Source organism: Vicia villosa, linkage group LG6 (assembly GCF_029867415.1).
Source record: "Vicia villosa cultivar HV-30 ecotype Madison, WI linkage group LG6, Vvil1.0, whole genome shotgun sequence".
NCBI lineage: Eukaryota > Viridiplantae > Streptophyta > Magnoliopsida > Fabales > Fabaceae > Vicia > Vicia villosa.
In genome coordinates, this window is record NC_081185.1 from 8,617,390 (window position 1) to 8,689,478 (window position 72,089).

Consider the following 72,089-nt stretch of genomic DNA (forward strand, 5'->3'; position numbering starts at 1 on the left):
TCAATCGGAATTTAGGGTTTCGTCTTTTCTTCTGATGGCGCGCTCTTCGAGTAAGGGCATGACCGAGGGGTTTTCGTCCCCGGATCAGTTCCACGCCCTTTCACTTGAGCAGTGGTGGAACGGTGGATTTGATTTTATTGTTGAATTCACTTGTATGCTCTTCTTTTCAGGTGGTAATGGTCTAGCCAATATATGATCGGACGCTTTCCTCCACTTTGGCATCGTCTTCGGCCACTCCTCCACCCGAGCGTGAAGTCACCGTTGTTGATGCTCTCTGTTTGTTCTGTATTGTTGTATAATGTTTGGCTAAAACATATAATAGCAGCAAAAGGTTTAATTGTGAATTTTGCAAATATAAAAAGAACAAAACAGGTACAAGCAAGATGTTATATGGAATGTCATGACATCAACTCATGACATTTCGCATGCAGAACTGGAAGGAAGATTCAGTTTGTACTCAACAGATACAGGATATTTGAAGAATATTTTGTAATCCTATATGGCGCAAATTTAAAGGTCAAAAGAATATTTGAAGAATCAGATCAAAAGATTGAAGATTCGGGAAGAATCAGATCAGAAGATTGAAGATTCAGACGTTTCTAATTTAGGAGATAAATTAAGAAACTCGTGATTAAAAGACCTTATTTGTAGCAAAATATTTATGCATATTTGTAACAGCAAGGAGTGCTGCAATTTGTAAGTCCAAGTCCAATTGGGATCAGGTTATAAAAAGGAATCTTTGTAATCAAGTTTGATATAGAAAACCTTTTATAGAAACAATGTAGTCATTAGGGTTTCTATAGGTAGACCACCCAGGTTGTGGGATGACTGCCATGTCCTTCTCGAAAACCTGTAGGTAAGAGAAGTGATTGTCCTCACTCGAAACCTGTAGGTAAGAGTTGAGTATTGTATTCTTGATCGAAGCTGTGAAGCAAGATCAAGTTATTGTGCATTGTTAATTGTGTAAATAGTTGTTGCAGGGTTGTAACAGTTAGGTATCACTAGGGAGTGAGCAGAGGTTCTCTTGTCATGGATGGAGTTCTGAGATAAAGATTGCATTGGGTAGTAACTAGGTAAACCAGAGGTTGTTTATCTGTAAACCAGAGGTCGTTTACATAAAATAGTACTATTGATAGTGAAATCTTCTCCTTGGCTTTGTAGCCCCCATAGTAGGTAGTTAGACCAAACTGGGTTAACAATTAACTGTGTTATTTATCTTCTGCATTATTTGTTCAGTTATGAATTTTATGACATCGTTTATAACATCAGGTTCAAAAGTGTTAGTTGTTCCTGAATAGAACCATATAAATGTTTCAATATAGTTATGTTTACTGAACATGTGTGATCCCAGGTCTCATTGACTCCGGTTTAGGAGTAATTAATAAATGGGGGATCTATCTATTCTACCTCTGCTACATTAATAAAAGATCAGATGTCTTGACATCGTGAATGACATCCGAGTCTGTCGTACCAGAATTTCAACTGTAGGTGCTCGATTTAGAATGTCACTATGCTACGGACAGTTCGGACGTCCATACTGATGTAGGTGGACATGTAGGTGAGAATGGAAATTTGACAGAAAAATGACTGGGTCATCTCTGTGCCCGATATAGACGAATGGGTGTAAGGTACCTATCCCCCGGACCTAATCCCAATGTATGAGATTGTTTTTAGGGAAATGGGGTTTCGAGTGTCGTTCACGGGTTTTCAGATTTCCGTCTTTAACCAATTGGAGCTCGCGCCCAGCCAACTTCATTCGAACTCCATCGCCTTTCTCCGGGAATTTGAGTTGACGTGTCAGTATCTGGGGATTGGGCCATAGTTTCGCTGCTCTTCTATTGTTTCCACGTGAAGCGCAAGATGGATCACGGGCGGTATAGCTGGGTTTCTTTGAAACAGGCAAAGAAACTCTTCAAACCTTTCTCTGTCTCCCTCAATCGACGACAGCTCATGACTCGGTTATCTGGCGTGCTGATGAAGGACGCTCATGCTCGTCCGGTCTTGAATGATATCGGTGACCCGTGGATGATGAGGAAGCGTAAGTTCCGGTTTCAGTGGTCACCGGATCATTTTAAATATACTATTGACCAGTTCATTACTAGGCTTGGGGAGCTGGACGAAGATGATCGGGCCGCTTTTAAGGAGGTGTCCGGCTTTGTGCAGAGCTTTTCCCCGGTCCAAAAGGTGGGTCGTGCTGGGAGACCGGTGTTTGATGCTGAAGGGGAGCCAGAACTGGAGCCTCGTTATATTAATGTTAAGGAGTTGGTCGAGTATGACTCAGTTGAGGGGGCCATGGCTCTCCTGGGTACCCATTTTGTTTTTGCAACTTTTGTGTTAAGTGTTTGTCTGTTCTAGTTTTTGACTAACTAATTTCTTGTTTGTCTGTTTTGTAGGAACAATGGGGACCAGGCAAGACCGAGTTCAGTTGCATGTCTAGAACAAGGCCAAAGCGGCTAAGAAGGGCGCCACCATTCGTTTGGCCAACACGTAACCTGCTTCGGGCACTGGCTCAGAGACCTCGTCATATTCTCCGGCTTATGTTGGGTCGCCTCTTCTGGCCGTAGACCAGCAACCTCCCCTTATGCCTGTTGTTGTTCATCCTTCTCCTCCTTGCCAGCAATCTGATTTGGATGCCCTGGTCCAGATGAAGCATGCTCGGGTTGAGTTTGTGGATGGTGTAGTTCTGACCCAGGATGATTCTTCATACCAGTATTGGCTGCCTTCCTGTTTTCTTAAGCGCGATTTCTCCGAAGGCTGGCCTTCCCTCACCATTCACCGGGACGAGTCTCTCCATATTGAGGGGCTGAAGACAGCGGTCAGACGAAGGATTCTGGCTCAGGACGCTGCTGCGGTGATGCGAGTTCTTGAGCTGGCGGTCCAGTATTTCGGTGCTTCCCCCATTCCATGGAGACCCTATAGAAGATTGTGGATGACTACAAGGGCAAGGTGACCGATCTGAAAGAGGGCCACAAAGGGGCGTTGTCCGCTAGGAATGAAGAGCTAGCTAAGGTAAAAGATGAATTGGGAACCAAAGCTCAGGTTCTGGCCGTGAAGGAAGCTGCTCTAAGGGACCTGAGTTTGCAGCATGCCCTGCTCATCTGGACCCTATACGGCGTGATGAAGTCCTCAGTGGTCAAGGAAGCTGCTCTCTGGTAATCTCTTGCTCATGTCGAGGTTGAGACTTGATCGCGACTTTACGTGTCTATAAATCTGATGACTGCAAGTGCACATTCGTGTCGTGTAGTTTTAAAAGATATCGAATCCACAGGGACTATGAATCGATCTACCGTTATCTAAGGTTACTATGTAAAGCTAGGGCTACTGAAATTTTGATTGTTCCTAAGGGAGAGTGATTGTGAGAAATAAAGAATATAATAAAAGACAGGTATCAGTATGTATTTCGTTTAACTTAAGGTAATCCGAAGGTCCATTGGCTTTTGCATAATTTAATTAAAAATCTTTACTAATTCAATTGATTAAAAATCCTCGTCTCAAACTTTCGCTCTGTTGATTCAGATTACTATCCTAATCCTAATGTACGCTTTCGCCATCCCATTAGATTTTAGAAGAGCTTTTTGGAAACAACGTAATTAATAAAATGCCTATTTTATGAAGTTGTTATCTATTTAAATCTCCTAATCTCAAACTTTCGCTCTGTTGACTCGGAGCATGCTAATATCCCTAACGTACGCTTTCGCCATACCGCTCGGGTGTAAAAACAATTTTTGAAAATAAATAAGTCCCAATTAGTTTTAATACGCTTTCGCCATCCTTAAAACTAATGTCCTATGTCTACTATCTGGTTAAAGATCTCAAACTTTCGCTCTGTTGATTTTAACCTTTGACCGTCTTAACCCCTCAAACTTTCGCTCTATTGGTTTTAAGACATACTAATTAAATTAGACATATAAACCAAAAATAAGTGATATTTAATAAAACAATATTAAGCCAATTTATTTCGGATCCCACGGTTAACTTACTCTACATACCGACACCTTAGTAATTTAGCCAGACATATTAATACGGTTAAACATGCATAAATAGATTCGGTTTATAATAATAGGCATGTTAATAGGCATACAATATATCATGCAAATAAACATATAAATAAAGCGGTAAATATTAAACCTGAATTAAATAAATGGCAAGTAAATCTTCAAGTATCGAACCTCCACCACAGGTTGGCTGGATCGTTCTTCGGAATTTAAACGGACGGAAAATAAAACAAGGAAATAAAAGCGATAAATCTAACGTAAGGCTAGATTTATAAAAAGTTCACAACAATTTCCGGTGTAGAAATCGTTGTGAGAAAATAAGTGTTTGAATGAAAGCAGAATGAAAATATGGTTCGCGGTACAATTTCGGCAGCACTTCGTTAGCAGGAAATCGGACCCTTTGGACTGAAGTGACTGCTTCTATTTATAGGGGATGCTTTGCAGTGACGTTGCGTGAAAAGAGGAAGTTCTTCAGACTGGGTTGGAGACGTGCGTCTCTGATTCTTCAGGAAGACTGGGCGCATGACTTGAGACGTGCGTCTCAAGTGGAGAAACTTTAGGGAAATGGAGACGTGCGTCTCCCTTTTGCTGATGTGGCATAGAGACGTTGGAGACGTGCGTCTCCGCTTACTTGTGTGGTTTGGGCTGCTTTTCTTCGTGGGCTGGATTGCTTCATTGGGTCTTTGGGTCTCTTTCAGCACACTTGGGCCTTATTTGCACCCTTCTTTCACTTCAGCACTCCTTTTTCATCTTTTAGGCATAGATAGGGGTCGTTTTAGCTCCATTTCTTCTCTTTTTCACAATTAGTCATAATAAGAGTGTAAAACCTGAAACAAAGCAAAAACTCGCGTAATATCATAATAAATCAATATAATAAACGGAAAATGCTATAAATATCCATGGATTTCAAGCTAAATATACGATATAAAATCGTGTTATCAAGACAGAGGAGGAGAAGTCTCTTCAAACCCGAGCGGACCTGATAAACTATATCCGAGTCCTTGGGGATGACTGTCTTGCCACCGGTCAGGAAAGGATACTTATGATTCGACCATAACTTAGCTGAAGATAAAAAAATCTGGGGGTGAAGTTGCTGACCGAAGGTACTGGGCCTCTCCATAGGATCGAAGATGGTCGGATTGTGTCCCCGGGCTTTGGAGATGGGAGCGTGGCGGAGGAGTCCACTGGCCAGGAGAACTCGAGGTTTGTTTAAGAGTTTGGCCTGCGTGCCATGTTGATTTGGATTCTTGTTTTTGGATGGGGGGGTATGCCCTCCTTTTGGTCATGTAAATACTTTTACCGGCCCCGCCATAATGGCTTAGTGTCGAGCACATTCATGGGGTATTTGCCCCTTTTTAATTTCAGTCGTTTTGCAAATTATTTTACAATTAACACTTTATCCGGGAAGATAGCTTTATGTTGGCCCGATAATGGATTTAAGTGTGCACTGTTCCCCAAAATTATTTTAGTCATTTGATGCCTGGGTTTATGTGCGCGTTGTTTCCTATCATTCTTTGGGCATTTAATGCATTTCGATATTACCTATGTTGAACCTGTTTCCTATTCTACTATAAAAGGGGTGGTTTAAGGTCCTATTGCTTCTCAAATCTCTTTTCTCTTTTAGCAATGGACAACTCTAAAGACAAGAAACCCTCTGAAGCGTCAAAGCCCCGCGCTATGAAGAAGAAAGGATCTTCCGAAGCCGTTTCTTGTTTTGAGAGGAATCACGCTATGAAGACCAGGTCACAATCTTTGAAGGAGAAAGGCGCTGCTAAGGAGCATGATTCTGACTCTGAGTGGGATGAAGACTACCTTCACTACATTAACTCGGAAGAATTTAAGTGCCACAACCAAGAAGCCTGATGTGTGATCACATTGTTTCCTTAAATTCGGGATTTGTATCTTATCCAATTTATGAATAGAGCGTTTAAAGTTTTTCCCTTTATTGCTTGTATGCCATTTGTTTATGTTTTTGCTCGTGGTTGACTAGGACGAGGATTTTTCTCGGTTATTTGCGTGATCGTCAAGTGTGGGGAACTTGGTTGATTGTCGGGGTCACGTGCCTGGCCGGGGTGAGTCTCAGGCTCCGTTGTTTTGGGGCCCGAATCTCACGGTGTGAACGATCCCTTTGCGAGCAGGGTGTTCTACCATCGGGGTACTGTTATGACGGGGGATTCTTGGTATACGTGACCCCCCCCCCCCACCAAAGGATTAAGTTTCTGCTCGATTAAAGGAGCAGACTCTTGTCATTTCGTTTTAATAAGAGGTTTTAGGCTTGTATCCAGGCCGCACCTGTGACTTTGAGCGCTCCCCGTGGGGGTGTGTTCGGCTCTTAGCATTAATACTGTTTGAGCTTTTCAGCGTTCCATGGTCGAGCAAGTTCTTCTCCCTGTAAGTTTTCTAAGTAGTATGCCTCATTTCCTGTCTTTTCTCGGAGGCGATAGGGGCCTTTCCAGTTCGCAGCTAGCTTGCCCTCCCGAGAATCTTTGTGATTACTCTTAAGTACCAAACTGCCTACCTCAAACTCTCGTTTGATGACTTTCATGTCATATCTTAAAGCTATCTTGTGTTTGAGTGATGCTTCGCGGAGAGCAGTGCCTGATCGAACTTCTTCGGCTAGGTCGAGCTTCTTTCTGACGGCTCCGTTGTTCATCTCCTCATCCAGGGGTTCTTCAGTCCTTCTGGTTAGCTCGTACATCTCAATGGATATTACGGCCTCGGTTCCGTATGATAATCGCAATGGAGTTTCCCTGGTGGTTGAGTGGGGCGTAGTTCCGTAGGCCCGGAGGACGCTGTGTAGTTCCTCGACCCATCTCTTTTTGATTTCGTCGAGTCTTCTTTTAAGGCCCCTCAAGATTACTCTGTTTGCGGCTTCTGCTTGGCCATTAGTTTGGGGATGTTCGATAGAAGCAAAATGTTATATTGTCCCCAGCTTCGTGACGAAGTCTTGGAAGTATTAATCGATAAACTGGGTTCTGTTATCAGTGACGATAGAAGAGGTACCCCAAACAGGGCAAGTATGTTTCTTTTGTAGAAACAAAGCACGTTTTGTACGGTTATTTTGGCTAGTGGTTTTGGCTCGATCTATTTGGTGAAGTAGTCGACGGCCACTATCAGGTATTTGTTTTGATTAGAGCCGATGACGAAGGGGCCGAAGAGGTCCATGCCCCACCAAGAAAACGTCCAAGGTGATGACAAGGTGCATGTCCCCGAAACATTGGATTTGTCACACTTTTCACGTGTTTTTTGGCGTCTTGTTGCATGATGGACTAGTAGTACCCCGCTCACAAGGCTTTCTGGGCGAGCAATCTCCCTCCTAGGTGCTAGGCGTTTATTCCCACATGTATCTCTCGCAAGACGTGGGGGATTTTGCTTTCGTCAATACATTTGAGGAGAGGGGTGAAGAATCCCCTACGATACAGTTGGCCTTCGACCAAGACGTAAGAGCAAGCTCTTCTCTTTACGATGGAGGCCTTCTTCAGATCGTTTGGCAGGAGTTCGCTTGCTAAGTAGTTGTATATTGGTGTCATCCAACAAGCGGTGTCCCCGATCGCGTTTATGTTTGCGACCCCGGTTGGTACCTCAATACTGGGTTTGGGCAGGACCTCTTGGATTACAGATTTGTTTCTGCCCTTCTTTCTGGTGCTGGCTAGTTTCGACAGAATGTCTGCCCGGGTGTTCTTCTATTAGGGGATGTGTCTCATTTTTGCCAACTTGAACCGGATTATCCTTTTGCGAACCAGGCTCAGGTATGCTGCGAGGTGGTCGTTTTTGACCTGGTATTCCCCAGTAACTTGCGATGCGACCAGTTGGGAGTCTGTAAATATTTCAATTCCTCGATGCTGATATCCTCGGCCAGTCGTAAGCCTGCGAGGAGAGCCTCGTATTGTGCTTGGTTGTTACAAGTAGGAAAGGATAGGGAGAGTGATGCCTCTATTAATGCCCCCTCTCTGTTTTCCAGAATTATGCCCGCGCCACTGCCGGTTGAACTGGATGCTATGTCCATGTAGATGACCCACTTTCGTAGATACCCCAGGGTACAGGGTTCGATTCCCTCGAAAGGCAAAAACTTTACTAGAGAGGGGGTTAAAGAAGATCGTAAGGTAATAGTGTCGGGAGCGCCTTGCGAGGGGCCCGAGCTGTTACACTAGCCGTTGTCGGGGACGGAGTCTCAGCGTTCACGACTAATCCTTAGTCGTGCCCTGTCGAAGGGGATAACGTTTTCCTACTGGCTCTATGGATAGGGCCGATGCTTATTTGGCTGGTTTGCATTGATGAGTGGATTGGGCCAATGGGAACAATTGGGATAGTCCAGAATAGTAAGAAAATGTATTTCCTTGAAATATTTATTTACATTTCTCTCTGACTAGTCATGTTTGACTCTAGCAAAGTGCTTAATCTTGTTTTTAATTTTCATTTATTCTACCCATTTTATTTTATTTATATATCATATCATTCATTGAAAGGTTGAGCCTCCTTTAAATTCTTCATACATATTCATATCATTATGAAGGTCGATGTTGACTTTTTAGAGGTCCAGAGCAGATAACAAAAATGATCTTAATAAAAATAAGCAACTAATCAAAATATTTAATTTTAAATAATGCTAACATTGTTAATTTTTTAATTTATTACTATAAAATTAATTTAATAATTTATTTTTTTATAAAAAAATCATCAATAATTTGAATTAAGTTTGTCTACAACTTTCTTCTTTTCTCGATATTAGGAGAGCGGAAATTGTTAGTAGTAATTACATAGATAATTTCTGTTTTATTTTGTGACACTTTGATAAACAGTCAATTTTTTTTCTTACAATCGATATAATAGTATGAAAAAAAGTTAAATTAATTAAAAGTTTATAAAACCTTATAAATAACATTAATATCTAATTTAGATTACACTAACTTAAATTAAGTTGTTTTAAAATTATTAATTTAATTTATTATTCATATATTCATAAAAATTAATTAAAAATAACATTAATATCTAACTTTTTAAATTTTTATAAAATAAATTTTAACAATATATTATTTTATAAAACAAGAGTAAACCACTAATAATTATATATTAATTATATAATTATATGATAGTAAAATTTATATTAAAGAAACAAAATCAGAAAGATTAATAAATTTAAGGGTTAAATATGTTGTTGGTCCCTATAAATATAGAGACTAAAATTACGTGCAAAAGTAATTTTATAGGGATTAAAAGTCAATATTTTTTATAAGAACTTGTAGTGCCTATGTTGAATCCTAGTACCAAGTAATTTTGACATTTAATCAAAATAACTAATCTCCTTGCAAGCCTCGAACCCAGGATGCCAACTTAGAGACCAGCTCTCCTTACCGCTGCAACGTAAAGACCACGCATTGAAGTATTTCAAAATATATATATATATATAAATTCATTACAATTTAAAAGGCCCTATCTAAATATTTGAGGCCCCTCTTTTTTTTAGGCTCTGGGCTGTAGGCCTGCTTTCCTAGGCCCAGGGCCAACCCTGGTCATTATCATGTTCATATACTACATGTACTGCTTCCATCTCCCAACTGACATTCATATCATTATCAAGTCCAAATACTACAAGTACTGCTTCCATTTATTCTCAAATTAGAAAAATTCATGAACAAAATAAATACTTTAATCATATCCTTCATACTATTGCTCAGCAAGTTAACTATCTATCAATAAAATTTGATTCCAAAACCTCCACTCCTCAATTTCCTACGAGTACTTCTGGTCCTCATTTCAACCATAAAAGTATCTCTAGAAGTATAGAGGAAAAGCTATAATAGACCGTATTTTGAGGCTAGTACCTCTAACACAAACCAAGAATTAAATCGTATACGATTTAAGTTGAGGGTAAAATGCTATAATAGGCATCTCCTCCTAATATGCGATTTGAGGAGAGATCCCAATTCGAATTTTCCAAATTTGACGGACTTGTTGTCCATGAATGGAACATAGATGGCAAAGCCGAATATTAAATACTCAATACTCTCCAATATATGGTTATGGCTCTTTATGCCTATCAAATTCAAAACATTAATAAACCAACTGCAGCGGTATTAATTGTTGGGGACAACTTCTCTACCCATCTCAAAAAGTTGGGTAGTGTACCTTCAACCAATTAGAAGATCTCATTTAATTTTAACATATTTAATTAATTATAAAATAATACAATTATTTGATGTTTCCAAGACATTTTACATTGAAGGTAACTTTACCCAACTTTTTGAGTTGGGTAGATAAAAATTCACCTTAATTGTTACTGGATTTACTGGTTAATTAAAGAATTGGTGGGACCATTCCATATCGATAAGCAAAACATTCTTCAACATACTTACACTCATGAAAATGAATATAGAAGTCTTCTTGAAATATCCAATGCTAGAAATGTCCTTATCATCAATGTATTTCATAGGAAATCCCCAAGAAGAAATAACTTCCACTCAAATGGTCCTATAAAATTTAAGATGTCCAACACTATCTGATTTTAGATGGTACAATGATTTCTTCCTTACTTGTGTTGTTAAAAGGGAAGATTGCAATGCATATTTCTTGAAAGAAAGATTCATTGTTAGCCTCCCTAAACTCTTAGGAGAAATATTTCATGAAAAGCTCAAAGAGGCAACTGGCTTTACAAAGGCTAATTTCAAAGAAATTACCTATGGCCAACTTTTTAGTTTTATTAAAAAGTAAGACCTCTCTCTTTGTTTTGAATTCAAGATTCAATTCAAATATGGATCTGAAAAAGCCAAATTCAGGAAGGAAGCTAAATTAGACTTGAAACTTCATTATTGAAAACTCTAACAATCACTTCTTGGGGGAGAGGAGTGTAGCGCTAAAAAATACTCGAGGTGTTTACACACTCGAAAAAGAACAGAGTCGCAACCGATCTTTATTTATTCCAAAATGGAAAGGGAAGATGTCGAATAAAACCCACGAATAAAAAGAAACGGATAAGATGGTCATCGCAACCAAATTAGGGTTCGGGAGTCGGTTATGTGAGGGGAAGGTATTAGAACCCCTCACATCCATCGTACACGATGGTACCCATTTAGTTAGTTTATGAATGAGTGCTCGCGTAATGTTTGCGTTCTTTAATTTATTAATCAAGAAAAGAAAAGGGGTTTTTATTTTTTTTATTATTGTGAAGAAAAAGAAATGACTTTTTATTATTATGCTCGCCAAGACGTTTGTATCTTGTGCCTACGTATTCCCTGGTGCAATGGGAAAGTCAGAGCAATCGTAGTTCGGATAAAAAACTACGAGTTTGTTGGTTAATTCTATGAAGGATGTTTAGTGTTTGGTTCAAAGGATCAAAGGTATTCAAGAGGTGTGCACCTCTTGTCACTTAATCACTTTGATTTAATTAAGAAAAATTTTTATTCAAAGGATCAAAGGTATTCAAGAGGTGTGCACCCCTTGTCACTTAATCACTTTGATTTAATTAAGAAATATTTTAAATATTTAATTCAAAGGATAAAAAGTATTCAAGAGATGTGCACCCCTTGTCACTTAATCACTTTGATTTGATTAGGAGAGATTTTTAATCGTTTGGTTTCAAAGGATCAAAGGTATTCAAGAGGTGTGCACCCCTTGTCACTTAATCACTTTGATTTAATTAAGAAAGATTTTTAATATTTGATTTCAAAGGATCAAAGGTATTCAAGAGGTGTGCACCCCTTGTCACTTAATCACTTTGATTTAATTAAGAAATATTTTTAACATTGATTCAAAGGATCAAAGGTATTCAAGAGGTGTGCACCCCTTATCACTTAACCACTTTGATTTAATTAAGAAAGATTTTTTTAAGTTTGATTCAAAGGATTAAAGGTTTTCAAGAGGTGTGCACCCCTTGTCACTCGATCACTTTGATTTAATTAAGAAATATTTTTTCAAATGATCAAAGGTATTCAAGAGGTGTGCACCCCTTGTCACTTAATCACTTTGATTTAATTAAGAAAGGTTTGATTCAAAGGATCAAAGGTATTCAAGAGGTGTTCACCCCTTGTCACTTAATCACTTTGATTCGATTAAGAAAGGTTTTAAAAAAGGTTCCATTAATGTGTCTTGATTCAAAAGAATCGAGGTATTCAAGAGGTGTTCACCCCTTGTCACTCGATCTTTCGGTATGGTTAAAAAGATTTTTGTGAAGAAGAAACTCGACGTTGGATCGAGAAGTTTATTGTAACGACTTGGCGTTGGACCAAGGTTTATTGAATTTCGGATTGAGATTAATCTAATATTTTTGGTATTTTAATAATAATAAATAATAAAATAACTAAATTAAAAAGCATATCTTGTATTTTTGACTAAATTCTAAATCTAAACATATTTTTGAATTTTGTTAAATTAGAAACTAAACAAATATTAAAGTAAAATTGAAATGGAGACAATTAACATAAAAATAAAAATAAAAACAAAATTGGGTTGTAAAGAAATAGTGGGGGTGTGTAACCTGGACTAAGGGTGCAAGGCCCAAATAAATCTAAAAAATATATAAAACCAAACCGGCGGACCGGGTCAGACCGGATCCAGACCCATGCCAAATAAAACCGGGTTTCATTTAAAAACCCTAATCCCAAATATCTTTCATTAACCAGAAAAAATGTGTTCTTCCCCTGCAAATCGCACACAACACCAAATGCCTCTCCACGATTAGTCTCTCGGCTCCCATGGATCTCGCGCTCTCATCTCTGCTTTTCTCTCTGAATTCATCTCTCCGACTCTCTCGATATCGTATCTATGGCTGAACAACAAAACAACAGCAACGAAACAATAACTCGCCTCTCTGCCCTCACCGAACACATAGAAAACAAACATTCAAGCAAACCTCAACCCAAATCCGAACCTCAAATTTGTAGAAACATTAACACCACGATTTAATTTCAAATTTAAAGCCAATTCCTAAAGTTTTCAGAGTGAAATGAAACGCAATACAAGCATGGATTTGAGCAATATTCATGGGGTTATTCATCAGGAATACATGGAGAACATCATAGTATAAAGATTTCGTGGAACAAATGAGGAATGCTTACGACGCCGGAATTAATCCGGAGAGCTTTGACGTCGGCAAGCGTTCGAACAGGCTCAGGTAGGTTCTCTTTGACTCCCTCCTTAGCTCTTTATTTCTTTCAATCTCCTCTTCTTCTTCTTTCTGAAATCTGGATTGCGTTGTTGTTGTTGCTTCGGACGGGTTCGATTAGTAGGGGATTAGGTTGTGAAGAAAATGAAGTCTGCGGTTTTGTTTTGTAATTGTTGGTATTGTTGCTATGTTTTACTATGTGCAGGAAATGAGGGTGAGATATTGGTGAGGTGCGTAGTGTTTGGCTATTGTGAACAGAGTTTGTGTAGAGAAACTTTTGAGAGAATTTTGATAAGTTTGGAATAAACTTTAAGGGAGTGAGATTTTGATTCAATATGGTTCTGAGATGGTGGCTTTTAGGGTTTTGGTGGCTGCCGATGGGATCCCCCTTCTTAATGAAACAAGTCAAATATATAGTGCTTAGGTTTGGGGATAATTCTAGGGTTGGATGGATGTTTGTTCAGGTTTGGAAACAAATTTGGAAAAAATGCAGTACTCCTTCAAAAGGCAGTGTTTTGCTTTTTGCCATTTTCATGCTATTTGTCTGATTCTTCCCATGTGCTTTTGCTTCCCCTTCATGAAATTTGAATTTTTTCCTTTTGTTTTGTCCTTCTATACGCTCCACACTTTCTCCTAATTTTTGTGTGTTTTTGAATTGGTGCTGCAAAAAGAACTTAATGGGCCTGTTTCTTTGTGTTCTGTTTGTGTAGGTCCTCATGCCATATGGAACAAGGCCTTTGGAAGCATATATGAAAAATGTTTTGGAGAATGGAAATTTTGAGGACCAAGATTGAAGCATAAGTTCATAACCCTTTTTTTTTTTTAATTTTACGTGACAATTTGTGCAATTCAGTTGTAATCTCTCAAATCAAATGATCAAGGATTAGAATAAGTCTTGTAATGTTCAAATGAGGCTGGAATGAAAATTCTATATTTTTGTATGATGTAATATTAATTATAAATGAATGAAACATGTCATTGGAAATTTGAATGAATTTGGCCTTATGAGTTTTGGTTTATGGCTTTAGGACCTTGCATTTGAAAGATAAATATTCTTTACAATTTTAAAGATATTGTCTTGTAATCTTGTCTAAAATTACATGAACTGTCTTTTAAATTCTTGAATCAAGCATTTGCAAATTTAACACTTAATCTTATATTTTTAATGCAAAAAGAAATAGATGAATTAATCTTTATTCGATGAACATACTCATAAAATCCTAAATTGCACGCGGGCCATTGCTCAAGAGAAAAGAACCGGATGAATTTGTTTTATTTGGTGAGAAAGTACACCGTGAAACCCTAAATTGCACAAATGTCGTTTATTTGAAATCATATTTTAGTGAATGAATGAATGATATGCAAATGGTCTAACGGAACAAAATGTATGGGTCAAAAATTGGGGTATGACAATGAGTATGTCACTTTTTTTAGACTGAACCTATATAAATTTCTAGTGTTATTTATCCAAATGTTTTCTTGAAATTGTTTTAAAACTCTGATTTAGAAAATAATTGTGTTTTAAACCAACATTTTTCAACACCCCTCCCCCTCTTGCGTGTAAAGTCACATATTCAACAGAGCCCATACTCAACGAACAGTCTCTTTGATCACAACCATTAATATACACCATCAATGAACTTTCTTAGACCATAAGCCTTAGTTCAAATAAGCACCGTTGTATACTCTAAGGTATACACTTTTCTTTGCACAAATACATTTAATATGCACAAAAGCTTCATTGAAGTTGCAAAGCATCCCAATCGAGCACATTAGGTTTTCACCTTTGGTATCTAAACTTTCTAGGTTCCTGGTGTGTTAGTGGTTCTAAGAGGTCTAGGGTTACTACCTTTATAATTTCTTAATTTATTAAATCAAAATGGTTATAAGTGGCCAATTTTATTACAATAATAACATTTATAGGAAGGTGAATTTGTTTTCTTCCTATTGAACCTGTTACTATGTGTCACGCCAGATTTAAACCCTATTAAATTATTATTTAACAAAGGTCTTTAACAAAGGTCTTTAACAAAGGTATTTAACAAAGGTTTTCTTTCCCCTTAAAAAATTTACCAAGGGTTTCATGCATATGTTTTACTTCCTTTTTCCTTAACACACATGTCTCACATGTTCCGGCTAGGTTTCTAATATTATCTATTTCATGCTTAAGCGTTACATCACTCTTCTCTAGAAACTCAAGATAATCTTTAAGATCTAAGTTATACTTCTTAATCTTATCATTTTATTCGATTAACTTAGCACTTAATTTAAACAATTGCTTGTATGATAACTTGGTTACCTAATGGTCATCTTCTTTGTGAGATGATTTTAATCAAACTTCATCTTCTTCTTTGGACTAGGATTTTTTTGAAGGTTTTACCAGATGTTGTCTATTTGAGGTTCCTCCTTTATGATGAATCTCTGAGTGTGTTGTTCGTTGAGGCTTTATTCTCTCTTCTTCTTTAGATGATCTCACTAGATGAAGATTCTTTTTTATGTTATCTTCTAGATGAAGTTCCTCCATTTTATGTTGAATCCTTTGAGGATCATTCAAGATCCAAGATTGTTCTTTCGAAAGAGATTACTAGAATTGATTCGTCTACAAAGGAATCCCTTTGTGAAGTTGATATAGATGCTTCTAAATTTTATTTCATGCCTTCATCCTTTAGAAGTTGAATCAATCCATTCAACTTCTCAACGATTTCTTCCTTCTTGGCTTTTTCCTAAAAGATACAAACATTCATATCTCTCGATTTAAGGATTTGATTAGGTTTCTGATTCTAATTCTTAATTCTTAAAAATTTGTTAGTGACAAAGGTTTTAACATTATTTCCAAAATTTATAAATTTTGAGAGGTATTCATAAAAGAAACATTCATCTTCTTTGCCTCATTTGTTAATTCTCTCTTGTTTGAAACAGAAAATCCATTTGTCATCTCAAGAGTGTCACACATTTCCTTGGTGGATTTACAATCATGAAAATAGAAGAATTGATTTTTATCTAAGGACATAACTAAAAATTTTAGTTTTAAAATCAATTTCAAACTTTTTTATTTTCTTCTATGGTCCAAAGGAAATCTAGTGTATCTACTGCTTCTCCATTAAAATGGTGACTAGGGATAAACGAACCATTGTTTATAGTTTTTTACAATTCATGATCCAAACTTTGAATGAATATTTTAAATCTAGTTTTCCATAATTCAAACCTATGGCCATTAAAATATAGAGGTGTGTTTAGGAGAGACCTCTTTTTAAAAACAATATTGGAAATCATCTTCTTCCCGGGAATATTAGTCTTTAAACAAGAGTTAGACTCTGGTGCCAATTTTAGAACATGTGACTCAATACACAAGAGGGGGTAAATCGTGGAGATTTGAAAAATGATAGTTTAAAAGAAAATTATCTTCTAAATCAGAGTTTTAAATTTTTAAAAAAAAAAAAGCATTTGGATATGCAGCAAAAAATAATGATAAAGAAAATAAATGGATAGTAAAAGTATTAAGGGAAAAGAGATAACACTACAGATTTATAGAGGTTCGGTCTTTAAGAAGTTAGATACTATTCTCCTCATGAACTGATCTTAGTATCCAATAATTTTTCAGACTATTTAGAAGGTTAAGTCCACAAACCCCCTTATACAAGGAAAATGAAGATGGTTCATTTTAAGAGATAATTCAATAAAATATAAATGACCTAATCGATTAGCTAATCAACTAGGTAATTGTAATAATAGATTATTATTGTCCAAATTAAAAGGTTTTGATAGAGAGATGATACCATTTATAAAAATAATATCATAATCAGACTTGATTCACCCTCATCTAATTGATTAGATATTTGTTCTAATCAATTTGATAGTACAAAAACATTTTCTAAAATGTGTTTGGAAATGCAGCGGAAAATCAAGATAAAGAGAAAATAAGAGGAACATAGAAGAGTTAAGTGAAGAGATATAACAATATATATTTATTGAAGTTTGGTCTTAAATAAATGACTTACTCCTCTCCTCAAGAAATTATCTTTAGAGTATCCAATAATGCTTGTGAGCTTTTAGAAGTTTAAGCCCATGAATCTCCTTATACACGAAAAATAAAGTTTCAGACTAACTTCCAACCAAATAAAGAACTAATGAATAAAGTGGTTAGTCTTCAGTCCAAACAACGAGTGGACATTCCAATGGTTAGCCTCTAGGCTAAACTGAGATTTTGTACAGGTTGGTCTCGAATCAAATTAGAGTTTTGTGTTGGCTATCCTTCCAACCAAATCGAGGTTTTACACGTGTTGATCATAAATCGAACCAGTATTTTTACCGGACTGATCTCGAACTTACTGAACTTTTACACAGGTTGAACTCAAAAATTAAGTGGGATTTTATGCTAGAGTGATCTTAAACCATTTGAGCGTTTGACTTGGCTGAATTCAAGAACTGTTGTGAATATTTTTTTCTGTTTATTCTTCATGAACCCAAAAGGAGAGTTTTTCTTCAAATGCAGAGCTCACGAATAAAATAGAGACATATACTAATCCCTAAAAGAGTTTTTATACTAGTTTAGCTCCAAATCAAAATAATAATTTCCTAATTAAGAATAATTTAATCAAGAGAAAAAAAAACTCTTGGTAAATTTACAATAATGTCTTCATCTAGAACAACTTTCTTTCTAAATTCAGGAACACTCTAAAATCACTATAGCTAAAAATATGTGAAAGAAAAAAAGAAAAAATTTAGAGAGAGATTAAGAAAATGGAAAAGTGGATATTTAGGTTTTTCTAGATGTCATGAAATAAAGTGGAAGTCCTCTATATATAGGACAAGAGATGGTTTTTTAGGAAATAATTCATGGGCAAAATAAATGACTTAATAGATTAGGTACTTGCAATAATAGATTATTGTTGTCCAAATTAGAAGGTTTTAATAGAGAGTATCATTTATTAAGGCATTGTCATAATTGTTTATAGATCTGATTCACCCTCATCTAATCAGTTAGACAATTATCCTAATCAATTTGACCGTTTCTAAATCAATCGGTTAGGCTCCAAAAACATTTTTAGTGATCTTATTTAAAAAATAACTAGTCAGAGACCCGTGTTGTCGCCCGGGTGCATTAATTGTGATGTAGTATTTTTTAAACGATGCGAAAAAAGAGAAATAAAGAAGTTTGACCAAATTGCATATATAAAATGGAAATTAACCATTTAAAAATAAATATGTAACAAATAATCAACATGATAAATCCAATATGTCTAATAACTATAAATGCTTACAAATATTTTATTGATTAAAATAAAACGATATTGTGGTGATAATGACCCGTAAAAATAGTGAGTTTCAGTTGTGAAATATTGAATTTGCTAATGATAATAGATGGTTTGATAGATTGTTTCATAAAGATTTTCATAGTTAAATTACTTCTTTTGACTATTGTAAACTGGCTTTGTATTTTAGACATGGTATTATTTTTAGACATTACCAAAAAAAAAAATACTACTACAAAATTATCAACAATTAAGAGCACCTCATTTATAATTCAATAAATCTGCTTAGTTTTAATAATATCTGAAAGTTTGAAATATTGTACCTAGTTTGTGAGCTTGGTTCGGGTGTCCGTTTACAATTATATTTCCCTAATTTGTTCAATCCAATCTTTAAAATCTCAACTCCTTGTGGTGACGTGAATCTGATCACCCTATGAAATTACTGAACAAACAAAGAATAGAAAAGCACAAATATGTTAGAATGTTACAAATATTCTAAGAACAAACAATGTGACAAATAAGAACAGGCAGCCAACAATTAATGTTATTATAAAATATGTTGCCTAAAATAATGTTGTTTGTTTTACACATAGATGAACTTAAAAAATGATCTTCACTTAATAAAAAAAATGTAATTCCTGTTATAAAAAATCAAAACCTTTTCATCCTGAATGACCAATTCAAGATGTTGCTGGCCAGTTTTCTTCTTGACAACCCATAAATCAACAACCCTTATATGCATCTTCCACACTTGGTTTCCCTTGAACAGATCTTTGATGAGAGTTGGAGCCCTTGACATTGATGAAAGCAAGAGTAGTCTGTCAAAAAAAGAAAAACTTTATTCAATGGTCATGCAAGTTATGAAGAAAAACTTTATTCAATGGTCACAAACTTTATTTCATGGTGCAGGTTCTACCCCCAAGATATTTTTTGCTGTTTCTAATTAAAAATTTCTTGGTGCAGGTTCTATCAATGTGAACTCCCAATATGTGATGGTTCAAGTAACTTTTTGCTATTGTTAAAATATGAATTTATTCATAGAAACATAAATGGATCCATATGTCTAACCCTATAGATAAACTCTGCATAAGAAAAAACGACCCACAGAGACTGTCAAATAAAGGAAAAATTTATTCATAACGACTGTTGGCTAGCAAATGTTGTATAAAGAAATTTTTTTCAGACAAAGCTATTTCAAACTTTATTTCAATTTACATTTCCCTATTGATAAAAATATGAACTTTATCCATAGAAACATAAATGGGTTCACAAAGGAGAGAGATACGCCTTTGTTGCTCCATACCTTGTCGTATAGTTGAGTGTATTGGGAGGAGGGAAAAGTGAATTTTTTGACCTAACCAATTGGCAGCTAACAGATGGCATAGATTTGGGACATCCATAGTACACAATTTTTGACTTATTTATGTAGTTATTGATACATCCTTTTTAGTAGGAGTAAGTGAGTTAAGTGAGTTATGGATAATATGCTGATCCAAGGGCTTTATTAGTAGTTTGTGTATAATTAAAAGAAAAGGTGGTTTAATTAGAATGTTACTAAAATGACCTTTTGTTAGGGTAAAATTATTTTGGGCAAAATAGGTAGATTGGCCAATTCTTTAGTAATGGATAGATAGTAGAAGACTTCAAAAATAACTTTAAAATAGAGAGTTGTTTTTTGTCATTCTATTTTGCTCTTACTTTAATTAATTTTTTTATGGTATTCATGGTTTTGCACCATTGTATGCAAAAACAAATTCATTTTAATAAATAAATGTTATAATTATAAATTAAGAAAATAGGAGATGCATTGATAATATAAAATATTTTACTATTATCAATGAGCATCGTACCAATCAGCTTTGTGTACAAGTAATTTGAAATTATAATTTACACATTGTGCAATTAGCTTAAACTCTTATAAATTACTATAAAATTACAGCCATCACATTAACATTTTCATATACATACATGAACGCGAAGATAATAAATAAACCAAAGTACAAACAAATATACAAAAGAACATTACTCATAAACTAGGCAGACATGCATCCAATTCCATGTCTTGAAGTTGGAAAAATAAGAAACAAACCGCTACAAACAATTCCCACCATCAATGGAAAACTCTCCATAACTTGATCCATTTCCCTTTCATATCCAGGAAACAAACAATTACTAACCCTAAAATCCGAAAAAGCGATCGCCACAAACACCATAACCGACATTATCGCGTGAACGAAATCTTGAAACCCTAATTTATACTTGTCGTCATTAGGAACCGAGACAGCAATTCCCGGTTTAAAAACGGCCAACCCTTTTCGGGTAACAAAACCATAATATATTTTACCGTCAGCATCGTGAAAACTGTCGGTAAAGTGAAAGAAAAAACAAGAGAGTGCACACATTGTTAAAAGAAAATGCATCATGATGGTGTGAACATGAGTACAATCTCCGTTTTGGTAGATCGAAGGAATGACCATTTCGAATGTGATGAGTGTTCCGGTTGGAAGAAAATTTCCTAGTAAGGATGTTTTTGAGAGGGTTTTTTGAACGCCTTTCGCCATTATGGCGCGGCCTTTTTTGCCCGGTTTCGATTGATCGGATGGTTGTTGTGCGACCGCCATTGCTTCTTGTGGTGGTGGTGTTGCATTGTAGACTTTGATTCCTATTTCTTGTTGTGCTTGTTCCATGTTTCTAGTGAAATAAGAGAAGAAATGATGAATTGGTTATGAAGTTTGGGTTTTAAAATTTAAAGCGGTTTTTGTTTAATTCAAAAGTTTGTGGCGGTTATACTTACGGTTAATTATTACTTACAGTCTAGATTTATTATATTCTTATATAATTAAAAATAAATTGAACTCAATCTATCAATTAAAAGTTTATTGGATGAATTTAATAATTAATGCATCCAATATTTTTTTCTAACATTTAACATGAATCATTTTTGTTTAATTAAATGTAATAGATTGAAATTATTTTTCCAACTTCAAGACATGGAATTATTTTTTGGATAACAAATTAATTAATTAATGAGATGTTTTTTATGCTTAAAAATGATTTTAGGATTTTAAAATTTCATAATTTCTAATCACAATTCTATTTTTTATGTCCTAAGCTCAGTAACTGAAGCAGATCAACCCCTAAATTAGGGATGACAACGGATCGGATCAGATACGAGTTTTGCACTATTCAAACCCACATCCGAAATCGACACCCGAACCTGAACCCAAACTTAATGACTGTCGGGTGGCAAAATAACATCTACACCCACATTCGTTGAATTCGGGTTTTTTCACCCAAATCCGAACCCGCAACAAAATATATATATATATATATATATATATATATATATATATATATATATATATATATATATATATATATAGGAGATGTATCAAGTAGGAGGAATTTTTAAATAAGAGATAAGAGCATCCAATCCTAACCATTGGATTAATCAAGAGAGAGAAATTAAATTATTTCTTAAAATATTAATATAATTATTATTTCTCTCTCTTGATTAATCAAATGGTTAGCATTGAATGCTCTTATCTCTTATTTAAAAACTCTCCTATTTGATACATTCTCTCTCTCTCTATATATATATATATATATATATATATATATATATATATATATATATATATAAGTGGGTGTGATTTTGGGTTTCGGGCGCGGGTTTCACAGTACCCAAATTCGCACCCGAAATATCGGGTGGCACCCGAACCTGAACCCAAACCCAATAAACTCGAATTTTCACCCGATGACTTGGATTTTGGTGCAGATGGGCCCCGCGAGTTTGGGTCTGCTTGTCATCCCTACGTTCAGTTCAATATTCAAGCATAAGAAAATGTTGGAATTCATGTGTGATTGATTAAATTAAAAAATGTTTAAAAAACAGAGAAAATGTTGGATTTAGCAAAGAGGTGACCCAAATCTACATTAGTTTAAGATTTTGGATTAATTTAGATGTGACGTCAAGATCTTTTGGATTCTAAACTTTTAGAATATTGACATTTTATGTACTTTTCAGTCTCTCAAATAAGTGGTATCAAAGTTATAATTTGGCTCAGTAGGGAAGCGGAAGTGAGATCCTAATATGCAAAAGATGATGAAAATAAGAAAAACAAGAAAAACAGAAATGGAATTGAAACAACTAAAGTTGTGAAGATGTGTGTCAGATTAACATTTAATAAATAATTTTAATAGGATTTAACATAACTCAACCCAACCCACTTGCCATATATGAAATAAAACAATGAAAATAATAAGGGAATTTCTTTTCCCACTCTTATATGGTGAATTTCACCTGAAATTTCAAAAATATCCTTCGGAACTGCTATTTCGAGCGGACCTTTTTAAGGGTGGTTTGGAATATAACTTCCGAACGAACCCTTTTTTTCAGTTTTCTATATTTTAATCGTTAAATTTATATATTCAGAGATAAATTCGGAAGTGCATATCTGAATTTACCTTTGCAGTATATAGTTCATTTTTGATCTCCCTTACCACTATTTCATACATTTTCTTTCTTTCCATAACAAAAACCCTCTCAAACCTCAATTAATCTCAATCATTTTTTCGACTCCAAACAAAGTTCTAAGTGGTTTATCATGTTCAAGGCAGCATATAAAGCTACAATTTCAGGTAAAAATCTCTCATTTTCCTCCTCATTCCATAACATTGATTCTTACTTTTTAGATGAAAAACTACGTCAGTTCGGAATAGTATTTTCGAATCCCACTTAACAGAGCTCATATGTGCATTTCTGAACCTGCCTGTTACAGAACCAGAATTCTGTTTTTTCTTGACAGTTTTATGTTATTTGTTGAAATGTAGACATGGTGCATCCAGACAACTGTCCTGAAGCTCTAGTTATGGTTCCAGACAATGTTGACGATGAAGCAAAATCCGAAGAAGTGAAAGACGATAATAACTCGATTATTGAGTTGGTAGATGTTAGGAATAAATTTACAAAAGTTCAAGTCTTCAATACAAGAAATCAAATGCTTGATTGGATCCGAATGGAAGCTATCAAACTCGGGTTTGGCATTGTCATTGGAAGGTCTGACAACGACAACAATAGTACACAACAAGCATTTGTTACGATGGTTTGCGAGAGAGGTGGAAACTATTTTGCTAAAATTTGGAAGTACAAACATGAATACGCCAGAACGAGGAAATGTGGTTATCCATTTAAACTGCGCGGATACTTGAGGGTGGATGGTAAGTGTCGGCTCAATGTCATATGTGGTCTACATAACCATGCATTGGACAATAAACTACATGGTCATCCGAGTGTTTCGAGATTAAAGTCGAAGGAGAAGGTGATTATTTCATATATGTCGGTAATAAAAGTTATGCCGAGAAACATACTTGCCGATTGTAAACGTAAAAGACCGGATAATGTTTCAAATATCAAGCAGGTTTACAATGCACATTATCTTAAAAATATGGAGATTAGAGGGCCGAGGGCCGAGAACCGAGATGCAACAACTTTTGAAAATTTTGGATGACAACAAGTACGTTTTAAGGTACCGAGTTTGTGGGGACAAAGTTAGTGTCCGTGATATTTTCTGGACTCACCCGGAGAGTATCAATTTATTTAACACATTTCCAACCGTTCTTATAATTAATTCAATGTACAAGACCAACAAGTATAGGCTTCCTATACTAGAAATTGTTGGTGTCACTTCTACCATTAAGACATTTTCGGTTGGATTTGCATTCCTTGAATCGGAGAAAGAAAACAATGTTACTTGGGCGTTGGGTATATGCAAGAGTTTGTTGAAGGATCCTCAAAATATGTCGAGTGTCGTTGTAACCGACCGTGATACCGCCCTTATGAATTCAGTAGGTAGTGTCTTTCCTACCTCATATGCGTTACTATGTCGGTATCATATAACAAAAAATATGAGGTCTCGAGTAAAATCGTAGGTTGGCACCAAGGAAATCAAGGATGAAGATGGAAAAGTGGTGAAGCCTGTTGTTGTGGTGGAGAGGATAATGGATGGATGGATGAACATATTCAATTCTTCGACGGAAGAGTTGTATGTGGAGGATGTGTTGCAGTTCAGGAAATTGTGTGTAACATATCCCGATCTCTTGAAATATGTATAATCTACTATCCTTGATCAAGTGAAAGAAAAAAATATTTGTGCTTGGACAGATCGGGTCAGGCACTTGTGGTGCACAACGACTAACCGAGTCGAATCCGCACATGCGGCCCTGAAGAAATGGTTGGGTGATAGCAAGGGAAACCTATATAGAGAATGGGACACGGTGAACCAAATGCTTTAGAACTAACATAATGAAATTCAAAGCATGTTTGGTCAGAGCACAACTATTATTGAGCACCGATTCAAAGATAATTTTCTCTACTCCAATTTGGTTCTCAACATGTCCCGGGCGGGATTGAATTTCATTTCTCATGAAGCCAAACGTGCTGAAAAAACCGATTCGGATAGTTCGAAGTGTGGATGTACAATTAGGTGAATTTACGGGATTCCATGTGTTTGTATCATTTCAAAAAAGATGAAGCTAAATACTCCCATTCGTATGGATAAGGTCTACACTCATTGGAAAAAGCTCCGATTTAATGACTTAAAGATTCTGAAAGATAATTCATTGGATATTACCATCGAAACCAAGTTGGAAGTCATAATGGAAATATTCTCTAAAGTGGATGACACTATGAAATTGCACATCAAAGAACAACTTCGAAGAATCGCATATCCGGAAACCACTGATTTAAAACCTCCATCCCAATCGGTGAAGACCAAAGGTGCACCTAAAAAGGTGAAAAGCACTCAAGATGATACTTCGACGAAGATGACTCCTTCTTATCATGAAGTTGTTGATGAACTATTCCCGGATTCTTCAGCACCAAATTCCGAAACAAGTGTCTTCAAGAGAGCTCGCACATTTAAACCACCTCAAACACCACCCGTTGTGAAACCATCGGCAATGCCTTCGATTAAGAGAACAATTCGACCACTGATTATCTATATTGACGAGATGTCGCTTTTCATGCACCAACATATCGAAAAGATCATTGATGTGGGTTCAGATGGTAATTGTGGGTATCGGTCCGTGGCCGCTTTAATCGGCAAAGGCGAGAAGAATTACACTCTTGTGCGCCATGCACTTATTTCAGAGTTGATCAGACACAAGGATACTTACAAAAATAATTATCCTAATAAGGGTGAGTTTGAAAAAGTTCACAGTTTGCTTGTTCCATGTATTTCCCAGTCTGTTCCACTGGACAAGTGGATGAGCTTCCCTGAAATGGGTCATCTGATAGCCGGTACTTGACGAGATATGGTCTTTCAAAGACTTTTTTCCCACTTCGGACTCCCCCGCCTTAAGATCCTTCTGGTCGCATCATTTGTGTTGGGCACCTTAGATCGCACCATTTTGTTCAGGTTTACTTGAAACCGGGATGTCCTATTCCGGCCACATTAGTTCAGTGGAATGAACATTACTTACCGGAGGCGGAAACTTGGCCGCATCCATTTTTCGATCGGATGGCCGAGTTCACCAAATTGATGGAGCAAGATAGAGAAACAAATAGGGAGATCTAAGAAAGATGGGGCTTTAGACTTAGGTGACGACACTTCGTTGGGTGCATTTTAATTTGTCATCGAACAATTTTTTGATGTATTGAACCATTTTTGATGTATTGATGAGAAAAATGTAATTTCCAACTGATTCAATACATATATAACATATATATTCAGTATTTTGCCCATGTTTATTTTTTCTAGTTTAAGTTTATTTATTCTATATGGTTCGGGTTCTGTAAAAATCAAATTTCCTTCTGGTTTATCACCTTTCGGAACTGCACTTCCGATTTAACCATTTTAAAAAAAAAACAACTCAGGGAATGTTTCGGACTAGCACATCCGAATCCACCTTGTTTTTTTTATAAAAAAAAAACAACTCAGTGGATGTTTTGGACTAACACATCCGAATTCATCCTAACATTTATTCGGATGTGTTATTCTGAAACATCCCCTATACAGGATAAGAAATGTTTGGTCCTAATTGATTCCAACCTTCTATAAATAGGGGCTTCAATGTATTTCTTCAACATCAAAACCCCCAAACAGAAATGACTCAAACATATCCTCACCTTGCTTTTGTATACTTCAACGACGACAATCCGCCACTTCAATTTCGGGTCTCCCAGGATACGCCGCTCACCGGTATGATCACAACACTCATCTCGTTATTGCAGTATCCAGAGAATCGGAGGGTGGTCAAGGTTGAGTATTGTTCGCCGTCGTTGGATGCTGAAGGAAAGATCAAGTTCACCAAGTTTGAGTTGAAGACTGGTGACGATTTAAGGATGATGTGAAGTACTTTTGAACAATACTCGAATAAGGGTCCGATTGAAGTGGATGCAGAGCTTAGAAGATAGGGAGAAGATGTTACCAAAATGTTGCAACGTCCTCAGTTACCCGTCTATAACAATATGTAATGTTTAATTTCGGCTCAGCTACCTATGTAATTTCGACTATTATTGATATTTTTATTTTGGTTCTGGTTTAGAACAATTCGGAAGTGCTTAACCGAATTTGGTCATCTGGTGTGTTCGAAATAGCTTATCTGAACCAATCTTAAAAAAAATGAACTATGATGCGCTCATAATAGCACTTCCGAAACATAGGGGCATTTTGAGAATTTCGCCAAAAACCCCAAAGAAATAGTAAGGATGGGAAAAGAAATTCCCAAATAATTATTAAGTGGTCAGGTTTCGTTTTTCTTGGGTTGGACAAACCCAACAGACCCGAACCGCAAGCAACCACTTGAAATCGGGTATAACACCTCTATGACCCGAATACCCAGATTTAACCCGACCGCTGCCGCTAGCCAGACATCTTCATTCCATAAACCTTAGACATCTTCGTTCTCTGTGAAGATGGCTTCACGCAGACTCGTATCGTCTCTGATTCGATCCTCAATCTCTGCGTCAACTTCGAGGCTCACTTCTCAATCCTGTGCCTCTCCTTGCGGCTACCTTGTTAACCGCGTAGCCGATTACACTACTGAAGGTCTCGTTAGAGGGTGGCGTGTGCCCAACACTGGATCCCCTATCACTGTAAATATCCAATCATTTAGTTCTGAATTGTTTTCATCTTCATTCGTTTCTGATTATTTTTTACTATATTGCCTTCAATTCAGCATGGTTCTATGCTTGTCCCTCATTTCCGAACTAGGTTTATGTCTACCGAGACGACGAATTCTATTGATTCTTCTTCTCAAGATAGTTCTTCACTTGAATCTGATGTGCCTCGTCCCATCAAATTTAAAAGATTAGATAAAACTGCAAGGCACATTATGCAGGCATGCCACTTCCCACTTTCATTTATTTATTCAATAAAGAGATTTGTTTGTTTGTTTTGTTTAATCATTTGTATTTATTCATATCCTTTAGATTTTAGACAAGGAAGCAGTGGAGGAGGTGAAAGGACAACGAGAAATGCCAGATATAAAACCTGGTTATATTGTGCAGCTCAAAGTGGTAAGAAATTATTTGTTTTCATGAGAATGATACAAATTTTTATCATGTCTGATATGATATGGTAGGAAGTGCCAGAGAACAAGAGGCGTGTTTCTATTATAAAAGGGATTGTTATTGCAAGGCGTAATGCTGGACTCAATACTACATTCAGAATTAGAAGGATGGTAGCTGGGGTTGGGATTGAGTCTTTATTCCCGTTGTAAGTAATTACCTTCCATATTTGTATATCTGCTTCTAGACTTAGAGTCTGTTTGGTAAGATAAAAAAAGAGCTTTTAACTTTTAGCTTTTAGCTTTTCAGCTCGTATTAATAAAAAAGCTTTGTTTGGTAACTTTATTTTAGCTTTTAGCTTTTAGCTTTTTTACTAGCTTTTAGCTTTTAGCTTTTTTACTAGCTTTTAGTTTTTGAGCTTGTAGCTTTTAGCTTGTGAGTTTTTCTTCCATTAATACCCTTATTATTTTAACTAAAATATATTATTACCCTCATTAATTAAAATGCCATTAATGTCATTTTGTATCTATCAGCTAATGAAACAGCTAATTTACCAAACACTCACATTAGCTTATCAACTATCAGCTACCAACTATCAGCTACCAGCTAAAAGCTACCAGCTACCAGCTAAAAGCTACCAGCTATCAGCTATCAGCTAGTTTTACCAAACAGAGCCTTAGCTTCTTCCCAGGAAAAGTCAACCAGCTTCTTCCCATGAAAAGTCTTAATTATATAAGGAACGGCATCCCTGAGAACCTTATGATGTTGTGCTGTGATAAAAATTATGTAAATTCTAGTTACAGGCTCATTGTATATGCTCTTTTTAAGCATTTTGGTTTCCCCAAAAGCTAATTTGAAAAACACACCTTATGTTACTATAGATAAATATTTCAAATTTGCAATATGAATTTAATGTGTTGTGTGTGCATGGAATCCAGTTCAATCTGTTTTATGTTGTGATCTTATAATTTAAAGTTGATTGCGCTTCAAGTCATGTCATCCATGTGACAGGTATTCTCCTAATATAAAGGAGATAAAGGTGCTGGACAAGAAGAAAGTGAGAAGAGCCAAGCTCTACTACCTGCGGGATAAAATGAATGCACTTAGATAACTACACTGATACCAGGTATCTTCATTTTGTTTTGCCATTTAAATCAATGCAAATGAACCATTTACCTGTGCTTTATTTTGTTGTCAACTGTGTTGTTTCTGCAATTAAAATTAATCTGCTGTAAAAATTCTGCTATAAAAATTTGTTATAAATATTCTGTTATAAATACCTCTATATGTCTACAGATTAGAAATGGAGATTTTTGTCATTATGAAATGAAAATTCCGCTGTAAATTATGCTGAATGAAAGGGTTGTTAATCAGATTATTAAAGTTGTTATGGCTGTATTATCTAGATTATGAAAATGAAAACAAGAATATTTCTTTTATCATGAATGTAGGTCAGTGGCCTTATGCGGGCTAGCCATACTAGCATCTGCCACCATTTTGGTAAATGTCTGAGCCAACACAATAAGTTGAGAAGGAAACAAGCCTTTTTAGACAACTACCGGAAGTTCCCAAATTTGCAGTAAATGTTTCAATTTTGTATCAAACTTTTCCGCACTGATGCTGCATCTGTTCTGTTCATGGCTTGTAGAATCATCATTAGATACTTGTCATTTCTTCTGAATAATATGATGACAGGTGAAGGCGGTGCTGCAGGATCTCTGATCTAAGTTACTGTCATGCTAATTATTAATGGCTATAAGTTGGCCTATATGTTGCCCAAGTTTGCTGGGACTCACCATGATTTTAGATAATAATGGCTATCGATTATCCGGTAAACCAGACAGAGGGGACATGTTCCTATAATTAGTTTGGATGATGAATGATCGTTTATCATAATGTATTCTGAAAGTCTGTATTATGGTAAGATACAATACAATCTGAAGCAAAACTTCCATTTTTAATTAAATATATGTAAACCAAATATACAAATGTTACACGTCTTTTCCTTTTATCTACAGAGCACAACATTTGAATTAGAGTCTGTTTGGTAAGACAAAAAAAAGAGCTTTTAGCTTTTAGCTTTTAGCTTTTCAGCTCATATTAATAAAAAAGCTCTGTTTGGTAACTCTATTTTAGCTTTTAGCTTGTAGCTTTTTTACTAGCTTTTAACTTTTTTTTCAAAAGCTAATTGAAGTAGCTTTTGAGCTTGTAGCTTTTAGCTTGTGAGTTTTTCTTCCATTAATACCCTTATTATTTTAACTAAAATATATTATTACCCTCATTAATTAAAATGCCATTAATATCATTTTGTATTTATCAACTAATGAAACAGCTAATTTACCAAACACTCACATTAGCTTATCAGCTATCAGCTACCAGCTACCAGCTATCAGCTACCAGCTAAAAGCTAAAAGCTATCAGCTATCAGCTATCAGCTATCAGCTAGTTTTACCAAACAGAGCCTTAGTTTGGATGATGAAGAGCAAAAGATGCTTAAAAATGTGGCTTCCACAAAACAATACACAACCGAATAGTATTATTTTTACATGTCATTATGATTTATATTTTAAATTCTAATATTCCTTATTTAAGAATTCTTGTCTTAAAATGATGTTACCGCAATATTTCAAATTTTCTCAATCCCATCTTTCATTGTTATCAAAAAAAATAAAGAGCTTCTTTCAATGTTGTTGAGTTCATCCAAAATGAATTTTTTTGCCTTTGGATTTTCCCATAACGATTAAAAATCATCAGACAATTCATGCTTCAATGACCAATTCTCCATATTGTTGTTTGTGAGCCAACGTCATAATTTAGAGCTGTACGAGCAATAGGACTTGCATTATAAGCTATCCATAATCAACATCAATCAAATTTTTTGAAAAGTGATTTTATAAAATAACAGTACCCACCATGATATGAAAATTGATGAAGAAGGGCGTATAATTGAATTTTCAGAGAAACCGAAAGGAGAGCAGTTGCTATGAACGTGAGCCTATAAAGTATAGTTTTTTTAGTTTATAACTGGTGAAATCATATATATCAACAATTAACCTTAAGGGATCCCAATAAGACCATAAAATATAGAAGAGATGTCTTCTTACCCGAAATCAATTTGGATTCTCAGGAATCGGATAGCGACAAAAACCTCAACAAAACCTTCATTTTTGCAGCTACCCAAGTTGCTCGCATTCGCACGGGACACGTGCCTATTCAATGATGCTGAATTGAACTGTGTGAGGTTTACGCTAACAACGCTCCAAAATCTGCATCAATATAAACATTATTAAGACTATTCTCCAATTTAAACATTTAATATGAAACTGCAAACTGAATTTTGCAAAAAATTAAAAAACTCACACATCAATCATGTCGAACCCGACACCACCAAACTCGCAGTCGAAAACGCGCGGCCACCGCTGATCTACCACCCGATAAGAATAAGAAAAATATAAGGGTAATAAACTGAGAAATTCATAGTTTACCTGCATCCGAAACCACCGCGTCTCACTCAGTCCTATCGCCACACCACTGAAACTGATTTGCACATCATTCTTGTTTCTGGTTCCCTTTTCTAGAACCATAAAGTCACCGCCGATTCACACTTCAAATTCGCTTTCTCAAACACAATCTCACAATTTTGATAGAAAGATAATTAGGTTCAGAGGGAGATACAGAAGAAATTTGAGGGAGAAAGATATGAAATGCAGAGAGCTGAAGCAGAAAGAGGAAAGGAGAGAGTTGGAAACCTGTGAAGAAGAGGAAGAATGGAGGAGAGAGAGAGAGAGAGAGAGAGAGAGAGAGAGAGAGAGAGAGAGAGAGAGAGAGAGAGAGAGAGAGAGAGAGAGAGAGAGAGAGAGAGAGAGAGAGGAGGAACTGTTTTCGCATTTGGAAGAGAAACGGTTTTGTGAAACCGCTATAGAAGAAGATTAGAGGGGAAGATTGAAAGTTTTGTAACCGTGGAGACAATGAGGGAACACAACCGTGTAGAGAATTAAGAAGAACAGAAAGTTGAGGCTGCTGATGTGGAAAATTGTGGATTCTTGCGCTGATGTGGCAGCCTATGGATTAGGAAAAAACATCTCTTTTCTTATCTGATAGATTACATGCTTGAGATCTCATGTGGTTGTAGAAGTTAGTTTTTTGATAATATCAAAGAAGATGTAAATAAACCAAACATTTAGTAAAGAATTGTTAAGTAAATCAAGCACATATTCATAGGGAAATTAAAGAAAGCATCTCTGTGAAGAAATAAAGAATTTTAAATAAGTTTTCCATCTTCAAATATGGAAAATGAGTGATTACATAGTCTTTCATCTTTCCGGGACAAAAATATTTCAATGGGAGGTTTGAGACTGGTTAGATAACAACATCCACCAGAGTTTTGTCTGAGAAGATCCCCTCTTGGTTGAGCAAGATGGAGGATTGGTGACTATAAACACTCTAGCGTCCAAGTCAATAAATGAATCAAGTAAGGGAGAATTTTTTTTAAGGTTTTCCAAATAGTTTATCTTGATTACAATATTTCTCTTTTATATAGTCAAATTTTAGGGTTTATAGGATCCAGAATCTTTTTTTTTTTGGAGAAGGTGTTGTTGTATTACTCGTTATGTTATTTAACAGCCTTTATTTGATCTTACCCGTTTATGATATGTGTCTTTAGTACAGAACATAGTATGTTCCGAAGATCTTATGTCCTTTCTTACTCAAATCACTTTCATTTGATACCCTCGATCTCATCGTCCATCACAATCACTTATTGATACTAGATCGTTCTAATTATAACCCAATATCCTTCTGGCCTAGGTCCAGGTAGGAACAGCTTCCCCTTAAGCTTGGCTTGGTGAAACCAAAAAGTGGATTTTATACACTTATAATTTTGGTTTATCAAATGGGTGATGATTTTAGTGGATATTCGTTCATCTTCAACTTGTCTTATTCTTTGGTCCTTTGATATTCCAATATTTCTTTGGAAATTAGGTTTGGCCTTTTATCTTTGACGAAGTAAAATTGAAGATAAAGGCAAATGAAGATTTGAACGATGAACTTTTATTATTTGATTTTGAATCTTACAATGCATAATTGTTAATTAATTGTAAAATTCTTTAAGCTTCACTTTATTCCTTGCGTGTGGTATTATGCATTGGACGAGGGTTTCCAAAGTGTAAGCCCATTTTCCTGAAATGAATTCAATTGGGTGTTAGCTTTGAACCCAAGGCATTCTTGGGTGTGGCCTTCACTTTAAGTTGGTCTAGTATCAAAGGGAAAGAGCCTAAACTATTCATTCACCACCAAGAAAAAGACCATGGGGAAGATAAGTTGCTCAGTTTTGTGGGAAAATAGAGCGTGTCACTATATGCCTTTGGCATTTATCGCATCTTTGGATGTTAACTTGATGTCTTTAAGGAGGATCTTAGTATGTTCCTACTCTTATGTCCTCTCTTACTTAACCACTTTCCTTTGCTGTCCTCAATCTCACTATCCATCGCGATCATTTATTGGTATTCAGTCATTCTTAATACAACCCATTATTCTAAAAGACCGATATTCTCTTGACCTCAGCCAGGTAGGAACAATGTCCTTACATTTATTTTTTATGCATCTTAAAACATACTTTAAAAATGTGTTTAGTTCAATTTTTTAAGTTTGAAAATCAATTCTTGAGTGTTGTGAATCAATTCTTAAGTGTTGTGAATCAATGAACCTCTCATTATGTTAAGTGTTTTCAATGTGTCCTGATTGTTGTATTACGTAAAGCAAATGTGCTAGTTGATCATAGTGTACACTCGAGCATTCATAAGCAAACTGCAGAGGTAATAACAGTTGAAAACTTCACACAGTATTTTAATAAAAGTCTCAAAATATGCAGACACAACTTCAAATTATTATTACATATGATAAATAGTCCACTACCAGAAATATTGAGAAAGTAGAATTACATGATTATTACTCATACAAAATAGAATACACCGACTCGCAAAAGCAATTTGTATATACTCTATAAAAAGAAAAAAATAAATAAATAGTCAAGTACCAGAAACAATGAGGAAGTGCAGTAACATAATTATTGTTGATCCAAAATAAAATACATCCAACTTTTTCAAGCAATTTGTATATACTTAACCTATTAAGGGTGCTGCTTCATCTAAAGGAAGCTCTTCTCTCTCTACCAAACTGCACATAAGAACTAGTTGAGAGTAGTCCTGCAAATCCCTTTGACAGACAACCTTCAACTGCACATTGGGACTTAGATGAACACAACGGGCTATTCTGTCTACTAGTATCCATGGACTCCTCAAGTGTATTATTTCCTTGTGGATTGTCCTCCTCGCAATCTGCAACACCGTACGATCTACCTCTTTTACAGTTTGACAAATTCATCTCCTCGGATAAATCAGCACACTCCATATAGTCTTTTCTTGCTTCCTCGGTTAACTTTCTCTTTAGACCAGCAAAACTTTTTCGCCCTGTATGAAAACCAAAATCGAACTCTACATTTAGGGCCTTGGTTGGTAAACAGTTTAAGTTTATGTATCTGCTTTGGATAAACAACTTATTTGCAACTTATAGCACAAATGTTTATCAAAATACGTGCTTATGATAATAAGTTTGCATAAAATGTTTTTATAACAAAAGATAAAATACTGTTAAATTGTTTTTATATATGTTATGAGTTGTTTTCACTAGCTATCTTGATTGAGCTTATAAAAATAAGCTAAAAACAGTTTCTGGACAAGTCGAAAGATGTTCCTATAAAATCCTTCAAACAGTTTTGTAAGTGATTAACTATGTAGATTAGCTCAAATATGTCAAATCCAAATTGACTTTAATTATATACCAGAAAGACTGAATTTTCTCATATCAGTGAATGGATGTAAGTAGTAAATTCAATTAACTGACCAGGAATTGACAGAGATTCAGGATCACCACAGTTACACTGGAAGTTGGAATTTTCATAATACGATCCCGGTTGCCTGCAGGATAAAATTCAGTCAGTTCAAATTTATCAAGAAACAAGTGCCTAAGTACATATGGATGGTCCTTCTCGTGATTCTCACTCATTTTATTAGAGAAGATTTTCTATGTTTCTTTTGCTTCTATTTCCTTAAGTTTCTCCATGATTCAAGAATGAACATTAATTGTTCTTAGAAATTGGGTTGGACCTAACTTAACCTTACAAAACCGGCTTGTAAGGTGATAGATTTCAAGGTTTAATAAACACTACACGGGTCATATAATGTGGAACTGAATTCACCCCTTCATATCCAACACAATGAAGGTGTTAAAGGCTGCAATGATGACAACACAAATTTTGGAATTAGGCGGCTAGGGGCGGACTGTAATGAAGGCGGAATTTCCAACACACCTCTCACGCTCAGGCCCAAATAGAACTTGAAGTGTGGACGATGCGGGAAGCCCAACAACATAACTAAGATAAGTTTGACACTATTTTAAAATTTGGATTAGGCCTAACTCAACCTTACGAAACCAGCTTGTAAGGGGAGGGTTGCCCAAGCTATATAAACACTACATAGACCATATCTCTAAGCAATACCATATCTCTAAGCAATGTGGAACTGAATTCACCTCTTCATACCCAACACAACTAAGGTGTTGGAGGCTGCAATGAAGGAAACCCAAATGTCGCAATTAAACAGCTAGGGGGTGGACCACAATGAAGGAGGAATTTCCAACAGTTGTATTCTCATTACTTGAAACCAGCCTTTGGCTAAGGAATAAACATAACAGCATTCACCCTATTTCTTTACTAACAAAAATCTTAAAGCATACTTATCAACAATAAAAAACAATCTTAAGTATTAAAAAGACAACAGCTGAGAACTGGTTTACATGTTTTTCATGAAATTAACTTACTCAACATTTTACTCTATCTACATGACATCAACCAAAACCAATAAATTTTAATCAAAGTTGTTTATCGTAGGCAGCATTATTAAAATCTCACTATGCCATAGTGCTGTAGTGTCACTATAGCTGACAACATTTTGTAATAAATAACATATCAGAGATCAATAACGGTTTGTCCAAATTCTGCTATGTTAACAGAACTGGTAGTAATTAATCAACCATTTAGAATCTTAGAGGATTATATTATCAATCAATGCCATCAAGCTTCTATCAAAAACAAATATTTTAGCAAATCCAACAATAATAACTTTATCATCAAAATCCCTATAAGAACTCAAGATGCCTTGTTTGGCCATAAAGAAACCTAACCTGTACATATGCTCGACAAAATCATCTATCAAAATAGGCCAAGCGCCTGCAAGCACAAAAATAGCATTGCATCCATTAGTAAAAACATCATGACTACCCTGGTTGGCATCCTTCTAATGCATATTCCTCAAGTAATCATATTCAACAAACTTCTAATTTAACCTTCCATTTTTTAAAATGCAAGTGTTTCCAAACAGAGAAAATTCAAATAGACATGCAGATGCAGCATGAGGAGCAAAAGTGAGAAGACCGTGCAAATATTAATGTATTGAAAAAAGATTTAATGACCTGAAGAGGGATATAAAGTACAAATTTCTGCAACTATGTAGCTAGTTGTAAAATGTCAACAAAGAGAACAGGCAGTACCTTCGGGATCGTATGCATCTAGATTATCACGCGTACACAAGCTGAAAGACAGAACCTGTTGCCATGTATCCTCAGATATGTTGTATCGTTGATTTTTCTAAAGAAAAAGTGATAGATCAGTTTCCCATGGAAAAGTTAAATGAAAATAATAAGACCCTACTAGGTTGTACAGATGGATTGGCCCACAGGTTATATAAAATGGACCTCTTAGACGGAGATTTAAATTAGTTGAGACTTGAGAGAATAAGTATCCCTAACCCTAGATCAGGGTTATATAGGATTGCGCACAAGCTCAAAGTTTTTTACCTAGCTGAGACTTGTGAGACATTCAAATTTATTTTCACATAACTTTACAGTGATAAAATATTGCATTAAAAAGATGAAAAAGTGTGCACATTATCATTTGAAATCTGCCATACATTTTTTTATAAATATTTCCATAATAACACCACCTGTTGCTCGTGAGATTCAAGTACTTCAAATTCAACAAGGACGACGAGTTGTATTATTGTAAGCATTATTGTACCTCAATAAATTCACACCAGGGTTGGAGCAATGGAAACCGCCCATTAAGAACTAATTTCCAAGCAGTCACTGCCTTGCTTACGGCTGCAAATTTTCAAATTTTGGAAAACAAAGGATAACTAGTGAGTGAGTAAACATTCTACTTCACCATTGAAATGATTAAATAGAAGACTGTACATGAATAATTTATCTGAGATACTTACTGATGTTCTTTTGACCATTTTCGCGACACATGAAGAAAACAAATTCATAGAACCGAGAGAACTCGGAAAGGGTTGCCTAGAGAGAGAAACACGAGAAGTATGTCAGAAAGGAAACAATAAAATGAATGCAATAACTCTTAGCATCGTGCTAGATATTTTTTCTTGTCTCTCCTCATAGTATAGAAAATACACAACCTCTCAAAATGTCACTTTTGAAGTCTCACTACCGCAAATGATATAAATAAATGTTTTCTTTTATGTTTGGGAAAAGAAAATGTTTAAACCCTGCTTGTGTACTTGTAGAAAGAAATCGTTATGTTAGATAAACATATATATGCATGACTGGTTGTGCTAAAAAAAGGAAACTGACCATCAAACCCAGCCGTGACATGAGCATTGAAAGTTCATCAAAAATAGTTGCCCTGAAAATTTAACACGTCATGAAATTTTAAGATAGAGAAGAAAGATGCCCACTTGGTGCAATCGTGCAATTTTATAAACATTTAAATTTCATTAATCTATACATGGTACAGAAGTAACTTTGAGATAAACATGACAAAGACAACCACAAAAAGGTGGAGACTCCACCGTGGAGAAGAAAAACAAATTTGTTTCTGTAGAAGCAGAACTTTAATGCAGACAGCAAATGTAAAAGCACAAAAGATCCAGGCATGACTATGAAAAAACTGCCAGAATTCAGCTCAAGCATGCCTTCACTTTTTCCAATACAAGCATTTCAAGAAACTAGAGCTTGAAATTATTAAGTAAACTACAGATCTGATAGATGGCGAGTGTTAGTAAACTCGGACCGACGAGTTCGACAAGCTTAACTGGGAACCGGACCCATAGCAGGTCCAGTCATGCATTTGAATTGCTTCTGCCACTAAATTGGTTATAAACTGATTAAATCGGTCAAAACCAACCCATTTCGATTCAAAAGAAAACTGGCCCTCTCGCCTTTCAATATCTGTTGCAGCTTACTAGTGTTTCAAGGCGAGTCTTTTCAATGTTTGTTAGTAATTAATTAACTTCTTTTGTTGACTGATAGTAATTGGAATTCAATGCGCTGCTTTTCCAACTTCATAAGCGGCGGACATCATGAAGCCCACTTGTAAGCAGCAGCAATTTCATAATTATTAGTCTAGTAAAAGCTTTAATATAGTTGGCTAAAAGAATGAAACTTACACTGGTGGGATTCGATACCAAATAAAATGCTTGAGCACGGATTTATCACGTGTGCTGGTAGCACTAAAGATAAATGACATTCTCTTCATTAAATATATGATATCTATCATGGAAATTTATTGATTAATATACATCAATTCATGCAGTTCAACTAGTGACCCACTAGTTCAATAACTAATAGAAGGTGCTAGAAAGAGAAACTTCTAGATTATACAATGTACTGCTCTAAACTAGAGCTAGGCACACAAAATAGTTGGCAATTGGTGCAAAAGAATGCAGCAGAAGAACACAACAGTAGACAGTTAAAGCAGAAGCTAACAGCATAGTAATCATGATTCATAAAAATCTCATTCACAGAAACCAATAAATTAGTATCAAACCATAGATCAGTAGCTTTCCTAGAGTATTCAAGAATCACAAACATCAAAATAAATCATATTACTAGAACTAGGGCGCTTTCAATAAAGGTCCGAAACCATGATCTAAACCACAACATAACGGCTTTCGATGTTGTATAAACTAAAATGAGACATCAATTAAGGCCACGTTTAACCGTGATTCTCCGCAATATCAATAATCGTGACAAAACCATTACCACAGCCGCTATTTAAAACCCTGAGTCGAACAACTATTTGAAAACTATCCTAAAAAAAAACTCAGAGAGAAACAAACCCTGTACAAACTCTGGACTCCACCAACTTTGAGAGCTGTGTCAGTGCCTCCCTTGAAACCTTAGCCTTCTGAAACTCACTGTCTTGTCTATACCCTTCTTCACCAATAACAACTGCATGTCCAGATTTTATATCTATACAAACCACAAACAAACTCAAAACATCAAATATATAACTTAAGAGAGTTAAATTTATTCTTAGTCCAACAAATTTTTTATTTTTTTTCCTAATTCATGTATCAAAGGTTTTAAAAAACAATCACAATCGCATAAAGGCTTTCGCGATTTCGGTCAATACAGGTATTACGACACTACGACACTGATTGAGGTCGTCGCAGTGTTAATCAACCACAATTTGTTCTTTAACATAAAAACCGTGAATAACAGTATCGGTATAAGCATATGCTAATACTATTTTGTCACGGTCGCAATTAAAACCTACGAAATATCAAAGGTTTTAAAAAATGGTCGCAATCGTGTAAAGGCTTTCACGATTTCGATAAGTACAGATGTTACAACACTGATTGCAGTAGACGTCGCAGTGTAAATTAGAATTAACCACAATTTGTTCTTTAACATAAAAACGGTGAATAACATTATCGATATCACCATCTGTCAATACTATTTTGTCGCGGCCACGATGAAAACCTATGAACTATCAAAGGTTTTAAAAAACAGTCGCGTAAAGACTTTCGCAATTTCGATCAGTAGAGGTGTCACGACACTAATTGCGGTCATCGCAGTATAAATTAACCATAATTTTTTCTAACATAAAAACGGTGAATAACGGTATCAGTATCAGCACCAGCATCTGCCAATACCGTTTTGTCGCGGCCGTTTCTTAAAACCTATGAACTATATCCAGTGACTACAAATTACAAAACTGCATGCAATTACTTCAACATACTTAACCCTAAAAGCTGAATTCAACGATTCAAAAGGGGAAAACAAGAATTGGCACATAACAGGTGGGAGAGATTACCACAGAATCTTCGGTAAATCTCGAAGATGTCGATCTGAGATGCATCCATGGGGAAGAAACTTGCCCTCTCGAAGTTCTTCGAGCAAGTGGCGAAGGATGAAGGTGAGGTAGAAAACCGTAATGTAACAAAATAGATATTTATTTTCAAATTTTTTGAGACTTAATTAAGGTGCTATAAGTTTTATATGTATACTCACACGAAAAGATTACTGTTAAATCTTCAATAAGATTATAAGATTTGTTTTTAAATGGAAAGTTAGTTGTTAGGCTGTGTTGATGGTTGGGTTGGATCGGATTTGGATTAGTCTCTTGTCTAGAATTTATTTTGTCACCTTTTTAGTTTAATCTTGCACTCCCACATAATGAGCCTCAGGCTCATGTTACTTTTATGCCCTTAATAAATATTTTTTATTTTTGAAAAATACGGTAAGATATTGGATTTTTTTGCGTTTATATGAAAAATATTAGATATTGCAAAAAAAAAAATTAATGGACATTTTGAGATTTTTCAAAGAAATATGGAAAATTGCAATAAAAACACATTGATTTTTGGTAAATATTTGAAGAAATATCAAATTTTTTGAAATGTTTTGTATATTTTAGATTTTTGAAAAATGATGGTAGTTCGTATTCGATAGGCAAAAAAATTTAACATTACCGAATTTTTCAAAAAATTCGATAAACTTCTAAACATTTTGAAAAATCCGGTAGTGTTGAATATTATTATTTTTTTGCTTATTAAATAAGATCTATTGATTTTTTTAAAAAATTCGAAAAATTACAAAAGATATCGGATTTTATCAAAAAAAATGCATATCAAACTTTTTAAATACATTATTGGATATTTCAATTTATACCGGATTTTTTACTTGTTCTATAAGATTTTTTTACAAAATTTTGTCAATTATGACAACGGTAATATGAGTATTATGAAAATATATGGGTGTCATGTCAAACTGTGAGGGTGGCAGAATAAATTTTCTCTGTTATTTAATTCGTTTAAATTTTAACGGGTTGGATTCATCATCAATCCATAACTTTAAGGTCAAAATGGAATCAAGCTGAGTCGTTCATTTATGGATTGGGATGGGTTGTGCTTCAAATAAAAAATATTTTTATAAAAGAAAACTGTAAGACAATTCAATGCAATATCACTCGTTTCTAACACTCAAATTGGATGAAACATATCATATAATATTTAATGAAATTCATCAACACAATATAACATTTGATAGAAAATCCCACATGACACGTGATTTTTCATAAAATACGTAAGTTGGAAATAATACAAAAGAACATAAGAAAAAAGCAAATAAAAAACAACATTAAATTTTAGAATTACATAAATTTATTGATGTTGTATTGGTGGTAAATAAAAAATGGAAAAATTATTGTTAGTAGTGTGATATTAATTTTATGTTTTCATTTAAAATAAGGGTTAAATAAGTTTTTTATCCCTCTAAATATAACGGTTTTCAACTTTAGTCCCTCTAAACATTTCCTTCAAAGAACGGTCCTCCTAAAAAATTTAATTTTAACTTTTTGTCCCTACTGCAATTTAGCGACGACTTTTACAATTTAGCGACGGTTTTTGATTTAGCGACAAATTTATTGACAATTTTAGCTACGATTTTGCCATGAGGGACCAAAAGTTAAGATTAAAATTTTTAGGAGGATCATTCTTTGAATAAAATATATAGAGGGACTAAAGTTGAAAACCGCTATATTTATAGGGACCAAAAACATATTTAACCCTTAAAATAATAATAGAAATAAAAAAAGAGAAAATGGGTGATGCACTGACAGTGTAAAAAAGTTTTACACTGTCAACCAATCACGACCATGAATCAGGACAAGTCAGACTGTAATTTTAAAAAAAACTTATATGACATGGCAAAACGATTTGTTTCTATTGGATGACAGTGTAAAACTTTTTTACACTGTCAATGCACTACCTTTAACCTCATAAAAAAATCACTAATGTCATATCAATGGGTTGGGTCAATGGGTCTGCGAATTGAAAAATATAAATCTGATACTTGAACCAAAACTTTACAAGTTGTTGTGGGTTGGTTTAGGTATACTCTAAACATATTTGAATAATTTATGAATTTGTTAGCCTTGGGTCAACGAGTTTGCAAGTCGACTTGCACCATTGAACACTTCTTTAGTTAGTGTAGATTATAAATTTTAAAATATCAAAATTTATAGGTAATAAGTATAAGATAATAACTTTCAATATTACAATTGATTTATAAATATATTTATCTATATCGATATTATTGAATTAATGTAATTCTTCTTAAATGATTTATTTTTAAAAGACTCTTGTATAATTGAATTTATTTTTAAAAAAAATTGGCAAATGTTTGTAATATCCACCATTCAAAGTATGCTTACTCACACCATTACCATTTATTCCTAACTTATTGCCTGTTGGGAGTGTCATTTGTAGTGGAGTAATGAACAAGAGTAAACTAGTAATGGTTGCTTAGATCAAAATGTGTAAACCTTCCATGGTGGATTAGGCTTAAGATCCCTTATTAGACTTAATTAGGCATTTAACCTAAATTTTGGACGGGGTCTGATAACAAGTAAAGAATCTCGGACAACCATTCTCAATGGCAGAATTTTCAAATCTTATGGAATAGTCAAACATAATATTTTTCCACTCTTTGGTTTAACATCAAAATTGAATACAACACCATCAAGAATAACTTCGGTTGGTCTCTAGGGAGAGGAACTTCTATCAATTTTTGGCAGGATTCTTGGTGTATCCCACCTTTGATCCTCGAAACATGTTTATAGTCCCTTCAAAGTCAAGATATCTAAGTGCACTCCAAAGTTGTAGAGATCATTTTTCATGTTCAATAAGAATTTTCTATTGATTGGACCACGATCTTCCCTTTTATTCTTCAAATGATTCATTATTCTCTCTTACACAACACCATGTATGAAGACATCATAATTTGTCCCTCTTACACATTAGAAAATTGGTGGCTTGCTTACACTACTAACCGATCGAAGAAATGCTATTTGGTTCTAAAAGCTCCATCAATTTCATCATCAACAATTTGTGGGAAGCTATAAATTGGGCTAGGATCAAAAATCACATTCCAAATGTCATGTAATCAATATCCAAGATAAAACCTCAGATGCATCTGACTGGAACTAATTCCTCAATCACTTCATCTTCCTCTCTAGATGACTTTAAGATCATCAAGGATTTCAATACCTTCATCAAGCCTCCAAAAAATGCCTCAAATCATATAAGTAAAATCACACCATCCTCTTCTTGATTAGATAAAATACAATTGTGATGATGCATACAATCATGATCTCTTTCCGTCCAGATGTAGTGTAATTTTTTAGATGAACATGGAAACTTTATCTTAGCCTTTGTTGATCAAGTCATTCGGTAATTTTTAACTCTTATTGAGTTCTTTGAAGTCCTTAGAGTCATGCAGATCGCAATGGAAAAGTGTTGAACAAAGCTTTTGATTGAAACTCATTCCAATATTGTGGTGTAAGCCTTCTACAAGCCATGTTTGGTACCTTGGCAAGTAAGAAATACGTGGACACTTGTATGATTTTTTTTCACATAGACACTTTTTATTTCTCACATCTATAGATAAGTTAATTCATGCGCAAACTTTTTATTAATTTTGATCTCTTATCGAATTTCTATCCATTTTTGAATTCATTCCTATTAGCATTAGAAATGACTTCGTACAAAATTGACTAAGAATGTCTTTCTTTAAATTTTCTTCCTTTTGATGGGTTAGTGGCTTCTCTTTCTCCGATAAAGTTTCATTTTCTCAATATATAAAACTTTATTCCAAACAAGAATATTACAATTTAAAATACCTTATCTATTGATTCAATAAAAATAAATTATTTAAGTTGGATATTCGTGAAATTTAATATTTATTAGAAATCATTAAGTAGGATAATATGTAATTATTTATAAAATAAGTTGATCATTTTCTATAGAGGGAGAATACATTAATAATTTTCCAATGACATTTAATAAAATAAAGTATGAAATTGGTAGCCAAACTAACGCATGACGCACTCTAAAAGATAACGAACAATAATGGACGAACTGCTAGCCAACCATCCAGTCATAATGGACGTCCTCATCATATTATCACAAATATATAATAAACTTTGAGAAAAAGTATAAGTGTATAGGATTGTTACCACTATAAGGGTACAACTGACTGCCACAGTCCTTACCTTCCAAAGGAATCCCTTTCCAAGTCTGTGGTAGGTGTACGCCAATGTAGTCTCTCCCCAGTTGTACCCCTGGACACGTGCGGTATCCAATAAGTACGCCAGGTTAACGACATATGTGTACAACAAGCTCGTGTCCACAAACAATTGGGTGCCTAAAAAATATAGAAAGTAACATCTCAGCGCCCACTACCTGTGTATATCCACCTCATCATCGTCGCCAGCATCTACTTGTGCCTCAAGGAGCTCGACATCATACTGTGTTATGAAGCAAAATCTAAACCCTAACAAAACTAGAGAAAAGTTGTAAAACTAAGAGAAAGATAAAACTAAACTATTAAAATTAAACTTCATTTCTTTTCATTCATACCTAATGTCTCAATGAGACTACAATATACAGTACTTCTAATGATAATAAACTTAAAGGCTCAAACACTACTAAAATCTCAATTCAACCAAACATTCAAAATAGAATAAAAACTAACATTATATTACTAATTAAAATATCTTATTGCACCTCCTATCATTATCCACCCCTTCAAAATCAACCTTGTCCTCAAGGTTGCAAAAAATATTATAGGCATTAATCTTTCCTGCATCCCACTATGTGAAAGAAGAATTAGTAGGCATAATGCTAGAGTTGTAGCACTTGTGATACCAGTCAGCCTCACATGCTAAGCCTTTTCTATTGGATATCTCAAGATGTATAAACAGTTTGAAATCTCCTTCAAAATTGCTGTCAACATCCTAGTAACTTCCATCCCTTTGAGATGCATGCAATTCCTTAAAATTAAGACCTCGAGCAAATTCCCATCGTTGGAGCTTCCATGGTTTCTTAAGAAATTTCCAGTGATTGAATATGATGTTGAAAAATCAACATATTTCAGTTTCCGAAATCCCTTAACCAGTGTGCAAACTTTACAATCATGTAGCTTAAACCCTCGAAGAGATAAAGAGGTTAGATGAGGACAATTATTTACTAGCTCAGAACAGGTTTGCATTTTCAAGTTGTCATCTCTACCTATTCTGGAAGACTCGAAAAAAAACACTTCCTCAAGTGGTAGTTAGCACTTACTAAGATTAGAGTTTGCCTCATTTCAACATGGATTCCAACAATTTCCAAATCAAGGAGAGAAAGGCATGCTGGCAATGCACAACAAAGGGATGAGTTGTCTATTCTCTCAATGATGTACAGGTGTAACATTCCCAAAAGATCCCCCGGTGCACCACCCTCTGCGCTTAAAGGGTTTAAACAGTATCTTGTAAGAATGGGTGATTCTTTCCCTTGACGAAACCTCTTTTCATTCCATGAAAATTTAGGCGCCTCTAAAATAGCTTTTCTGACGGTAGAAACTGTAACACCCTTCTAAAACCCCCGCGGAATATCAAATAAATTCAGAGTAAAACATAAACAAGGGCATTACAACTCCAAAATATTTAAAACATTAAATCATGTCATGCCTTATGAGGAACATCAAAACATATTATTCAGTAATCATGTTAACACAGTGGAAAATACTTCAAAACTGAATAACATAAAACATCGGTATTCAACACCAAGAATTCATCGATTTAAAACCAACAAAACATTATTCCAATATAGGGAAAATAATCCATCAAACAACTTAAAAATAAACGTCCCATAGTGTTACAAGACCAGAGCATGACATCGACAGAACCGAACTAAACAAAGTAACTCTACGAGTTATCCTCACCAAGCACAAGCCGCTACTACTTAATCTGAAAAATATCAACAGTAAGGGTGAATCTCATTCGCAATTAACAAATGTTATAAGCTCATAAACAATAAAATATCGTGCATATTATTCACCCAATTGCAATATATTCAGATTTACAACCAATATACATCAATCACACAAAATAAATCAATCACATCATATTATAATATTGGAAATCTTCCATTCATGTTATAATAATACATACATACTAATGCAATGCAACTACAAGCATACGGTACCAATCCATGGGATTAACTCATCTCATCGATCCACCACGAACAGGATACGGCTACTTCTACTCACTAATTCTGCGCAACGGGAATTAGTTACCGCTGATCCAACACCACCAAGATACAGCTACAATTATGATTATGTATGCATGCACCACCTTAAGCATGCTAATCATCAACACCAAACAATTTGAACAATCTTTATCATGTTTTAACACCGAACAACAATCATTATATAATTCACACTGAATACAAAACTTCATTATAAACATGTTGTCACAACAAATCCACATTGTCACATTAGCCAATTCATGCACACAATGTACAAAGACAACACCAAATATTTTAAATATAGGTATTAAAATAAAGCCGGCTACTGTCCAACACATCATTTAAGTATATAGAACATTTCATTAGCTTCACGACGCTCAAAACCGCGCTTAAAACGGACTTACGGTTCGAAAGTTATGAGTTTTAGAAAATATTTTTTTTTCCAAAAAGCTATAGCGTAACCGGTTGCACAAATGGCGTAACCGGTTACGTCCACGAAAATGTTAATTTTTTTCAGAAAACCTTCAGTGTAACCGGTTACAGGAATAGCGTAATCGGTTAGGATTGGCGTAACTCTATTCGCTATTATTCTAAACATGTCGTAACCGGTTACAGAAATAGCGTAACTGATTAAGAATTCAAAAAAAATGCAAAATTTGGAACAAAACACTCAGCGTAACCGGTTACGTAACCGATTACAGTCCCTTCTGCAATAGCAACTTCGTTTTTTACAGCACTTCAGCCTCTCCACTCAACCCAAATCATACCCGTTCAATTATAACACAATTAATGAGCTAATTTCAGAGATTTCACACAAAGTTATTAAGCAATAAGTCTATTTCACATCACCAATCATCCACCAACATTCCATTGCATAAAATTTATGAATTTGAGCCCTAAACATCAAAACCCCAAAACCTAACATACATCCCAATCGAAACAAGTAATACACAATCAATCTTATCACCTATGTACCGATAATAGAGATTAATTGGAAGAATCTCCTTACCTCAAAGGTTGATCTTGGGTTCTTCCTCTTCTTCACTCTTTTGCACTTCTTCAGCTTTCACGTTCTCTGCTTCCTTCTCTTTTTTCTCTTTTTCTTCTAATTTACAATTTTCCACTTTTTCCTTATTTTATGAAAAATGAAAATTCACTTTAGTAAGGGCCTATCCCTCAGCACCCCCTTTTACTAAACACGACATCAAGCCCAATAACCTCATTTTCCATAATTCTCCAATAAATCCAATAAAATGCCAAATAGTCCCAATAAATAATTTAATTTAAATTAATTAAGGAAAAATATGAGGTGTTACAGAAACCAATGGTTGAAAAAATCCAGGAGAAGAAACAGTAGCAGGGACAACACCAAGTTTAAGAGACCTTAATGCCTTTCCAACTCGCTGAATCATCATAGTGGACACTATGACATTGTTAACCTTAAGGATAAGTGTTGTCAAATCCATATTCTGATAGCACAGAGGATCTTTAGTACAATTGCTAAAAAAAATGAACAAGTCGCAGATACTTAGCACAGGCTTTGAGTATCAAGCATCAAAAATATATCTTCCTCTTCTTTCTCGAGATAGTGTTGAACGAATTGGTTTAGAAAACACGCCAGGAAAAGTGACAATGGTTGAATGACAATCTTATCTGGTGGTTTTGGTGGAATCGCAAAATTAGCATTATCGTGAAACCCTCTGTTGTTGATTTGAGGCTCGCCCATGAGAGGTATTGAAGATTCAAAATCTAAGATTTCTGTAGAAACACTTGATCAGGTGGTTTCGGCGGCGAATGCGATGGGGGATTGAGAGCATGAAATACTCCACATTTTGATCCTTGGTGTACTCTAATATGATCACACTCATAAAGAACGGGTTCATCGGTAACCTGTTGTTTTGGTAGTTATAAACTCTGGATGAGTTTCCTGATGTGAACATGAGCTGCACAACTCTTTCATGACTTTTTATGAACGAAAGTTTTGGAAATCTTTCGGCCAAAAGAACTACTTTCCATTAACATAGATTGAATTCTATAGAGAACCATATTTTTGCAAATAATTTTAATAAAGTTTACTGCTAATAGTATCACAACTTGATAAAAAGTGGCACAATTATGAAAGAGTAAAAGTAGCTCAAGTTGCATGTACCGGAACGAAATCACTGCGCCTAGCCTTACTTTTGGACGTGAGTGAGAAGTGGCTGAAACATATAAATGAATCGGTGACATATGTTCGGTGGCTATAGGTTCAAAATCCCTCACACATATCATCAATATTTTGAACAAAAGAGATCTATTCACTGCATAATCGAACGAAAGACAAAAGATCTCAAAAGTTATGAATAAATCAAATGAAAATGTTAGGAGGTGCAATTAGATATTTTAATTAGTAATATAATGTTAGTTGCTATTCTATTTTGAATGTTTAGTTAAATTGGGCTTTTAGTAGTGTTTGAGTCTTTAAGTTTATTATCATTAGAAGTACTATATATTGTAGTCTCATTGAGACATTAGGTATAAATGAAAACAAATGAAGTTTAATTTTAATAGTTTAGTTTTATCTTTCTTTTAGTTTTACAACTTTTCTCTAGTTTTATTAGGGTTTAGATTTTGCTTCCTAACATTAGTGCTTTCATTCTTGAACATCAACATCTCCTATGACATATCCATTTCCCTCATTTTTCATTCCTCCATTTTATTCTTATCATCCCAACACCATCATTTTTACAACCTCGTTTGCATGGAATAGTCTCTTATCTTATTCCCCTAACATCCCTTTTATTACCCCATCACAAATATTTTCCTATAACCATGGATACACACCACATCAACAACCACCCACTCCAATTTCAATATCAAACCCACATCCTATCACCACTCTTAACAACTTGTAGCACATATCAGTACAACACCAACCATCCACCCAAGAACAAATTTATCCAAATGATTTTCAAGAACTTTTTCAAAACTTGTATCTAGCAGAAGAAAAATATCAGAACCAAAAGAGAGCTATTGAAGAGAAATATCAAGCCTTTGTTCTTTTTATCAAAAGGTCACTAGAAAAACTCAAAGAAAAATATGTGTTCAAGAGGAATGTAGAAAAACAGATAGAAGAACAAAAAGAAAATTTTGGTTCACATGTAGTTTTTCAAGCAAAATTTTCGGCATCACCTCCGACGACTCTTCTAAAGACAAATTCGACATCATTTCGGGTCAAAACTCTGGTGACGCTTTTGTCATCATCTATGGTATCCTCTCTTCCGATGAAACTTTCTAATTTGCAGTTGTCACCGGTGAAACTATCAGATCTACCATTATTGTGGTCACTAGAAAATCTACCGGAACAACAACGACCACCGCTAGAGCCACCACCATTTTTTAATTGCTTATATTACTTTAATTTTTATTTAATTTTGTTTGAAAAAAAACAAAAAGAAGATGATGCAGAATGAATGAAAAGAAATGAAGTTTAATTTTAATAGTTTAGTTTTATCTTTCTCTTAGTTTTACAATTTTTCTCTAGTTTTATTAGTGTTTAGATTTTGCTTCCTAACATATTATCTCCTCAAGAAGTGAGACATGGCGCGCACCCCACGGGTCCTCTCAACCTCCTCAAATGTGTCCTCAGGATCAACCCTCATCTCCTCAATCAACATCTCTCTCGCTTCCTCCTTCGTCAGCCTACCGTGACTAAGGAGGATACCCCTGATAGGTATATGCAGGAGGCATACAATGTCGTCAAGAGTGATGGTAATCTCACCATGAGGAAGATGAAATGACGATGTCTCTGGATGCCACCTCTCTGCAAATGCCATCAGCATCCCATTATGTATTGTCTAAAAATCCGACCTGACAGAGGTCCCTCAGCCCAGAAGTTGTGAGGACATTCTGGAACCACGCCTTTTCAGGCTGGGCGAGAGCAGCAATCTTTCTGCTGTGGTTGTAGAACTTTTGGGGTTCCCTATCCTAAAATTTTCCAAAAAAAACACTGTTATTAATAAGAAAAGTTAGAAACAATTAATCAGAAACCGAAGAAAAAAAGTAATAAGTAATAACCAAAGAAAATTTACCTCCCTCACTCAGATATGTTTGGCTGAATGATCTGCATACCCTTTCAACAAGGATGCATCTATAGGACCCCCTCCAGATACCAGACAGCCTCTGACACCTCATCATCCTCGTGTAACTCAGGAAGTAGCAACGGGGATCTTGCATCGGCAGTCACTGGCATAGGCACAGGAGTAGAAGAATTGTCTCGTCGACGTCTACAGGCGGAGGTTATCTGTAAGGAACCCTCAGTATCATCCCGAGGCCTCCGTGATGAAGTAGTAGATAGAGAAGGCCTCTTAACTGGAACAGATGGTGAAGGCCCCTCAACTAGAACGGGTGGAGAAGGCCCTGCTGGAATGGGTGTAGCATGTATATCTGTTGGAACGGCAGCTCCATCGGTCACCTGTAATACTACATGCATCTGTTCACGTTGCACGGATGCATGATGTGCAGTCCTCCCATGTATAATGCGGTCTGGATGATCGGCCATAATGTCTGCATTGTGATACAAATAAAATTGAGTCAGATACTCTGTAGAAGAATCATCAACCTTAGATGCGCATAAGAGGAACATGTTGAATTGAGCTACTGAGACACCTACCCGATTTTATTAAATATTTGATAAAAAAAAACTCATATAAATGCAATTGTTTTTAGAATACGATAAAAATTTAAATTTTTGCTTCTTGATCAATAAAAAGTCCACCATATTTTTTTAAATAGATTATTGAGTTTTTTTAGTTTTTACTTGTTCTTTTGAGTGTGATTTTTTTTAAACACTAACTTTTGGATAGAAGCAATAATAACAACTAACAAGAGTAATTTTGTTATAGTAAAAAGTGTGAAAGTGCCCCAAGTAAAATGGGATGCCAACTAAAATTCTCCTATTTTCTCGTGTCATTTGAAAAGGAAAAAATACATTTCAATGAGTATTCAAATAGATATTTTAAGATCAAACTTGTAGTACAAATTCTCATTAATTTCTTTTATCACTAAATGTATATAAAATCAAAACAAATAATTAAATCTAAACTTTCAAACAGTGTATTGAACAATTTTTAATTAAATACATGACTAATTATAATTTAATTCATATTTGTGAGTGTAAAAGAATTGAAATTTAACCAAAGATAGTGAGACATTATTTTCGTTCTTAACCCCTTCTGTTCCAAAAGAGAAGAAGCATTAGTAATCTAAAGTTCGGTTGTCGGGTCATTAAAGTCTGATCCGATTAATGATTGTTGTTTGAGCCGGAATTCAAACTCGGATTTTCCTGAATATTTCGACCGTAACTAAAATTCTTTAACCATTTGAGCTCGAACACTTAGCTCCAAAATTGTTGGACTGTTAAGCTCATGACAACAGATGCAGCAGAATGCATAAATAAAAGTTCAGTAAACATGCACTAGCTATCAGATACAGAAAATTACAAAATGAATCATGAACAAGAGAAGAGGTAAATCACATCCTCAATTCATCAGAATTAGTGTTACAATTTCTAATCCATCAAAATTAACATCACACTTTTTATTTATATCTAACCGTGTAAAATATTTTAAACACAAAGGACTAATTTTGAACAGAAAGGACTCTAATTTGACACAAAATAAGATAAAAACTATTCATACAAAAAACTCTCCCGACACTTCTGAAAAAATACGTGTCCGTGTCAGTATCAGGCACCAACATGACACCGACACTTATGATTACATTCAATTAATTTATTTGTTCAAATTATTACTGGTGTCAACTTGTGAGTGTTGATGCCGTGTCTGTGCTTCATAGAACAAACTATAAAAAAGAACCCAGATATAATAAAGTCTAACATAAATTTTCTGCACAGTTCATTCAAATAAAAAAATCCGAATTTACGACTAATACCTGTATAAAATATGTCTCACATATAAGTTTAGTCCACTCCATGGTTCACATCATAGTAGACAACCTCTCTTCTCGCTTAGAAGAGTAATCCTACAATGGCAATCAATATGAAGAAACAATTCACAGTCTATGGAGAAAATGCATATCAAAGTCTAACAAGTCTAACAGACGTTGTATAATCGCAGATGCGAAGAAAACATGACAATCCAGCAAATCAGATTCACTTTTAAACATTTCTAAGATCAAAACCAGAACAAGGTTCAGCTGTATGTTCATAAAACCAGAACAGCAGCAACTTCTGTATCCCTGCATTCTATTAAAAAAAAAAACATTCGCAACTTCAATCCTCAATAATTATCACACAAACAGAAAGAACTTCAAAAAATATGAAGTACTAACACAAACGCAGAAACATAGACATGTGTAATGATTTTAGAGAATATAAGTAATTGAATATAATCACAGGTATTGATATTGTGTAGATGTTGAAATGTGCAATTTGCCAAACACGGAACACGCCATCAATTTAAAGTGTCAGTGATGTTGGAATGTGACACTTGCCAACACCAAACACGCCATTAATCTAAAGTGACAGTGATGTTGGAATGTGACACTTGTTGAACACCAAACACGCCATCAATCTAAAGTGTCGGTGATGTTAGATTGTGACACTTGCCAAACACTGAACACATCTATTCTAAAGTGTCCATGCTACATAGTCTACATAATATGTAACCATGAGAAATAACAGAATATCAGAAACATCAAATTCTAAAGAGCAAAACTAAATTCGCAAATTATTTAAGTAAATCAGATCAAAGTATTATGATATTCCAAGGTATAAATAACCAAACTGTGTATGATCCAAAGTTTCTTACAACTTATTGCCGTGACAGGCTTATTTAAAGACAATCTAAATCCCTAATAAAATGACCATCCACGAAGCCCAGACACAGACACAAACATCAAACATAACCACATGTGTCAGTGTTGTGTCGGTGTCTCAGCTACATGGAAGACCATGACCATATAACTATAACCAACTCCTCATCCCAATTAGGATCAAATTCGGTATGCAAATCCTCTCCTTCCTATGAGTTAAGAGTCTTTTCTTATTTTCTGTATCCTATTTCTTGATCTTTCTATTCTTCTTCGGACCCGGAACTTCTAACCTACCAACAGAACAACCACACTTTCCTCTAAGAACAAGAACAGCCCTTCCATTAATCGGCGCCATCTTCTTAAGCTCGACCTCAAGTTCGCGATGATGATCACACGGAATCTTAAAAAGACCCTTCTTAACTCCACCACCATCTTTCCCCAACGAAGACGAATTCTTCACACAATCCTCAGTCTCCAACTGAATATCAAACTCAGCAGCATTCTTCAACCCCTTGCAATTAGGGTTCCCACATTTCCTCGATATATACGACACGAAAAACCATGTGGCACAAACAGCACATGAAGCACTAACACCTATAGAAACATAGATCACAGGAGCAACAGAAACCTCTTCCCTCACCAAATCAACAATCAAGCAACAAATTTTGAAACTTTCACTCATCACAAACTGAATGTAAGGGAAAACCAAGAACCCTAAAGCGGTTATAACAGCTATGAATATAACGACATCGATAACAGCCGATCGGGATCGGGATCGCTCGCAAGGCGGAATCTGAAGAGAATTGAGAGTCTTACGGTTCCTCGATTTGGGGAAATCGAGGGAATTCGCCATGGATGATGATGATTGGTCAACGGGGGAGATTGAGCTATGGAAATAGACCATTTCAATCGGGAAACCCTAGAATTGGATCAAAACAATCGAATTGGATCGACCCAGTTCGATTAAAACTCGCAAGATTGGAAATTTGAAGTGATCAATGAGATTGAATTGAAGAATTGCTGTTAATCAATGGATCCAAATTGAATTGGGGGTTTTTGATGTGATGGATTGAAATTGAAATTGGGATTGAATTGAGATTGAAATTGAGAGAGAATTGAAATTGGGATTGGAATAGAGAGAGAAATGGAAGTGGGTTTAGGGTTAGAGAGAGAGATTGAGCAGAGGAAGAAGCATCACTGCTTCATTGTTTTGATATTTCATCTCATCTTCTTATAAATATTTGAGAATTTTGCATTCATTTTGGTTATATTGGACTTTTTGCATCCCTAATTTATTACACTTTGATTATTATTTTTATAAGAGTTTAATTTTAATAATGCTTTTTTTAATTAATAATTATAATTTAATAAGTTATTTTGTTGAGGAATAGGAATTCATGTTAATTAAAATTAATTGTGTAAATTTATTTTTATAAACAATTTGCACTTTACAGGATTCAAATATGTAAGTTTGAAAGAAGGATATTGTCAATGTTTTTAAACCTCACACACTCTATGTTTGTTAGTAGTTATTTTTTAGAATTTTTTGTATATATGAAATTAATAAATTTTATTTATTTTTATGTTATTAATTTTTTTTATAATATTTTATATTTTATGATAAATAATTTTAAAAAAATATTCACATATTCATACAAAAAATAAAATATTAATTTTATAAATATTAACATTTTATTTATGTTGTAATTTAATATATAAATGTACTAAGGTTGAATCAATTATCAGTATTTTATACTTGCCTAATTCAATTAACATGTATAAGTCTACTTATTCAATAAATACATAATTAATAATATATTAAATTTAAAAATAATAAATAATTAAAAATAAACTTCTATAAATATGACCTAAAAATAATACAAATAGTCAAAATTAGAATATTTTTTAGGATTTGGGCTTTTATTATTAATTGACCACATAAAAAAATTTACATTTATATATTAATAATATACTAAACTTTAAAAATAATAAATAATTAAAAATAAAAAAATTCTATAAATATGACTTAAAAAATACAAAGAGTCAAAATTATATATTTTTTAGGATTTGCGCTTTGATTATTATTTGACCACATAAAAAAAACTTTACATTTATAGTATATATAAATTAAATTAATAAATTATTGTTTATATGATTTTTAAGATAGTTATAATAAAAATAAAATATATTTTGCAATTCAATGAATACGATTGATTCACAATATAGGAAATCTTTACTCCTATTACAAAATGATGAAATAAAATTATTTCAAAATAACACACTTTTCTATTTTTATTATAATATATATTACTTTTTCAAATTGTACTTGTTATATTAATATTACTTGCAAGATCATTTTCACTTTAATTTTTTTTCATTTTTTGATAAATATAATAATATTAAATAAAATTACTTTATTCAAAATATTATTCTCTTTTTTATTTATGTATTGAAAAAAACATTTTACCAAAAGTATTATTTTCTTTTTTGTTTTATTAAATTATTTTAACGAGAAACAAAAGTTACTTTAGTACTTAGAAGTATATCGGTTTAACAACTTTGTAATTAAAATTTATAAAATGGCAAAGTAATTGTTGAAAGGTCAAACAAACTGATTTATTGCTCCTCACTTTATTAAAATAAGAATAACTGCTAGATTTATTTTAAGGGGTAGATGTAATAAGAATTGTGAAAGAAACTCTTCATATGATACTGTATCATCATGAGTTTTACAGTTGGTGAAATTAGATGTCATAAATTAACTTAGTTTTTTGAACAATCAATTGAATTAATTCTAATGAGTACTTTGGATCATAGCTCAATTAATTTGGTAGAGAAAAAGTTTGGTAGAGAAACAAAATATTTTCAAAGTTTTTAATTATAAGTGGTTTTTAGCACATTACGTAAATTCAAAACATTAAAATAAGAGATTAATTGAAATACATTATCAATATAACATTATTTTACACTTTTGTCCAATTAAAATGAATTATTTGCACACATAAATATGAAATTAAAAATTAAAAATAAATTATAATTAAGTCATTTTAATATAAGGATGACATCGCTTGTTGTGAAGGCCTTTAGCAACCAGGCGGCTATCCCTTGGCTCCTTAGGAACAGATGGATTAATTGCCATGTTTATACTAGACATATTAGTTTTCTGATTACTCATGTATATAGAGAGACCAATTCTTGTGCCAACTTGTTGGCAAATGAAGGCCTTACGGTAAATGGTTACCAGTCCTTCATTTCTATTCCGCCTAGGCTTTTGTCCAGCCTTTTGGCCAACAAGTTAGGTCGGCCCAATTTTAGAATCACACGCTTTTGAGTGAGGGTTTGATCTGCCCCCTCCTTTTTTGTACTCTTCTTCTTTTTTATAATATTACCCTTTTATAAAAAAAAATATAAGGATGACATCAATGTTAATACCCGTAATTGTATTTTATGGGTACTTTAGTATCCATACTCATATCTGTTTATTTGCATTTTTAATAAAAAATTGTTGGTGTCATTTTAAAATTTTAATAACATTTAAAAAAATTGAAAAATGTTATTGGTGAGTTAGAAAATAAACAAATTTTTTTATTAAATGCGTACAATTTTAATAGAGGTGTAGTTAATAATATTCATAAGCATACATTTATATAATAATAATAATAAAATAAAAATATATAATGTGCGAATATGAGGCAGGGTGAGTATTAAGGTACTCGTACCCGCGCTCATACCCGCTTATTTTTGTAGATAATTGACGTGTCATGCTCATATCTATTTTGCGAATTTTTATCCTATATATTATGAGTAATTTTTTAAAGTACCCGTTGGGATGAGTACAGTTGTCATCCCTATTTCAATAATTATTTCTTTCATATTTTTCTCTGTTGTCATCGGTTAAAATGATATATTCTAATTGAATGAAAATATAAAGTAGTTTTATACTGACAACGTATTTAAGTTAATCTCTTAAAATAATATAATTAATTTTTATATAAAATAATTGAGTATAACTGTATAATATTAATTTTTATTAATCATATAAGAAATAAAAATTAAAATAATTAGAAGAAGAGAAACTAATAAATAATAGAGTTATAATAAAAAATTCTTTTGTATTGGAATTATAGCTATATTAATAATTTGAAATAGTTTTTTCTTTTAAAATAACGTATAATTTAAGAACTTAATTGAAATACATCGACAGTGTAAAATATTTTTACACTGATCGTGAATCATAACCGTCGAATTCTAAATCATATTTGACTTTTATTTTAATTATATATAAAATAATAATTATGAATAGTTGTGATAGATTGATAGTGAAATTCGGGTATATCAGACTCCAAATGTCCTATGACTTGTTGGAACATCTGATCTGACACAATTCATAGGCAAGGTATAAACATATATCAACAATACTGAAAAGTAAACATCAAACAGAATTGCTTACCCAGTTCGGTGTACAACAACATCTACTACTTTGGGGGCTATCAAGTCAGGGATAAAGTTCACTATGATAGTATCAATTCAAAGTACTATGCAAACAACCTCCGGTTCACACGTAAATAACCTCTGGTTTACCACCTTCTCACTTAATAACTACCTGAGTTAACTTTATATCTAAGACTCACCTACGTGTGAGGTCATCCTTAACTCCCATTCAATCACAGTCAACGATTGGATACTTCTAAATAGTTAGAAGACACGCTTCCATGGCAATACCTAGCCCAGACTCTTGACTAAGAAAAATACTTAGAGTTAGCTTAAAATCTTCCTCCAAGAATAATAAACATTTTATGCTTAAAAGCTTAAGAATGAACAATAGAGAATTAAAACTCTAAACATCAGTCTTACTCTCCTATCAACATAATAATCGAGAGGCTCACACATACCAACTCTCCTAGAGATTGGCTTACAGATTCAACCCTAATAATATAATCTTTTACATCTTCGGCTAGTTATTTTCTAGGTTACAATGCTTCTATTTATAACCTTTTTCCCAACTGGATTTGGGCTTCAAATCACAGCATATAAGCTGCTACAAATTTGCAGAAACTTCTGCATAAAAGTTATATCTTCAATCATAACCTTCCTAATTTATCTCCATAATTAAAAAGTGCATATTTCTCTTGCTTATGACTTAAATCTTCTAGACCTTTAAAATCAGCACCACATAGGACTGCATAATATTCCCAGAATATTCTACATCTGTTAAATCTTCAACCAATCCAACATCCTAGCCTAAACAATCATGATGTCGAATGACTCTGCATAGGACACCTTGTCCTACATGTTGCTCCAAATGATGAAACATTTCATCTCAACATGTTTATTCATAAAATAGGACTTCTTGCTCAACATGTTCTTCTTAGCAAGTTAACACATCATATTTAACATACTGCTGCTATATTTGTTTTACTAAAATTAAAGCCAAGCAACAAAAATAGAGACCTAACAATCTCTCTCTTTGACAAATTTTGACTAAAACAAATAAACAAGATACAACCCAGAATTACAACAATAAAAGGATTACAAGCATCAGCATTCTTCAGAAGCTCAAAAGTTAGTGAACATAGCAACAACAACATGGAGGAACATCTCTTCATAATCATAATGATGTTAGGACATCATATTTGACATCTTATTCACAACAACTCCATTACATCATAAAAACTCAACACAAAAGAACAACAACCTTAGGATAAGGAAAAGAAAGTCCTGAAGTCATTTTGTGTACATGAGGAAGAAGATAGTTTACACTCCCCTTCAATCCAAGATCCTTTTCTTGTCACAGAGGGATAAATATTCCACTCAAGTGGTGACAAAAGAGAAGCATGGAGAATAAGATAACCCTTAAGTAGCATAAGAGGAAACTTAAGGGAAAAATAACCACCACCCCTTGTAACTCATAACACATGTCACAACTGTGTTCATAACTCAGATCACAAGACACAAAAAGGAAGAAAGATAGAACATCCTCTTTGACATCTTTCGAAACCCAGTTTATAAATCCCATCTGTAACATGAACAGATTCTCGACTTAATAGGAGAACAAAACTTCTCTCCCCCTTTTTGGCTAAAAGTTAACAAACAAGATCCTCATATGACTTGACCCAAAGTGTACTCACTCACACTCAGACAAAAGCCATAATACAAAAGAAAGAGTAACCACCACAAAAAAGGGTGATGAAATTGTAAGTGCAAGGCGTGTTTTAAGTGATGTCAAAACTTGCTATTCAAACATGGATATGTCTTAATTTAACCATGCAAAGTAGGAAGCTTCAAGATTCTAAAAGTTGGAGATTTAAAGTTCATAGGTCAACCTACGCAAGTTATGAGTCGACTCACATGGTGAAAAACTTAGTTTTTGGCATTTTGAGGTCTTCGGGTCGTCCTACTAGAAACTCAGGTCGACGCATGAAATTATGGGAAAGTCACGGGTTTGATCAGGTCGACCCTCAGGTCGATGCCTCCTGGAACGCTTGTTAGGACAGCATGCATCGACGCATGGACAATTGAGGAACTCACGGGTTTGTACATGTCGACCCTTTGGTCGACTCATAAAGGTGATAGGTCGATGCATGAACCTGATTTTCGCAATCTGCAAGAGCCACGGGTTTGCTCAGGTCGACCCTCTAAATTCTTCAGGTCGACCTGTCGCTACAAATATCAGATTTTCTGCTGTTTCTTTTGGTGTTGCTGCTCTTGGTATATATATCATTCATTGTGGTTATATGAACATCAACAAGAAAAGTGAAAATAGACACAAAACTCTCATCATCTTCAACCTTTCACTCATCGATTGATATTCACACATAACAATCTTTATCAATCAAGGTGAGGAACATGAGTTGATAACGTTCGACGGTAGATTCGGTTCTTGTTCGAGATGAGAGTTTGTGGGTTTTTCTTGAATAAAATCTTAGGGTTTTATCCTCCAAGATCAAGTGTTATTTGGGAGTTTTTGACGATTGCTTCGCTTCACCTACATTCAGCCGAGCTTAAGGGTTTGAGGGATCATAGATTCACTCAACAAACTAGCTACAATCGGAGGATATGGAAGGAAGAATCGGGGTCGAAGTTTTGAGATTGAATCAGGTGAGCAGAGGGTTTGAGAATCGTTTTGGATTTTTAACAAGGTAGCTATAATCGGAGGTTCAACAAAGATCGTCGACAAATCACTTGGTTCATCTCGAATCAAGGGAAAAGAAGATTTTAATCTTAATTTTACTGCACAATTGTAGTTGGTAATTGGTAAACTCTTCTTTTGTAAACAATTTGCATTCAATACAATTTATCCTAATTCTATTTGGAATTAGGGGCAGACGTACACTACGCGAGGACGACAAGGGAAACTGCCTAAACAAACGCCTTGTCCTTTTTCTTCATTGCAATTTTCTTTCGATTTGTGTGGGGTAAAATTTGTGTTTAGTGAAGAGTTAAAAGTTGGTGACATTTTTCTCACCAAGTGTTTGACAAAATACCAAACACAACATTTACCACCATTTCTATCAAACAGTATATTGTGAGTAATAGCTACTAGTGTGCAACTTCAATAATTGATAATCTCATAAATTGCATAACTCTAATTCATCGATTGTTCATTGGTTGACGCATATCCGACATTCAATAACTTAGGCCGTTTTTAGACGAGTTCTCTTTCCGGGGCAATAATTTTTTAAACACAAAAATTTGATAAAATTTGAAAACGGGGATCTATTCACCCCCCTCTAGATCCACCGTATCTTCTAACAAGTGGTATCACGAGCGCAGGTTTATCTAGTGTTTCGCATATAACTTTTTAGAAGATGGAGAACAGTCTAAAAGGGGCGTATAATAAAGCGCCCGTTTTCACCGGAGAAAACTATAGTTATTGGAAAGACTGTATGCGTATTCATATCAACTCCGTTGATAGAAAAATCTGGAATGTCATCATCAATGGTCTTGTGGCTATTACGATAACCAATGATGCTGGTGTTACCAGACTTAAACCGGAAGCATAATGGGATGAAAAAGATGAAAAGAATTATGCGTATAATTGGAAAGCTAGAAACATGATTATAACTTCCTTAGGGGTTGATGAATATTTTCGAGTGTCACATTGTGAAACTGCTAAGGCAATGTGGGATGCATTACAAATTGCCCATGAAGGAACTAATGATGTTAAGCTTGCTAGAATCAATACTTTGACGCAAGAGTTTGATCTCTTTCACATGAAGTAAGGGGAAACCATTGCGGAAATGCAAAAGAGATTTTCTCATATTATCAATCGCTTACACACCCTATGACATATTACTCCCAATATTGTTGCTACTAATAAAGTTTTGAGATGTCTTAGTAGGGAATGACAACCTAAGGTCACGGCAATCAAAGAAGCCAACGATCTTACTACTTTGGATCTTACGGCTCTATTTGGAAAGCTTTAAGAACATGAGCAAGATCTCATGAATCTAAACAAGCATGAAAAGAAAGAAAAGAAAGATAAGTCAAAGGATATCGAAAAGAAGTCTATTGCTCTAAAGGCTTCAAGTTCTAAGTCATCCACCAAAGACGCGTGTGATAGTGAATCGAGTGATGAAGATGATAGTCCAGATGAAGATATGAGATTTTTTTGTAAGAAAATACAATAGGTATCTTCGTAAGAATGAAATCAAGCTTTCGGACAATAATCTTGTCGACTATAGACGTCAAGCAAAACCCAACAAGAATGACGAGGGTGAGAAATCTAAACCTAAAGGATCTTGTTACAATTGTGGTATGTCGGATCACTACAAGCCAGATTGCCCCTAGCTCAAGAAAAGTAAGGCAAAGGATAAAACTCAAAACAAGCTATTGTACTAAAAAATTTGCCCACACTTTTTAGAATTTCAAAACTATTTCAAAATTGGATTTTTATAAAATCTTGGGTTCATTTACATTGACATCCTGAATTTTATAAATATTCGATTTAAAGTCTATTTTAAAATATAATAATTTACTCTTAAATTTTTTATATTTTAATAAATAGCAAAATGTTGGCTGATGCACAATACAAGTCTTAAAATATCCGAAAAAATCCAAAATAACTTATACTCTTTCCGATTTATAATAGGTGTTTTTTTTGTTTGAAATTTTCACACTTTTTAAGATAAATTGATTGTGTTGATTTCAATGATAAGATGAATATCATTTACTAAAATAACTTTATTAATAATAATAAATAGTGGAGTAGTTACATGATTTAAAATTCATAAATAAGTATAAATTAGTGGAAAAATAAATAAATATTATATTAATATTTTAAAAAGATAAATAATTTGAGATAAATAAAAATGAAAAAAAGACACGAGACGGAGGAAATAATAAAAAATGGAGAAAGTATATGATAGTAAATTTTGTCTCCTCAAATTTAAATAATGTCAAAATTCATATGTGGTGATGGTTTAAGATTTTAAAACCACATTCATCTCCTTTGACTTATATCACTGATGATGTAACCCTTTAAGCTGCATCGGCTCCTTCCTTTCGCCATAACTTTCTTGTTTTAGTTGCTCTCTTATTTCTACCATATATTTCTATTCTCCACGTTACTTGTGCTAAAATATTACCTTAATAAAATCTTTGGATTTATCAAAAACTCACTATTTGATTGTTATCACTAATGTATTTTTTTTAATGAGAATTGCATATTTGTATTGCATTAAACATATAACCTTAATTCAGATTTAATAACAAAATTTTGTATTAAAATATTTTTTTTCCATTTATTTTTCAGATTGAGTCAATAAAGCAAAACCACACATGAGACTTGTGGATGAAGTAAGTATTTATTTACAAGGGACGCGCTTTTGTGACCCTTACTCAAAATATGTATAAACGTGTTTTTTGCTTTTGTGAAAAATGTATTTGTGTTTGGTTTTTTGTGCAAATTTTGGGAAGAGCTTCAAACATGTCTTAATTAGTTTATAGCTTAATGAAATATCTATTTGACATCCTCCAGTTCAATATAATATTTTTATAATTTGTATGAATATATTATTATTCTTTTAATTTTTAAATAAAAACAAAACAAAAATTATAACTTATATGTTACAATTTTTCTATGTATATAATATAGAGTTTAATGGATATGCACCGAAAGTGTAAAACAATTTTACACTGTCATCCAATAGAAAACAACCAATTTGCCATGTCATTAAAATTTTTTAAAGATAAAAGTGTGATGGAATTGGATACATAGTTGTGATTGATTGACACTGTAAAACTATTTTACACTGTCAGTGCATCACCCATTTTCTCTATATAAAACTATATTATATATGGGTAATAAAGGGAAATTTAATAACAATCTGCGAGATTTAGACATTCGTAAAATGATTTTATACAATATGCGGTCAAGGCTGGCCTAAGTCCAAGGCGAGCGAACGCTTAATACTTCAAATTTTCGGGCCTTTAAATAGGTTTCAAATACAAAAAAAAATGCTTTATTTTTTATATAATAAATAAGCAGTTCACAAAATGCACCAAACAAACACATTGGCTTTGTGGTGAAAGATTTTAACAATTATGCTTGGCACACGTGTTCGAATCTTATTGTGGCTATTTTTTTTTTTTTTTGGGTATAATAGCAATGCTATATAACAATTCTCCAATGAATTTATGCGACATGCTTGCATATTTTGTTCGAAAACAAATTTTATAGTTATTTATACAATAAAATTAATTAATAATAAATAATAATAGTCAAAATTAAAAATAATTTAAATTAAATTTCGTCTTAGGTCTCAAAACGTGTTGGGCCGACCCTCGATAAAAATATATAGTTTATATAATAAAAGTGTAATTTTGTTCATTTTTATTTAAATATGTGAACAAAAATTCTAATATACGAAAAATTATATAAAATGTGAAAGTTTTTTTCTAAAATATTTTTTAATTAAAAGTTTAAATAACATTATAGTATTTTCGTACAAATTGTATGGATGTCCAATTAAACTCTAGGGGTGTCACCTGTAACACCCTTCTAAAACCCCGCGGCAATTAATCAAATAAATCAGAGTAACATGCTCAAGGGCGTCACAATTCATAAATAAAACAACGTCAGTCGTATGTCATGCATTCACTGAAGAAACATCTTAACATAACTCATAAAGAAAATCTCTCATGTTTACACAGCGGAATAAATCATCACAACTAGCATCACATCGTTAATGCTTTCAATCCTCAAAAAAATTTAAACAAAACAGAGTTATAGTCATCAACTTAAAACAGCATTCCCCCCAGTGTTACATCTATCAGAGCATGACCCGGCGCTAAATAAACACGTTGACTCATGAGCTAATCCTCACCGAGTCGAAGTCGCTATCCTCAATCTGAAAAATATAGTGTAAGGGTGAGTCTCATTCGCAATTAACAAATATTATTGCATTACAAATAACAACACATTAATAGTTATATTATTCACCCAATTCATTCAATATATTCAGATAATCCATCATTCACACAAAACACATAACAATGAAATACATTCAGTCATGCTATCAAATTCATGCATATGAATGCAACTGCATGTGGTACCGAACATCATCAATGGGAATCACCCACCGACCGATCTAACATCATCCAGATACGGCCCTGCCGGCAAAAATTCCACACAATGGGAATCTTGTCCTTCACTGAATCCTCTCATCATTAGGATTCAGCCCTCATCAAATGGTTATGAATGCATGCAAGCATATATACAACATACTTTCATCATCATCATTCTATGAGTAGCATCATCCTATACTCATTTCATCATCATCATCATCTGAAGGATAGAAAAACACTTAGAAAGGGGGGGTTTGAATAAGTGTAGCTTTAAAAACTTGACCGATAAAAATAAATTGCACAGTTATTTTTATCCTGGTTCGTTGTTAACTAAACTACTCCAGTCCACCCCCGCAGAGATGATTTACCTCAACTGAGGATTTAATCCACTAATCGCACGGATTACAATGGTTCTCCACTTAGTCAGCAACTAAGTCTTCCAGAGTCTTCTGATCACACACTGATCACTCCAGGAACAACTGCTTAGATACCCTCTAAGACTTTCTAGAGTATTCTGATCCACACGATCACTCTAGTTACAACCTGCTTAGATAACCTCTAAGACTTCCTAGAGTATTCTGATCCACACGATCACTCTAGTTCCTTACAACTTAATGTAATCAAATCTAAGAGTATTACAATTGCTTCTTAAAAGCTATAATCACAAACTGTGATATTTCTCTTATCGTTTAAGCTTATTCTCACTAATATATTACAACAGCAATGTAGTGAGCTTTGATGAAGATGAAGATTCTGAGCTTTGAATAGAACAGTGTTTCAGCAAGTTAATATTCACAGAAATTGTGTTAGTTCGTTAACCTTGCTTCTCATCAGAACTTCATATTTATAGGCGTTGGAGAAGATGACCGTTGAGTGCATTTAATGCTTTGCGTGTTCCGTACAGCATCGCATTTAATGTTATACGCTTTTGTCAACTACCTCGAGCCTTGTTCACGCTGTGTCTACTGACGTTGCCTTTAATAGCTTTTAACGTTCCTTTTGTCAGTCAGCGTAGCCTGCCACATGTACTTCCTTCTGATCTGATGTTTGTGAATACAACGTTTGAATATCATCAGAGTCAAACAGCTTGGTGCAAAGCATCTTCTGATCTTCTGACCTTGAAGTGCTTCTGTGCGTGATACCATCAGAACTTCAGTGCTTCTGATCTCATGTTCTTCTGATGCTTCCATAGACCCATGTTCTGATTCTGCTTCGACCATCTTCTGATGTCTTGCCAGACCATGTTCTGATGTTGCATGCTGAACCCTTTGAGACAAAGCTTCTGAGCGCTGAATTATGCATACTCTTTATATATTTCCTGAAAAGGAAATTGCATTGGATTAGAGTACCATATTATCTTAAGCAAAATTCATATTATTGTTATCATCAAAACTAAGATAATTGATCAGAACAAATCTTGTTCTAACAATCTCCCCCTTTTTGATGATGACAAAAACATATATAAATGATATGAATTTGCGATCAGAAAGAGCAGACGGCAAAAGACAAATTACACAGCTATAGCATAAGCATGTGAATATGTCTCCCCCTGAGATTAACAATCTCCCCCTGAGATAAATAATCTCCCCCTGAAATAAATACTCGAAGAACTTTAATAAAAGACTTCCCTGATTATTTCGGTAGAGACGATCACATAAGCTTCTGTCTTCAGAGAATTCATAGCTTCTGACTTCTGCTTCCATTGGACAGCTTCAGAATTTGAATTTCTTTAGATCCCTAGAACACTCATAGCTTCTGATTCCTGCTTCCATTTAGGACAGCTTTAGAACTTGAATTTCTTTGATCTTCAGAACATTCACAGCTTCTGATTTCTGCTTCCATTTAGGACAGCTTCAGAACTTGAATTTCTTTGATCTTCAGAACATTCACAGCTTCTGATTTCTGCTTCCCTCGGATAGCTTCAGAGCTTTGAATTTCTACCAACATCACTTCATGCTAGATTTGTATCAGAACATTGTTGAATGTACCAGAGCATCATCAGAGCATCTCTACATCCTGAAATGTTACAGAACAAAACTAAACGACAAAAGTCAGCATGAACGAGTCAGAACATAAAATGTATATTAGAACACATGATATGTATCAGAGCCATATAGGCTAAAATAATGTATCAGAGCAAATAGAATTTTGTCAGAGCAAATAGACAAATATGGATCAAATTCTATTATCAGAACTTCTGATTATTCTACTTTCTTGCTTCTGATTCTGAAGCTTGACAGCACTCAGCTTGCTTCAGTTTCCATGAGCTTATTCTTTTTACAGAATAACACTTCTTATGGTTTTGCTTCTTGTGTTTGCTTTGAAGATTCTCTTCATTTCTTTATACCTGCAAAACACTTAAACCATATAGAACTTGCAGTTCTTGTTAGTGAATGTGTGTGAGCTTTACCCAGCAACTGATAGATTAATCAAATCATTTATCATTTATTTTCTCCCCCTTTTTGTCATAACATCAAAAAGAATATTTCAAAAGATTCAGATGTATAAAACGACAAATAAAATCACTGGAATGTAAAAACAAAGAAACTTTTCATTGATAATCAAAAGAAATTACATGAGAAGATGTTTAACAAGCAGATGCAACAAGGAAAGAAAACTACTAAGACCAAAGACTAAGACCCTAGCTAAGACAAAATCTGCGCCAGCATGTCTTAAACCCTGTCATAATTTGCAGTTTTCCTTGCCATGAAGGAGTGAAACGCATCATTGACTGCTGCTTGGGCTTCCAGGCGAGGGGTCAGGGAGACTTGATTCTGATGCAGATCTTCCACAATCTCTATCAGAAACAACATTCTCAGCAGGTGAATATGAAGAGATTTCTTTGGAATGGGTCGAGGGAGAGGAAAGGTTAGATGAAGAGGAAGTTGAGTCTTGAAGGTAAAAAGATGAGGAAGAAGATGGAGATGATGGAGGGCTTTCACCAGGGGGTTGAAACACACGTCTAGAATAGTTTCCAGACAACTTTGCTTCGAATGGATTCACCTTGAGAGGGTCATAGGTGATCTTTATCTTTTTGGGTTTGGAAGAAGATGTTTCAACAGATTTTCTCTTTTTGTTTTGATCATTTTCATGGTTTCCTGGGCTTGATGAAGAGTTCATGATGGATTTGCAGATAATGAACAGCTAGGGTTTGATATGAATGCAAAGAGATAGAGAAAGAAAACAGAGACAGAGTGTAATAGAGAAAATATAAGAGGGAAGGAGAAGCGTTTGAAGAGTATTTAAAAGAAAATAAAATGAAACAAATGATGGATAGCATTTAGTGTTACGTGACATGAGGAGAGATAATAAAGACAAATGAGGTGACTAGCACAGTTACCTATGGTTGGCGTCCCTTCAACTGCACGCACGCTTGTCCAGGAATAGTGAACACGTGTTTACCATCTGGATAGCCAGTTACAGCTGTTTTGCTTTTAAAGAGATTCTGAATCAACTTAGACAATGAAACGTTAGTAATAACTGAATCACAATTTCTAATTGATTTCAATCAGAACTTCTTATAAAAAAAAATTCATTTCAGAAGATACTCATACATAAGAACTTCTCATCTTCTCATTCTGGGCATAAATCCATACTGATGTTCTTCAGAATGAACTTAAACCTATCTTCAGCCAGGGGTTTTGTAAAGATATCAGCCCATTGATGGTCTGTATCCACAAAGTTTAAAGATAGAACACCCTTCTGAACATAGTCCCTTATGAAATGATGTTTAATCTCAATATGTTTAGCTTTTGAATGAAGAATAGGATTCTTAGATAAACATATAGCAGAAGTATTATCACAGAATATAGGAATGTTACTCTCATATATCTGATAATCTTCTAGCTGACTCTTCATCCAGAGCATCTGTGTACTGCAACCAGCAGCAGCGACATATTCTGCTTCTGTTGTTGATAGAGCAATAGTTGCTTGCTTCTTGCTATACCAGGAGATCAAATGACTTCCAAGAAATTGGCAACTTCCTGAAGTACTCTTTCTTTCAATTCTGTCTCCAGCATAGTCAGCATCGCAGAATCCTACTAAGTTGTATTCTTTAGATTTTCTGTAAACTAAGCCAACATTAGTAGTACCTTTCAGATACCTTAGAATTCTCTTAACAGCAGTTAAATGAGATTCTCTAGGATCTGATTGGAATCTAGCACACAAACAAACACTGAACAGAATGTCAGGTCTAGAAGCAGTCAAATATAGAAGAGATCCAATCATACCTCTGTATAACTTCTGATCTACCTTCTTACTTACCTCATCCTTACCTAGGATGCATGTTGGATGCATAGGAGTTTTGGCTTCTTTGCAGTCTAGAAGATTAAACTTCTTCAGAAGTTCCTTCACATACTTGGTTTGGTGAACATACGTTCCTTCTGATGTTTGATTTATTTGTATTCCAAGGAAATACTTGAGTTCTCCCATCATGCTCATTTCAAACTCAGCCTGCATAGACTCAGCAAACTCCTTTCCAAGTGTAGCATTAGATGTTCCAAAAATAATATCATCTACATATATTTGACAAATTAAAATATCCCTTTTAAAGGTTTTACAAAAGAGAGTAGTGTCCACTTTTCCTCTAGTGAAACCATTATCCAGAAGGAAAGAACTTAAGCGTTCATACCAAGCTCTGGGAGCTTGTTTCAATCCATACAACGATTTCTTTAGTTTAAAAACATGATTAGGAGACATGGAGTCTTCAAAACCAGGAGGTTGATGGACATAAACTTCTTCATCTATATAACCATTTAAGAAGGCACTCTTAACATCCATCTGATAGAGAGTGATGTTATGTTGAGTGGCAAATGAAATTAATAGACGAATAGATTCTAACCTGGCCACTGGTGCAAAGGTTTCTGTATAGTCAATCCCTTCTTGCTGACTATAACCCTGAGCCACCAGTCTGGCTTTGTTCCTTACCACTTCACCTTTCTCACTGAGCTTGTTTCTGAAGACCCATTTTGTACCGATTATATTGAATCCATCTGGTCTAGGAACAAGATCCCAAACATCATTCCTTGTAAACTGATTCAGTTCTTCTTGCATAGCAATTATCCAGTCTGGATCTTCTAGAGCATGATCAACAGAAGTTGGCTCGATCAAAGATACAAGACCTAATTGACAGTCTGCATTGTTCTTAAGGAATGCTCTTGTTCTGATTGGATCATCCTTCTTTCCAAGAATGACATCTTCTGAATGACCAGAGATGAGTCTGGATGATCTTCTGACAGATGGTTCTTCAGAAATGCTTAGATTCTCCAGAGAAGCTGATACTCGATCTTCAGATTCTTTGCTTCTGAGAAGCTCTGCTTCTGATGCGTTGCTTCTTGGCTCAACAACTTCTGATACATCAATATCACAATCTGCAAAATTATCAAACTGCTTTGGTTTTTCAGAACCAAGCTTATCATCAAACCTGATATTGATTGATTCTTCTACAATCAATGTTTCAGTATTGTATACTCTGTATCCTTTTGAGCGTTCAGAATATCCAAGAAGGAAACATTTTTGTGCTTTGGAATCAAACTTACCAAGATGATCTTTAGTGTTCAGAATAAAGCATACACATCCAAAAGGATGGAAATATGAAATGTTGGGCTTTATATTCTTCCACAATTCATAAGGAGTCTTATTTAGAATAGGTCTGATAGAGATTCTATTCTGAATATAACATGCAGTGTTTATTGCTTCTGCCCAGAAATGCTTAGCCATATTGGTTTCATTGATCATGGTTCTGGCCATTTCTTGCAGAGTCCTATTCTTTCGTTCTACAACTCCATTTTGCTGTGGAGTTCTAGGACAAGAGAAATCATGGGCAATACCATTTTCTTTGAAGAACTCTTCAAAGAATCTGTTCTCAAATTCACCACCATGATCACTTCTAACCTTTATGATTTTACACTCTTTTTCAGATTGAATCTGAATGCAGAAATCAAAGAACACTGAATGAGACTCATCCTTGTGTTTCAAGAATTTTACCCATGTCCAGCGGCTATAATCATCTACGATGACTAATCCATATTTCTTCCCTCTGACAGATGCTGTTTTGACTGGGCCAAACAGATCAATGTGCAAGAGTTCTAATGGCCTTGAGGTAGAAACAACATTCTTGGACTTGAATGCAGGTTTGGAGAACTTGCCCTTCTGACATGCTTCACAAAGAGCATCTGATTTGAATTTCAGATTAGGGAGTCCTCTGACAAGATCCAATTTGTTAATCTGAGAAATCTTTCTCAAACTAGCATGACCTAATCTTCTGTGCCAGACCCACTGCTCTTCAGAAACAGACATAAGACAAGTCACCTTCTGACTCATAAGATCTTGCAGATTTGTCTTATAAATGTTGTTCTTCCTCTTGCCAGTAAATAGGATTGAGCCATCCTTCTGATTTACAGCCTTGCAAGACTTTTGATTAAAGATTATATCATAACCATTGTCACTCAATTAACTGATAGATAAGAGGTTATGTGTTAATCCTTCTACAAGAAGTACATTTGAAATGGAAGGAGAGTTACCAGACTTTATAGTTCCAGAGCCAATTATCTTGCCCTTCTGATCTCCTCCAAACTTGACTTCTCCTCCAGACTTAAGCACCAGGTCTTGGAACATAGACCTTCTTCCTGTCATGTGTCGTGAGCATCCAGAGTCCAGGTACCACGACATGTTGTGCTTTGTCCTTTTTGCAGCCAAGGATATCTGCAATAGGAATAATCTTATCCTTAGGTACCCACATTTTCTTGGGTCCTTTCTTGTTAGATTTTCTCAAGTTCTGATTGAACTTGGGTTTAACATTGTAAGCAATAGGAGGAACAGCATGATAATTCTTAATATGAGTTTCATGATATTTATTAGGTTGTGTCACATGCTTTTTGGTGTGTGTTATGTGAAAACTTTGAGCATGTGAAGTGTGCCTAATATCATGGGAGTGGCCATACTTGAACTGATCATACAATGGCTTGTATGTGATTTTCATTTCATCAACAGGTTCAAGTTTGTATGGGGTTTCACCCTCAAAACCAATGCCGACTCTTTTGTTTCCAGACACAGCATATATCATAGAAGCTAGCTGACTTCTGCCAATACTTCTAGATAAGAACTTCCTGAAACTTAAATCATATTCTTTCAGAATATGGTTTAGACTAGGAGTGGATTTTTCTGAATCAGAAGGAGATCCAACATTATTGGATAATTTTAAAACTTTTTCTTTTAATTCAGAATTTTCCAACTCAAGCTTCTTCGTTTCAAATTCAAATAGCTTTTTCAGCTTTTTGTATTTGAGACTGATCTGAGACTTGAATTCCAGAAGTTCTGTTAGACTGGAAACTAACTCATCTCTAGTAAGTTCAGAAAATACCTCTTCAGAATCTGATTCTGATGTAGATTCTGATCCGTCATCTTCTGTCGCCATCAGCGCACAGTTAG

General features: G+C 34.6%; 7 protein-coding genes and 1 pseudogene across 9 annotated transcripts; 3 read left to right on the forward strand and 5 right to left on the reverse strand.

Moving 5' to 3' along the window:
• Nucleotides 1–20,377: 20,377 nt before the first annotated feature.
• LOC131613170 (protein DMP9-like) lies at nucleotides 20,378–21,031 on the reverse strand. Its single transcript, XM_058884864.1, has one exon. The coding sequence runs from the start codon at nucleotides 21,029–21,031 to the stop codon at nucleotides 20,378–20,380; it is 654 nt and encodes a 217-aa protein (XP_058740847.1).
• Nucleotides 21,032–23,179: 2,148 nt separating this feature from the next.
• On the forward strand, nucleotides 23,180–23,854 carry LOC131613171 (uncharacterized). Its single transcript, XM_058884865.1, has one exon. It carries the CDS (start codon nucleotides 23,180–23,182, stop codon nucleotides 23,852–23,854), a length of 675 nt encoding a protein of 224 aa, XP_058740848.1.
• Nucleotides 23,855–24,896: 1,042 nt separating this feature from the next.
• LOC131613172 (uncharacterized) lies at nucleotides 24,897–25,652 on the forward strand. Its single transcript, XM_058884866.1, has one exon. It carries the CDS (start codon nucleotides 24,897–24,899, stop codon nucleotides 25,650–25,652), a length of 756 nt encoding a protein of 251 aa, XP_058740849.1.
• A 1,533-nt stretch (nucleotides 25,653–27,185) lies between these two features.
• On the forward strand, nucleotides 27,186–29,821 carry LOC131608843 (large ribosomal subunit protein bL19c-like). 2 transcript variants are annotated; one of them, XM_058880421.1, is made up of 6 exons: nucleotides 27,186–27,441; nucleotides 27,525–27,686; nucleotides 27,778–27,864; nucleotides 27,930–28,063; nucleotides 28,867–28,981; nucleotides 29,307–29,821. In XM_058880421.1, exons 1-5 carry the CDS (start codon nucleotides 27,262–27,264, stop codon nucleotides 28,964–28,966), a joined length of 663 nt encoding a protein of 220 aa, XP_058736404.1. In that variant the 5' UTR covers nucleotides 27,186–27,261; the 3' UTR covers nucleotides 28,967–28,981; nucleotides 29,307–29,821. The 2 variants fall into 2 exon arrangements, with proteins under 2 accessions (XP_058736404.1, XP_058736405.1); XM_058880422.1 differs by having other exon boundaries at nucleotides 27,423–27,441; nucleotides 27,560–27,686.
• An 829-nt stretch (nucleotides 29,822–30,650) lies between these two features.
• LOC131608844 (uncharacterized) lies at nucleotides 30,651–31,994 on the reverse strand. Of its 2 annotated transcripts, XR_009285860.1 has the most exons (4): nucleotides 31,341–31,991; nucleotides 31,216–31,279; nucleotides 30,960–31,121; nucleotides 30,768–30,850 (listed from the first exon to the last, which is right to left on the reverse strand). XR_009285860.1 is itself a non-coding variant. In XM_058880423.1 (3 exons), exons 1-3 carry the CDS (start codon nucleotides 31,437–31,439, stop codon nucleotides 30,721–30,723), a joined length of 516 nt encoding a protein of 171 aa, XP_058736406.1. In that variant the 5' UTR covers nucleotides 31,440–31,994; the 3' UTR covers nucleotides 30,651–30,720. The 2 variants fall into 2 exon arrangements, 1 of the variants encoding a protein (XP_058736406.1); XM_058880423.1 differs by having other exon boundaries at nucleotides 30,651–30,850; nucleotides 31,216–31,994.
• Nucleotides 31,995–33,829: 1,835 nt separating this feature from the next.
• Nucleotides 33,830–40,239, reverse strand: LOC131608846 (defective in cullin neddylation protein AAR3). Its single transcript, XM_058880424.1, has 9 exons — nucleotides 40,025–40,239; nucleotides 39,045–39,177; nucleotides 37,558–37,609; nucleotides 37,188–37,263; nucleotides 36,986–37,068; nucleotides 36,460–36,556; nucleotides 36,094–36,139; nucleotides 34,756–34,829; nucleotides 33,830–34,322 (listed from the first exon to the last, which is right to left on the reverse strand). The coding sequence occupies exons 1-9, from the start codon at nucleotides 40,071–40,073 to the stop codon at nucleotides 33,997–33,999; spliced, it is 936 nt and encodes a 311-aa protein (XP_058736407.1). The 5' UTR covers nucleotides 40,074–40,239; the 3' UTR covers nucleotides 33,830–33,996.
• A 4,624-nt stretch (nucleotides 40,240–44,863) lies between these two features.
• Nucleotides 44,864–48,006, reverse strand: LOC131613173 (F-box protein At4g02760-like; annotated as a pseudogene).
• Nucleotides 48,007–53,008: 5,002 nt separating this feature from the next.
• LOC131608847 (uncharacterized protein At5g19025-like) lies at nucleotides 53,009–54,334 on the reverse strand. The gene has a single exon (XM_058880425.1). The coding sequence runs from the start codon at nucleotides 53,995–53,997 to the stop codon at nucleotides 53,338–53,340; it is 660 nt and encodes a 219-aa protein (XP_058736408.1). The 5' UTR covers nucleotides 53,998–54,334; the 3' UTR covers nucleotides 53,009–53,337.
• Nucleotides 54,335–72,089: the final 17,755 nt, after the last annotated feature.

Bases quoted from the DNA above. Each gene is read 5' to 3' on its own strand.
- LOC131608846 (XM_058880424.1), bottom strand. From the start codon at position 40,073: ATGGATGCATCTCAGATCGACATCTTCGAGATTTACCGAAGATTCTGT. The intron at 37,264-37,557 runs GTCAGTTTCCTT...TTCTCTCTCTAG, and splicing joins TGTCACGGCTGGGTTTGATG to GCAACCCTTTCCGAGTTCTC. The intron at 34,323-34,755 runs GTCAGTTAATTG...GTTTTCATACAG, and splicing joins TGAATCTCTGTCAATTCCTG to GGCGAAAAAGTTTTGCTGGT.
- LOC131613172 (XM_058884866.1), top strand. From the start codon at position 24,897: ATGGATAAGGTCTACACTCATTGGAAAAAGCTCCGATTTAATGACTTA.
- LOC131608847 (XM_058880425.1), bottom strand. From the start codon at position 53,997: ATGGTCTATTTCCATAGCTCAATCTCCCCCGTTGACCAATCATCATCA.
- LOC131613170 (XM_058884864.1), bottom strand. From the start codon at position 21,031: ATGGAACAAGCACAACAAGAAATAGGAATCAAAGTCTACAATGCAACA.
- LOC131613171 (XM_058884865.1), top strand. From the start codon at position 23,180: ATGGTGCATCCAGACAACTGTCCTGAAGCTCTAGTTATGGTTCCAGAC.
- LOC131608843 (XM_058880421.1), top strand. From the start codon at position 27,262: ATGGCTTCACGCAGACTCGTATCGTCTCTGATTCGATCCTCAATCTCT. The intron at 27,442-27,524 runs GTAAATATCCAA...CCTTCAATTCAG, and splicing joins ACACTGGATCCCCTATCACT to CATGGTTCTATGCTTGTCCC. The intron at 27,865-27,929 runs GTAAGAAATTAT...ATGATATGGTAG, and splicing joins ATATTGTGCAGCTCAAAGTG to GAAGTGCCAGAGAACAAGAG.
- LOC131608844 (XM_058880423.1), bottom strand. From the start codon at position 31,439: ATGGTTCTAGAAAAGGGAACCAGAAACAAGAATGATGTGCAAATCAGT. The intron at 31,122-31,215 runs GTGAGTTTTTTA...ATATTGATGCAG, and splicing joins GGGTTCGACATGATTGATGT to ATTTTGGAGCGTTGTTAGCG. The intron at 30,851-30,959 runs GTAAGAAGACAT...TATACTTTATAG, and splicing joins AGAATCCAAATTGATTTCGG to GCTCACGTTCATAGCAACTG.